Source organism: Microtus pennsylvanicus, chromosome 8, assembly GCF_037038515.1.
Source record: "Microtus pennsylvanicus isolate mMicPen1 chromosome 8, mMicPen1.hap1, whole genome shotgun sequence".
Classification (NCBI taxonomy): Eukaryota; Metazoa; Chordata; class Mammalia; order Rodentia; family Cricetidae; genus Microtus; species Microtus pennsylvanicus.
The window spans coordinates 14,504,358-14,576,446 of NC_134586.1; positions in this window are offsets into that span (position 1 = coordinate 14,504,358).

The following is a 72,089-nucleotide window of genomic DNA, read 5'->3' on the forward strand; positions in this document are numbered from 1 at the left end:
CAAGCATGAAGACCACAGACACATCCCAGCACCCACACAAATGTGGGGGTCTGTTTTGCACATATAACTCCAATGTTCTAGAAGAAGAAGAAAATCTCTGGAGCAATCTGGATAGACCAATCTGAATCCATGAGCCCTGGGTGCAGGGAGATGTTCCGCATCACGATAGAATGTAGAGAGCAATTGAGGAAGACACGCAAGGTTAACATCTGGCCTCTATACACATGTGCACACATGTGTTCGTGCACCTGCACACAGATGCTTGTTCCCACACACATGCAAACATGTGCATAAACTATAGACGTGAGCAAAATAGGGATAACAGTAAAAATAAGAATAAAGAAGTAAGTACCAAGGAGAGGTGGACCACAGACAGTTCTTTGATGAAGGATTTGCCTCTGTGTTGGGTGAGATAGTGTCCCGGTTCCACTCAAACCCTGACTTCTCTGCAGAGCCAGGCTCCATAAAATGCCAAGCCTGAGCAAAGGGTCAAAGAGTTTAGGAACGTGCTCCCTTATAACGACCTCCTGGCCCATGATTCCAATAAATAGCTCAAGAAATAGAAAATGAACAGATATCACCCTTTGCGGGTCTTTGTCAAATGATCAAATCTATAAAATACTGGTAATGTTTATTGAATTTGTGTGATATGCGTACATCTTTGAAAAGATTTTAGAATCCATAAAGATGGTGGTAAAAGTGACCAATAAATAACTGTTAATAGTCTGGTCTGTTTCCTTCCAATCTCTCTGTATGTAAATAAGATCATGGGATCACATTACATGGATCCAATTTCACATCGTGTCTTTGGAACTTCGTGCTAGGCTGTAGGCATTTCCTGAGGTCATTAAGCATTCTTCGGAAACATGATTTATATGTGCTTCATAAAATCCCCTCATATGCTCATAATGTAATTTGTTTAACCTTCACGTATCTGGGGACATTTATGTAGGCTGTTTCCTATTTTTTTTCCTTATAAATCACAGTGTACTTGGGACTTTTGTATGAATATATGATCATTTTATTAGGTTAGATTCCTAGAAGTGAAATTACCAGGTCGAATTGGCAGGCTTTCAGTAGCAAATAGCAGAAAATTTAACTCAAACAAGGACGGCACCACCACAGCCAGGGCTGTGATGTGTTTGGCATATCCAGTGGGAGGGGCACATTTCTCTTTCCTAATTCCAAGAAAATACTTCAGTATTCACTGCGATTCGACTTTAGGTTTCCCCTCCACCTACACACAAAACAAACACTATGGGCAGAGGCTCTAAATGTTTGAACTGTCTTAAGGCAATCAGGGGCATTCTGGAACCAAGTCAACTGGCCCAATTCCTGTGATCTATATGAGAAGCAATGGTATTTAAAAAAAAAGTGAATAGTATAATGAAGAAGAAAAATCATAAGTAAAGACTAATGTCCATAAATATTTATTAAATAAATGAACTTTCTAAGGACTTGACACAAACCCTCAAGTCCCTTCCCATGTGGGTTGAAGCAGTGTCTCCTCAGCAACTTGTGAGAATGCCGAACTGCTCCCTGACATGCATTTGTGATTTCTGTTTAAACACGCTGCATTTCTTATCCAGTTTCAGTATTGTTTATCTTTTTCTGCACATCTGTGAGTACAGCGGCGATGATGTGTTTGAGTACATGCATGTGCATGACTCTGTGCACATGTGACAGAGGATGGCCTCAGGTGTCAGTCCTGCATGCTCACCTTATCTGAGAGAGGGTCTTTTGCTCACTGTTGAACACACCAGGCTAGTTGGCGGATAAACTTTCTGGGTTCTGACTGCCTTTGTCTCTCATCTCCTGTGGTAGTGCTGGAATTATAGATTCCCACTATAATGCCCAGCTTCACATAACTTTGAGGATCTGAATTCAGGACCCCCTACTTGTCGAACCATTTCCCCAGACCCCCAATTCTAATGTGCTGGATCCACATAAATATTACAGCCTGATTTCAGTTTCTACTCCCTTAGTTATTGCTGCATGCTCATTGCCATTTAGGATGACTGTACTTAGGATGCTAAATATGGATTAGAAATGTCCTAAAGTGTTCCAAACCTCAGGTTAATCTGTTCTGGCTGACCACGGAGAAACAGAGTTTAGTACTAACTTGGGGTGTTGTCAGTGAAGAGTCTAGATTTCCATTTTACCCATAACTGAATGTTTCTTTAGTGAGGGTACCTCATATCTCCTGTGCCTCCAGAAATGCAATTCTCCCCTAGACCCAGCACTATTCCAATTTTGCCCTCAGACCCTCATTAGGATTTTGGATGTGATCTGAGACTCTGAGTATGAGAATTTGGAATGTCTAACTAAACATTAGGCCCAAATTCTCATCCATAATATTATACCTTGCTTAGCAAGGAAAGGAGAACTGTTACTGAGCTGTTAGTTACCCTGGAGCTCTGTGCTATGGGATAATGGTCTTGTACCCTGTAAATATTTGTCACTTGTGTTGGCTTAACAAAATGCTGATTGGCCAGTAGCCAGGCAGGAATTATATGTAGGAAATAAGACTAGGAGAATTCTGGGAAGAGGAAAGGCTCAGTCTGCAGTCACAAGCCAGATGCAGAGGAAGTATGATGAGAATGCCTTACTGAGTAAGGTACTAAGCCACATGGCTAAACATAGAAAAGAATTATGGGCTAATTTAAGTTGAAGATCTAATTGATAATAAGCCTGAGCTAATAGGCCAAATAGTATAATTAATATAAACTTCTGTACGTTTTGTTGGGACTGAATGACTGCAGGACAGGGCAGGATAGATCTTTCTGTCTTCAGTTCTGTGAATCTCTACTGCACTCTTTTGTGGAGGCTGAAAGTGCCATCCCAGAATCCTATCATAATATCTCATTATAGGTTCCAAGACTGGACCATTGCTTACAGTGGCATTTGATGGCCTACAGGCCCAGATCTCCATCCAAATCAGTCCTCTCAAACTGACTCTCAAAGGGAACCTTGTTTACATTCTTCTGCCTCTCTAAGCCTGCTACTGACATTCACTCTGCTTTATTGCCACGGCTGACCTCACACTACCACAGACACAGCAGTCTCTTCCTCCATAAGTTTATGCCTTTTAGTTTCATCCTTCCTGGAGGTTGGCATTAAGAAAGAGGTTTTTTAAAAACATCATTCAAAGGTAGAAATGGATCTGGGAAGATGGTGAATACACGTTTGGTGAGCAAGGACAAGGGTCTGAGCTTTGATCCCAGCACCCACACACAAAAAAAAAAAATGTACAAACTTGCAGTACCAGCACTGTGAGAGACAGAAACTAAAGGAACCCCAGGGCTTGCTGTCCAGGCTGTCTAACTGAAATGGTAAGTCTTAAGTTCGGTAAGTCTTAAGTTCAGTTACTTTTACTATATAAAAGTAACAAGACAGAGCAGTATAACAAGACACACAATACCCTTCTTGACCCTCCGTGTTCAGTCATAAGCATGCCCCTGCCCATGTGAATATACTGTAAATATGAGAGAGAAAGAGAGAGAGAGAGAGAGAGAGAGAGAGAGAGAGAGAGAGAGAGAGGAGGAGAAAGAGGAGGAAGAGAAGAAGAAGAAGAAGAAGAAGAAGAAGAAGAAGAAGAAGAAGAAGAAGAAGAAGAAGAAGAAGAAGAAGAAGAAGAAGAAGAAGAGGAAACAGGTTCAACATTACCTTTTATCTTTTAGAAAAGACTCTAGTTATATTATCAGGAAAAAATACCACCACATTGATTCTGGTATTAATTAATTTCTTATTGAATTCAGACCCACATTGTCTAGGCTTTCAAACAGGAAAGGGAACTGCATAGCTCCTTTTCTAAGTATGTCCCCCAAGATACCAGTTCAATGTGCTGAATCATGGAGTAGCTCCTTAAAGGGAGCAGAACTTCAGAATTTCCTTAGGAGAATGGGGATGGATATTTTTGGAAGTGCCTTCATGACACACAGAGGTATTGCTCTAGTAAGAATTGCAATTTTTGAATTTAGGATCAAAAAAAACATTTTCAGATCTGAAAACTTGGTTCTGAAATTCATCACTAAAGAAATGAGTGAAAGAATTAAGTAAAAATGCCAAAGATAAAGACTATCTAAAGGGCATACAGGAGAAGAGGAATCAGACAGGTAACAGGAAATGAGAAACCCATAGGATAGGAACAAAACTCAACCAAGGGTGGAGGCCAGGGCCAAGGAAAGAGGATGCCATGATGTGGAGAAGAGCCAATGGGGTTCACTTGTAAAGAGAGTGAGGGAAAAGGGTGAGAGCATGGGAGTGAGAACAAGGGGGTGAAAGCAAGGGGGTGAGAACAAGAGAGTGAGAACAAGGGGTAATAACAAGGAGGTGAGAACAAGGGAGTGGGAACAAGGGGTGTGAACAAGGGAGTGAGAGAAAGGGGTGAGAACAAGGGAGTGAGAGAAAGGGGTGAGAACAAGGGGTGAGAACCAGGGAGTGAGAGCAAGGGGTGAGAATAAGGGGTGAGAACAAGGGGTGAGAACCAGGGAGTGAGAGCAAGGGGTGAGAACAAGGTGTGAGAACAAGGGAGTGAGAACAAGGTGTGAGAACAAGGGAGTGAGAACAAGGGGTGAGAACAAGGGGTGAGAACAAGGTGTGAGAACAAGGGAGTGAGAACAAGAGGTGAGAACAAGGTGTGAGAACAAGGAAGTGAGAACAAGGGATGAGAGCAAGGGTATGAACAAGAGATGAGAACAAGGGGTGAGAACAAGGGAGTGAGAACAAGGGATGAGAGCAAGAGCAAAATTGATCTAGAGTCTTCAACATGACAGAGACGCAAACTTGTCATAGCCTCCTCTGACCCACATGTAAGATAAAAGAAGTTGACCTTCTTAATGGTGGATCCAACCTTTGCCTTCTTCTTTCCCATGGAGCCAACTAATGAGGCAAAAAAAAGTGTTCATCTCACACTGGTGTAGGAAGTCCTTCTGTATATGTTTTGCTTTTATTGGTTAATGAATAAAGAATCTGCCTTTGGGGCTGGAGAGATGGCTCAGAGGTTAAGAGCACTGCTTGCTCTTCCAAATTACTAGCAACCACATGGTGGCTCACAACCATCTGTAATAAGATCTGGTTCCTACTTCTGGCCCACTGAATAGTTAATAAATAAATCTTAAAAAAAAATCTGCCTTTGCCTGTGATAGGGTAGAGTACAGGTAGGCAGGGAAAATTAAACTGAATGCTGGGAAAAAAAAGAAGGTGGAGTCAGGGAGAAGCCATGTAGCTCTGCCAGAGACAGACACCAGACAAAACCTTGCCAGTAAGCCACAGCCACGTAGAGATACACAGACTAATAGAAATTGGTTAAATTAAGATGTAAGAGCTAGCCAATAAGAAGCTAGAGATAACAGGCCAAGCAGTGATTTAATTAATACAGTTTCTGTGTGGTTATTTCTAGTCTGGGCAGCCAAAAATGAATAAGTGGGCTCCTACAAACACAACCCAAGTGTGATGGGAAAGAAGGAAAGGTATTACAAAGGAAAAATTTGATTTCCCGTTCTATACTCGGAGCCCTCAACACATTACTCTTTTATTTCTACTTAGGGGACATGTAGACCCAGGCTGATGTCTCTGTTAACCTCTTCCACCCAGCCCTCACTATTTCCTTCCATACTGCTTCTTCAAAACTCCATTGTTTCCAAAATCACCAGGAGTTGCCATGCCCAGGCACACTAAGAAGACTCAAGCGGGGTCAGGAAAATAATTCCAGTCCCTGGAAGGGGCAGGAAATGAAAGTTGTGATGAGGAAGTACTGGCTGGGCTGCCCTGGCTCTGTCTGTCAAGAGACAAAAGTGTTAATTGTAGCAGTCATCCCCTGCTAGGCTACTGCAGTGTGAACATGACTGACATCCAGACCTGCTGCCACGCTGGTCTCAGGGTCCCAGTCTCCAGGAAAGAGAAACATGGAAACCCGCCCCCACCCAAAACTCAGCCTACTCCTCTGGGGACTTTGCAGAACTTAATGAGGCAGCCCAGTGGGCTGTGTTGGGAATGAAAAGCAAAGCCCACTACTCCAATCAAGCTTGGGGGGGAGACCCCTGGGAGCCAACTACTGTGGAGATCAGCTGGGCTTGGAGCTGCCTGATGCTAATGCAAAACTGTGGTAAGGTCCTTCGAGCAAGTGGGAAGCCTTTTCGCTGAGGAAGCTTCTTGTGGCCCTTGGGGCTCCCTCAGCTTCCCTGAGTCATGATCCTAAGGGTTCATCTCTTAAAATCAGATTCAATAGTAAAACATTATTAGATGGAGTATTGAAACCACCCCCTAGTCTGTAAACTAGCTAGTTACAGGATTGTCTCTTGCCTTCATTGTCATGGTAACCAGCCTGCAGCTTGAAACTAAGCCTGGCAAGGTTCCCAAGCATCTGGTGGGCAGAGGACATTTAAATCTGCATGTAACTGGTTTACACACTCGGAACTCAGCAGGGTATACGCATAAAATAATTGTATTTTTTCCAGCTTCTGCGTCTATCTTCGCTCGGTAGAGCTTCCCTTTCCTAAGACAACACAATCCCTTAATAATAACTTGGGCAGGTCCCATAGCTTGCCTCTTAAAGTACAGCTCAGGATAAGTCAATCTTCAGTGAACTTAAATTGCATCCTCCCAGCTCCTTCCCTCCTATACAGCTGTGAGCTTTCGGTCAGTCTCCTTGGTGTTGCTACAGCCAATGCTCAACAATACTGTGGCTTGGGACATCAGAAATGTATTGTCACGGGGTTCTGCAGCCTCAGAGTAAAAATCAAGACATGGGCAGAGCTGTAATTCTTCATGAGGTCCTAGGGAAGGGTACCTCTTGCCTCTTCCAAATTCTATTGACCCTGGAAAGACCTTGGCTTACAAAAGCATAACTCCAATCTTCAGTTGGTGTTCCAGATCTTTCCTCTGGTGTCTAAGAAACATTCCTTTCTTATAGCATAAGGATATAGTCCTGCTAAACAAGAAACTACTCTAAAATGACCTCAATTTTGACACAATTATTTCTGCAAGGTTCTTTTTCAGAATACAATGCCATTCTGAGGAGCTGGGATCACACCTTTAACACATCTTTTGAGAGGCTACACTTCAGGCCCTCTGACGCTAGGATTAGAAAGTGAGGCTGGGTTCTCTCCTCGGCCATAGTCATGGATTCTTCAGGGAGAATGCTGTGAGAAGAACAAAGGCAGGGAGAGATGGCTGGGCACTTTGTGGTATTTCTCTAGTTTATACAGACTGGCCATAGGAGCCTCCACTCTTCTCTGTGCCTCCAGCTTCTCCCTAGGACACATGGATAAGTCCATCTGCCCCATGAGTGTCTCTGCAGCAAAACCCTGGGTGTGAATAGTTGGTTTCCCCAACTCAGGTTCTCAGAAACCAACAATATCCATGTTCCCAGTCTCTTACTTCAGGTGTCTGACACTTTGGAGGCTTTGTTTCCCAGATACTAATTCCAAAGCAATAGCAAACTTGGAACTTACCCCAGTGTGTGTGTGTGTGTGTGTGTGTGTGTGTGTGTGTGTAAAACTGAAGTAAAACAGATAAGCCAAAGCAGACTGGCCAAGATAGGAAGCTTAATAAGTGGATATCAACTCAGAATTATTATTTATTTATTTATTTTGGTTTTTCAATACAGGGTTTTGCTGTAGCTTTGGAGGCTGTCCTGGAACTAGCTCTGTAGACCAGGCTGGCCTCAAACTTACAGAGATCTGCCTGTCTCTACCTCCTGAGTGCTGGGATTAATGGTGTGCACCACCACCACCTGGGCCTCAACTCAGAATTATCGTCAATGTCTACAGATCAAACTTTACTTCATTTTTCTAGGGCTAGTGATAGGTTTTAGTTATTTGGTGTGCTATAGTCTTGAGGCTCAAACTCAGAATCTTGCACACGCTAGTCAAGTGATCCTCAACCCAAGCATCCTAGCCTCCGTCCACAATTCTATTGAAACAGAGTCTCACTATGTGGCCTAGACTGGTCTTGAACTCACAACCCTACCGCCTTTGCACCCTGAATGCTGCAATTACAAGCATGTACCTGGTAAATGATTGGTTTTGAACACCATTTTCATGAATGAAGTACCACCCAGGAGACAACTGAAGGAAGGATGGTCACATTTTCTGATTACAGGTGAGCGTGAGCGAAGAGATAATACATACCAATCATACTACCTTTCGATAGCATCCTAAATGGCAAACCCTTTGCTGAATGCTTTTACATACAGTCTAGATTTTCTCTGTCCTATGAGATAACTACTACCCTTTGATGCCATCCTAAATAAAGCTAAGTGCTTTTATACACACTGTCTAAATTTTCTCTGGAAGAGTAGATCTAGGGGATGAGAAATGGTGCCCTTGTCTTCTAGGAAACTCCTTAGAGTAGTTCAAGCCTAGGCCCAGGATGAAGCTGCCAGCATCATTCCTGAAGCTCACAGCTGGCCATTAGGGTTATGTTTTCCCCCATAGCCTCCTGACCTAGAGGAATCTCCTGGATCATTCCTCAAAATCCACCCCCTGCACTACCCATGTGACTATACCTTGAACACACAAAGCATTCAAATCAGCCATGAGTGTCCACATCGGCCTTCATCTCTCTGCTGCTGTCCTCTGAGGAGTTAGCAAGTTTGCATCCACCTGTACTGAGCTGAGCTGTGGTTCTGCTGGTGAATGCTGATCTCCGAGTGGGATTCATCAATATTTCAGGTTTAAATGAGAATGCAGAGGACAGGGAATAAAAATAGGCCCATATCAAGATGGGGGGGGATTTTTTTAATAGAACAAAGAGCGGGGGCTGGGGGAGCTATCACATTAATTCTTTTTACTTCTTACAGGTCAACTTGAGCTACTCGGGCTAAGAAGAAAATCTATGAAATGTGACAAAATTCATGTGCAATTAGAGCTATCTCTGGCAGTATTTTTGTTGTGTTCAAAGCAACGCTGAATATAAAATTGAGGGTGGAAAAGGAAAAGGAGCGGGAGCAGGAAGCTGACAGAAGGGAAGAGGGGGGAATAACATCCTCTCGGAGTGAAGCAGGGGGAAGAGAGAGAGAGAGAGAGAGAGAGAGAGAGAGAGAGAGAGAGAGAGAGAGAGAGAGATAACGCATGCATTAAGGTCCCTCTGGTATTTTTTCAGCAGAGCATTGCCCGTCAAGTGAAGACAACCATTGTCCAAGGCTCCAACGGTGCTTATAGTAAATGTCTGGCCACAGTAAGAGGTTATTTATAAATGGATGAAAGCACATGGTAGCGCGCAAGGCTGGAGAGAAACACAGTGAACTCAGGTCTGTGTCTTGCTTTGCTGGTGTCATTGGGTGAAACAGATATCCTGCAATTCAAAACAAGCAATGATGCTGTGCCCTGCGGTGGGTGAGAAGAAAGAGGCAAGTGTCTCCTGAGAGTGGAAAGACAGTTGGCATGGTTACAAGAAACACACACACATACACACATCCTATGGGCACACGCTCACACACACTTCTCAAATATATCTGTTGTTTGTTGTTTGTGACACCTTGGTCTCAGGCACTCTTGAGTTAATGTCCATTGAACATATATGTCATTATTTCCCAAGGGAATGCAGAGTGTGAAATGGACTGGATTTGTGCCTTCAGAGTGGTCAGTAGGTGGTCAGTATCTAAACTCCCAAAAATAGAGGATTTGCTCACATACAGGCATTAAAGAAAGACATTGGCTACAGAGCCAGTGCACAGTGGGGAGAAAAGGGCTAAAGCCCCAGTAAGCATTGCCTCCCCTTTCAAGTACTTCTAGCCCTCTGCCGCTCTCATCTTTTTGGCAGTTATAGTCCAGTACCTGTCAGTGTCACTGCGAGAAAATGATTCCTTGCATCCGATCTCAGCTGCTCTTAGCAGCATTCAGATACGTGGCCTAATGGGCATTCACAGAGAGGAAGCTTGTCTCAGAAGCCACTCCCTTTGCTTTTCCATCTACTTTCCTAGATCATCGAAACTCCACTGTCCTGAGGCCTCCATCAGTTTGTCTGTAGATTTAAACAAATATGGAATACTTAAGCGTGCACTGGATCTTGTTCTTGCCCCTCTGGAGAGACACTCCCGACCAGCATCGAATCCCAACACTACAGGAACATCGAGGCACAAGAGTCCTGGGGCTCACCTAACACACCAGCGGTTCTCAGCCTTACACACCTGAGCCAGTGGCGCTGGTGTGCAGCACAGGTGGTGGGGGGTTGGAAGTGATGACGTCACCTTCCGGGTAAGATGCCCTGCTCTCACCCTCAGGCAAGTCGGTAAACACTAAACAATCGTTTGCCCTTGATTTGTTACGTATGTAAAGGGGGAGTCATCTATAAGCTTCCATAGTTCTAAACTTTTTAGTAATAAAATAAGGAACTTCTGTGCTTTATCTGTAAAAATACCTCTCTTGAAAAGCACTACAGCTTAAATCCCTTTAGCTTGGGGGCATTTGTATGATTTATGTAGTTTAATTATTTAGTTTTTGATCAGAAAAATCACAGGAGTAGAGAGTGCCTGACTACATGCTCCAAGCCCTTTAATTCTTTCCTTCTATTGCATGTGCATAGCTGTTTTGCCTGCATGTATGCGTGCAACCATTTGCGTGCCTACTGTGGGTACAGACCAGAAGAGGGCATCCGATCCCCTGGAAGTAGAGTTACAGATGGTTGTGAGCAGTCACGTGGGTCCTGGGAACTGAACCCAGGTCCTCTGCAAGAGCAGTCAATTCCAGAGACATCTCTCCAGGCCTCCCAATGGCCTCCACTCAATCATTCCATCCTTGAGACCTGGGAAGCAGCCTGCAGCCCACTGTTGAATAAAGGCCGCCCTTTCTCTCAGTGACACACTGCCCCAACTCTGCCCTGACTCCTTATCCCACCTTAATTGATTCCTACCTTGGTTGCTGGGGAATGTTCAGAGTCCCGCATCTGTGTCTTTCCTTTGCCAGAGCATCTTCTTCTACCACCTACACCCTCTTTCTTCGTTTGTTAATGCCCTCTGAACGCTCCTCTGTTACCTCAAGCCCTGCACACCTAAACTGGAGTCTCACTGTCCTTCCATCCCATACAGAGGAGAGAAGACACTCCTTATCCCTAAATGTCTGTGTGTGGCCATTTCTACCGCTGCTGGAAGATTCTGAGCGCTCTAATACTGCCTGTGGAGTATTGTTACCCACTTCAGACTGTAAGAACTTTGAAACTGGGGTCCTGTCTTATATGTAAGCTGACAGCCGTCCAAGAGCAGGTGCTCAATAAAACAGCACACATGTATATGGGTATTGGGTGAACTGAATCCTCCTAAGATGAAGGCTTGAAACATCCAAGATGTATGTTTGTCCCAGCTCTAAACATCACATTCTTATACCAAGTCTCCAGCAGCTCTTGTGTGAAGGGTGATAGGTGGACTCAATGGTTTGGCATTTGCTGCCTTCATAACACAGATTTAATCTTTCTCCCCAGCACTATTCTCAACAGCTCAGTTTTCTGTTTGCCTACCCTACCTGCTCTCCCTGGTGCATCCCCCTCCATCTCTCCTGCTCTGCCTCGGTATTTTCCTCTCTGCCTGTGTATTTTCCTCTCTTCCTCTCTGATGATGTCTTCCGTCATCATCATCCTCTGAGCTAAGCTCACATCCTCCTAAGTCAAAACAGTCCTGTGTCTTCAGAGACGCCTTCCCAACCCACCTTTGTGAACTCCTAAAGTTATCCTTCTTTGTGTTTTTCATCGTATCATTAATCTTAATGCCTCGTGACACCACCAACATTGTTTCTCATAATGTTATTTAATTCTCCATTCGTTTTGTCATGTATCTACAACTGATCATAAATTTGACAAGGACAAATGTTCTGTCTTATAATTCTTTGAATCCTCCAAAGTAGTTAGTGTTGTGTTTAATGTGCAGGAGGCATTCAATAAATAAGTTTTTTATTCTTCCCCATCTTTTAAAGTCCAGTTAAATTCTCCCTCACTCATATAATACCAGCCCTTAAGGCAGCAGCATAAATGTACCTTTCCTATTTCCATGTTCAGTTATAATGTGTGTCCTGCTCAATAAGCCCATTAAAGGCTATAATTGTATTTATGGCTTTTGTGTAGAAAGCATCTCCATCCTACTGAATATTCTCTTTCATAAGAATAGAGCTCTGTGCTCTGGTTAGTTTGTCAACATGAAACAACATAGCCTTATCTTGCACAGGGAACCTCAACTGAAGAGTTAGTTGACTCTATCAGATCGGGCTGTGGTCAAGTCTGTGGGGCATTTCCTTGAACAACAATTGATGTAGTTACAATGGGCAGTGCTACCCCTGGGTAGGGAGTCCTGGGTGGAATAAGAAAGCCAACTGAGCAAACCATAGGCACAATCCATTAAGCAGCACTCCTCAATGGTCTTCTTGCCTCTAGATTCCTGCCCTGAGCCCCTACTCTGGCTTCCCTGGAATGTGAACTACTACCAGGAAGTGCAAAGTGAAAAATTCTTCTCTTAGTGGCTTTTGGCCATTGTTTTATCAAAGAGAAACAAATGAGGACGCCCTGGCTAAGAACTTTTCTAGGTTATGTTTCCAATACCATATATCAAAAGTCATTTTCAAACTCCAGTGAGGTATAGTCTAGCAGGGTAGGAATTAAACAAGGCACCCCAATAAGGGCTGAATTGGATATGAATATAAATGTCCTCACAGCTTGGTATATTTAATTGATAAGCAGGGATCAACAACATAACATACAATTTGTGTGACTGTGTTTCTACTGTGATGAAGACATATCAAGTCTCTTGCTGGGATGTACTTGACAAGCTAGGAACAGACCAGAACAACAACAACAAAAAAAACCACACATCAGTAAAATGCCCCGTGAGAGCTTCTCACTCAAGCTGTGGTTGGCTTGGAAAGCTTGTCTGCTGCTGAGAATTGCTACTGCGGACACGTGTGTTCCCACAGAGGCTGCGATGACTAATCTGAAATAATACCTCGTCCCCAACTCCTCTGCATTTTATCTGATAATAGACTTGTTTGTTCGTTGCTTCATGACTACAGACTCTGCAAGCACGGATTGTACAAAGGTGATGTGGTGCCAGCAGCCTTTGTCCTGCAGAAATGGAACAGTTCAACAACTGGTCACAAGAGAACAGTGGCAAGATGTGCAAAACCAAACGTATTTTGACCAGGGCTGGGTGGGGGTGGTTGAGTCTTAGCCTGTTCAGGGGCTATGGCAAAACAACATGAACTGGGAACCTTACAAGGAACAGGAACGTCATTTTTACAGTTTTGGAAGCGGGAAAGTCCAAAGTCCAGGAGGTCATTGTCTAATGAAGGTCTGATTTGTAAGTGGAGTCTTCTTGCTTTGTGCTCCTGTGGTAGCAAAGAGGAATAGACTCCTTTTAGTTGTTGTTGTTGTTGACCTTTAATAAGGGCACTAATCCTACTCATGGAAGCTCTGTCGTCATGGCCTAATGGCCTCCTGAAACCCCCATCATTTAGCACAGTCACACTGGAGATTAAGTTTAAACATATGAATTGCCGGGAGGTATGACAAACTTTCAGACCAAAGAAAGCAGAAAGGTATGGATTCCCAAGGAAGTGTGCATAAGCTTGGACTCAAAGGATGAGTGGAATCTGTCAGTGGAAGTGCTGGGCTTGTGTGAAGACCGTGGAGGAGACCTGAGAGTGGAGCAGCATATCTAGGACATGGTGAATGAAAGTGAAGACATCAGCGATGCAATGACGTCTAATCCTGGCTGGAAGCCAGACTCCCAAGCTATGCTCTAAGTCCATTTGGTAATATAGCAGTAAGACAGCAAAAAGACACTGGCCTGTACCACAGAGGCACAGTTTGTACCCTAGGTGTGCCACTAGACAGCTGTGTGGCCCTTTCTGCTGTCTGTAATGATTCATTTACCCATCCATCCATCCATCCATCCATCCATCCATCCATCCATCCATCTCTCTATTCAATTGAACAACCACTTACCAGGTATCTTAAGGTTTCTTTTGTTGTGAAAAGACATCATGACCACAACTCTTATAAAGGAAAACATTCAATTGAGTGGCTTACAGTTCAGAAGTGTAACCCATTATCAGCATGGGGGAAAATGTGAAGGCATGCAGGAAGTCATGGTGCTGGAGATGGAGCTACGATTTCTAGATCTTGACTTACAGGCAGCAGGAAGTGGTCTGAGACACTGGGCAGTATCTTGAGCAAATACGACATCTCAAAGCCCACCTCCACAGTGACACACTTCCTCCAACAAGACCTCACATACTCCAACAGGGCCACACATCCTAATAGTACCACTCCCTTTAGAGGCCACTTTCTTTCAAACCACCATACCAGGATTCTGTTCTATACTAAGGCATATTCTAGGGAAAAGGGAAACAGTGAGAAAGATGAAGGGTAAAACCCCTGCCCTCCAAGAGTGTGCATTCTAATGGGAACTGCCCAATCACAACTTCCTCTCCTCATAGCCATTTTCTCTATCTATCTATCTATCTATCTATCTATCTATCTATCTATCTATCTATCTATCTATCTTCTCTCAGAGGATAGTTAAAAATAGAGTCTTAGAGACTCTATGGAAGATCTATGTGTGCATGAATGAAACAAAAGGAACCCTACAAGGCAAAAGTTGCCAGGAAAAAGAATCAAGAGGGATACTGAGTCAAGGTCTAACCAACGACCTTCTCTCATCATATCAAAGATCCAGACACCATGCCCCGGTTTATGGCGTTAACTTACTAACTCCCTGGGATGATCCTACGACACAGACATGAGTTCCCTTCGGTGCAGTGTGCCATCTCCCTGTTCCTGAGATTACTTTAGATTAGTGCAGGAAATAAGGAAACTGATTGTTTAGCTACCATTGGGTACAGGCTCTGGTAAGTGTCCTCTTTAGTCCTCCGTCTGCTAACACCAGTAGACTTTTACATGGGTCATGAGCAAAACTGGGGTCCATTTAAGGGTTCTTCACAATAGGAAGAAAGTCATAACTAATATGAAATCATGTCTAAATGCTAAATCGCCTGTGCTTTTCGGGGTGAGGCAGGAATGAGGTGAGGGCAGGGGAAGTTCCCTTGTCTCCTGGGCTCCTAATGACTGCATGTTCAAAGGAGTTGGGGTTAGGAAATGCAGAGGAAAAGATAGCTAAGCAGGAGGAGGGGAGATACTAGACGTACCTGACAGGGGAACTTCAGCCAGAAAGCAGCACTGTGTGTACAGACATGGGGTTCGAGGTGTTGGTGTATCAGGGACAAGGAAAGTGAGTTGAGGAGCACCTGGGACTCTTCACCGTGGAGGTCTGTGTCGTAGGACCATCTTCCGAGACCTGTGCAATCCCAATCTGGCTTTCTGATCTGTGCAGCATGGGTAGAGTCCCTGGAGTAAGGAATTCCCTCAGGTGTTTATTTCTACTGGATGGGTTAGAAAAACACCAGCCTGCCCAGACAAGTCAAGCAGGCATCTGCCTCCATGTTGGTGTGGAAGCTGTGGTTCTCAGCCTCCCCCATTCATTTGTGAGCAAACTGCTGAGATCATTCCACTTCCAAAGGAGAGGCTTTTCCTCCACTCCGGTGTGCTGTGTCCTTGGCCAGTCACTCCTGACAATCTAGCCTTGACTTCTTTTATGTTTTCCCCACCACCTGAGCCACCAGAAACAAAGAAAAGGGCATAAAGTAAACAAGCAAATAGCTTTATGAGAGAACTTTGGGAACTAAGTTAAACCCCTATAGTATATGGTGAAAACACAGGAAGCTTAGCCCGCAATAAGTGACAGGGAAGCGAGCAATGGAGACATCACTTATCTGTCAATTACATAATGTGGAAGCAATTGTCCCCCATGACAAATAGGTCACAGGGACTTGGGACATGACCAGTCTCCTATCAAAAAGCCCACATTGCCAGAGGTAGCATTTTTAGTGAGCCAAGAAATAATTATTGTTGCTGCGTAATTTTAAGTTGGCTTCCCTCAAATAACCCCAAGGCTGGGCAGCGAGAGAAATGGAACAGAACCCAGGGAACCCATGGGCCATGTCTGTCCTCCAGTTTCTGTGTTGTTTGCATCTCGAACGGGTCACTCGAGGGAGCACTTTCTGCAGTGGCTGTCTGGCATGGTTCTTTTGTTTTTGTTTTGTTTTGTTTTTTTGTTTTTCTGGATTGCATACTGAGAGATAAAAGACAGTATTGAGGGCTGGAGAGGTGGGTCAGTGGGTAAAGTGTTTGCTGGGCATGTATGAAGACCTGAGTTCAGATCCCCAACCTCCAGACAAAACGCTTGTCATATTTATGTGAGGTGAGGGATGGGATGGAAGGGCAGAGAATGGGATCCAGGGTGGAATAACTAACACAGAGCATGTTTGTAAAGGCCATATGAAAAAATCAACTCTGCATGCATGTGTGTGCCACTATGGGTGTGCATGTGAGTGTGTGTGTGCAATTGTGTGTGTGTGTTCGGTTGAATTTACCCTACAAGGATAATGCTCCTCCCAGAAGATGTAGGTCATCAAATGAAAAGCCAAGTGACAGTATCGGATCTCTCCCCCAAGTTATTGGTTAGGGTGTTCCCAGGAGCCCAAAAGAATGCAGGGCATTGCTATGGCCCTCGGTTTCCCACCAGAACTTGGCGACAGGACCCTATTGCTGATGACATCACACTCCTTGGTCACACACATAGATAAAGCAAGTAGGTGTTGGCCAGGAATCTTCCTCCCTGCTGGCTACCTTTAGTAGTCCTGGAAGGTGCCTTTGGTAAGAACCAAAAGTCAGAAAGCCTAGTTTCTGAGTCCTACAACCACACTTGGAGATGCCTGAGGATGTAGCTACATGGTCTTTTGCTCTATGTAGAAAAATCTGGTACATGGCTTGTAACAAGTCATGCGCCATAATTTTGGTTTGATCTTCTTACAGGAAAAGAAAGTCCTGGAGCTGATTAGAAGAGCTGTTATCTACTATCTTGCATCTTAACTTAGCTCTGGAATAAAACCCCTCAGAGACTCTGAAACAAAAATCCTTCATTATCATTTGGCCCATTGCTGGCTGCAACAGATTACATGGTAAAAAAGCAACTCATAGAAGGATGGGTGTATTTGGCGGTGTATTCCATCACGGTGGAAGAGACGCGCAGCAGTAGTTGGAGGCCAGTCACACTGTACCCACAGACAGGAAACAGACGAATACCAGTGCTCAACTGGCTTTCTCCTTTTCATTCAGTCCAGGAACACATCCCAGAGAATGGGCTGCCCACGGTCAGAGTGGGATTTTCCACTTCGGTTGCCCAATTTAGAAACTCCCTCAAAGACTGACCAAAGGTTTGTCTCTTGGCAATCCATGATCCTGTCAAATGAACAATCAATATTAATCACCGTACACATTATTAAAAAGAATGACACAGAATTGCCTGTACATACACAGTATGGCGGGAATGTACCTGGGTCTCTGGCTAGACCCAACCATAGAGTTGTTGATCCGGGTGTGTCTCTAGAAGCAGCTGAGTGACAAAGGCCTTGCCTAGCGCAGACCACATTCCCCCCCCCCCTTTGTAAACCTGTTCAGACAACATTCCACTCATCAGGAGCACAGAAGGGAACAGCCCCAGTGATTTAGTTCTCTTTCTACTTCCTTTCCTCAAGGGAAGGAAGGTCGTTGGAGGTGAACAGAGATAAGTGTTACCACCTTGAACAATTCTTGGAGCTAAATAAATGCTCTGACAAGTCTGTGAGTATCAAATGCAGAGCCTGGAGAGACTGTGAGAGAATACACAGTGTCAGGAAAGCAATTTGTCTCAAGAAAGTTTCCTTGGCAATTTAGTTTAAAATTGGCTTGGACAAGGACCCAGCCTCATTGATTAAACCCTCCTGAAAGACCATGGGGCGATGATAAATCTCTATGAAGTCCACTGCAGGGTAAGTGTCTAACGAGTGCCACACAGCTGGGGGTAAGAGCCTGTCTTTCTCTGAAGCTTTATTAATGAGCTGCAAGTGACTACAAAGAGTATGTTCGTTCTCAGCTGGGAATTAGTACACGCAAAAGAATAGCAGAAGAACAATACCAAGCAGACCGAACAAAGTGGAAAATACTCCTATGAAATTCAGCTCAGAAAAGCAAAATTGAGTCATTTTTTTTTTGAAAAAAAAACAGGAAAATAAAGGGAGCCAAGAGGATTAAAAGAAAATGATATATTAATGCATATGACAGACCTAGACTACTGACAGAGAACAGCAATCGCACAAGCCTTGTGGAGGGCTGGAGAAGTGGCTGAACCGAAGAGAGTGCTGGATGCTCTCTTAGACGATCTGGGCTTGGTTCCCAGCACCTACATGGTGGCTTACAAGTAGCAATAAATCCAATTTTATAAGCTCCATTGCCCCCTCTACAATCCAAGGGCACTGCACACGCATGATACACATGCACACATATGGGGGAGGTCTCATACAACTAAAATGAAAAAAATTATAATAAAACAAATAATAATAATAATAAAATACTTACAAATCCGGCCTTAGCTGTTCCATGTGTTCCTGGTAGAATTCCTGGGTGTGCTACAAGAAGAAGCAATGGACCACCAGTTCAGTAGCTAAGATGTGGGTTCCTGATACTCACAAGATAAGAAAAGCATCTTTAGGGAAAAAAAAAATAAGAACTAAGAGACCAGTGTCTAAATGGTAGCCAAGGAATATGCTCTGTCTGAAGCCAAAATGTTTCCAATTTAGTGAGAGATTGGATCTCAATACACAGCTACACAGAGGATTTTGCATCCTGAAATGGAAGCATCGTCTTCAGAGACAAGTAAAGAGTCCAGTGATAGAAAGGAAAGAGCAAAAAGATTTTCCGTGAAATAAAGGTGATTCTGAGTAGTATTCAGAAGGAATAGACACAGCAATGCCTGCATATATCTGCACAACTTCCAACGTCAACATTTGACTGCATAGGATCAGGTAAGGAAATAGTCATAAAGTTTGGCAAGAAGAGAAGGCACATGGCAGGAGAGAGACAACTCCTGAGAATTGCCTTCTGACCTCCACGTGTGTTCAGTGACACGAAGACAATCACATGCATGCTTACACATAGCAGATAAACAAGCAAATGCCTTGAGGAATCATAAATACTAAACCACAGGAATAATCTACAGCCACCTCATAGAAGCCAACTGGACGACAAAACTCCTGAAAAGGGAGTCAGAAGTGGGTCCTTGAGTTCTCTGCCTTTACCTCCAATCCAAACACTGCCACAGGAGATCTATATCTCTCAGAAAAATGGAGACTGCTTTACTAAGACACCCACCACTCTCAGCCCAGCTCTCTCAACCAAAATATTTTTCTCTTTTTAGAAAAAGCTAAAGGCCATTATAAGAAGTAAATTGGGAGAACAGGAAGTGGCTGATGTACGAAGGTATACACAGGTTCACAGAATAAGGAATATAGAAATTGAAGGCAGAAATCTCACAGGGAACTTGAGGATGTAGTCAGTTGGTAGAATGCTTGCCTAGAACAAACAAAGCCCTGATCTGCATACCCTGTAAAGAGACTGCTCATTTATTTCCCAGCCACCCAGAGCTGATTAATCACACAGAAACTATATTAATTACAACAAAGTTTGGCCAATAGCTTAGGCACATTCCTAACTAGTTCTTACATCTTAAACTAACCCATTTCTATTAATCTGTGTATCACCACAAGGTTGTGGCCTGCCAGTCAGATTCCAGTGGGCGTCTTTCTCCTTTATCCCAAACTCCGCCTACTCTCTCTATATATCTCTGCTTGGATTTCCTGCCTGGCTTTATTATGCCCTGCCATAGGCCAAAGCTACTTCTTTATTAACCAATGGTAATAAAACATATTTATAGCATACAAAGGGTAATCACACATCATCTCCCCTTTTCTGTCTAAATAAAAAGGAAGGTTTTAACTTTAACATAGTAAAATTACATATAACAAAGCAGGTATCAATCAAGAATTACAATTACAATATTTCTTTGTGAGTCTAAAGTTTCATGTCTAATTTCTCTTTTATCATAAATAAGGAAAACTATAACTATGTGTCTTCAAATCTTCAAAGACCCCAGAAGGATATAATATTACCTAAGTAAACAGGAAGTACATTATTAGTAACTTCCAAAACTCTAGAACTGACAGAGACATCTCACTGCCTGTACAGTAATTCAGTCTTTCTGTGTTGTTGGGGCATTCATCTTTAGCCATAATATCAGGCAGAATTTTCAATGAAGCAGGAAATTTGAAGCTCTGTTTTGCCTTGTATTTGCAAAGTTCATCAGTCGCTTTCTTCTCCGTCCTGCAGAATGTCTGGCAGTTTCTTCTATGAAGCAGGAACCCTGAGGGACAGTCTCACCTTCTTTCGGCAAGTTCAGCAGTCATTTTTCTGTGGTTCCTGCATGTCCAGTTTATACAGTATACCATCAAGCAGTCCAGGCAAGAGCAGTTTCTTGACCAAAGTGATAGTCTTGTCACATTCAAGGCAAATTCCATGATGAGTTTCTTCAATGCCCATTAACCCTTCTGAAGTAATTGGTGCTGCCAGAAGCAGACATGTCTTACTGGTGAGAAAAGTCTAAGTTTGGACCCAGTTCCCAGTGCACACAGAGGACTGTGGATTGCTACCCTTACTGTGAGTTTATCCCCAAATAAATAAATCTTTATTACACTCCATTCTGGGCTATTGTGGAACTCTTTGATACAGCAATAATACCCAGCACTACTTATTGTCAGGCATGACAATACAGACCTGTAATTTCAGTACCTGAGGTAGAAGCAGGCAGATCAGAAAGTCAAGCTCATTTTCAGTTGTCAGGTAAGTGTGAGGCCAGCCTGGGATATTAAGAGAGCCTGTTGACTTGGAGATTCAGAATGCATACATTAGGATGAAGAGCATCCTCCCAAGACTCCACAACCCCTGAAGGTAACTTTGTTCAGAAATAGAGAGTGTGGACACAGAGTTAGTTTAGGCAAGATAATACTGGATCACCATGGGCCCTAATCCAACAGCGAGAGTCTTTATAATAAAAGAGTGAGATGACCACCTAGGGAGGACACCAAGACAGAGGCAAGAATTAAACTGGTACCTCTCCATGCCAGGAACTACCAGCAACTATCAGAAGCTAGAGAAGGCCAGCTTGGATGATCTCCAAGAGCTGGAGATATGGGATATACCATGTCTTAACTTTAGACTTATAGTATCCAGAGATATGAGAGGAAGCAAATTTTATTGTTTAAGCAGCCCAGTTTGTGACATTTTGTTATAGCAGCTCTAGAACAATAATTCATGAACCTATACATCCTATTCTATCAATAGTTGCACCAAGATTTTTCTGTTGGGGCCACCAAGCAAATCCCAAAACATGACACAGAGACTTTTTATTAGTTATGAATGTTCAGTCTTGTCTTAGCTCTTATTTTAATCTATTTCTCTTTATCTATGTTGTTCCTCGTGGCTTTTTACCTTTCTTTCTGTATGTTCTACTCTATGTCTGCTGGCTGGCAGCTGCCTGGCTTCTGACCCAGAGTGTGCCGTCTTCTTTCTCTCATTCTCTTCTTCTCTCCTCTCTTCTATTCCTTCTCTCTCAAACCTAGATTTTTCCTCCTATTTATTCTCTCTGCCTGCCAGCCCTGCCTATCCCTCTATTGCCTCCCTATTGACAATCCAACTTTTTATTAGACCAGTAAGGCACCTTAAGCAGAGAAGGTGAACAGCAACACATCTGTTCATAATTAAATAAATAAAACATAAACAAATGTAACACATCCTTACATCATTAAACAAGTGCAGCAGGAATAAATTAACTTATCTTCACATATTTAAAGAAATATTTTACAAAAAAAAAACAGTAGATAAAGTCAGAGACTGGAAAACAGAGAAAAAGTCCTCACTAGAAACTTGGATCAGTGGCTCAGAGCAGTGCTTATTGTAGACAAGGAAAAAGGACAGGGAGGAGGGAAATCTGTAGTCTAAGACATTTATGTCAGAAGCACACTAAGAGTTGTTATGTAGTAATCTTTTTGTACAATGTGAAGATGTGTCTTTGCCAAGGCGCCTTCTGATTGGTTTAATAAAGAGCTAAATAACCAATAGCTAAGCAGAAGGGATAGGCAGGACATCTAGGCACAGAGAGGACTCCGGGAAGAAGATAGGCAGGCAGACATGGAATGAGTTGGACACACAGAATGGAATAGAGGTAAAAGCCATGTGGTAGGATGTAGGTTAAGAAAATTATGGGTTGATTTAAGTTGTAAGAGCTAGTGGAACAAGCCTAAACTATAGCCCAAGCTTTCATAATTAAGAAGTTTCCATGTCATTATTTGGGAGCTAGCTGGCTAAATAGAAAAAAAATACTCTACAAAAAGTCATATTTTATTCAATCACAAATCAATAAATCCCAAATCAGAAACACATAGCCTGACATAATTTTTTTAATGTGAGCTTTATTGAAATCAAAATCCTACAAAGATATCAAAATTAAATGATATCATCTTTCATTAAATATATATTTAATCTCCTTTGTCACAGTAATAGCTAGATTATCCCTTCATGATCCAAGAAGATCCAGGTGGAATCTTAATGTCAAAAACCAATCTTTCTGGGCCAAGCACTGATCCAAGTGAAAAAAATGCTAGCTCTGCAAGGAAAGGAAATGATTAAACTTCAAGGGACTGATAACAAGAACCTTTCCCTGTAGAAGGGGGCTGCTTGTTCATTCCGGCCACCCAGAACTAAAATAATCACACAGAAACTGTATTAATTAAATCACTGCTTGGCCCATTAGCTCTAGCTTCTTATTGATTAACTCTTACATATTAATTTAACCCATTTCTATTAATCTGTATATTGCCACATGGCAGTGGCTTACCGGCAAAGATTCTGCATGTCTGACTCTGTCCCTTTGATTCTGCCCTTCTTTTTCCCAATATTCAGCCTAGTTTTTCCTGCCTACCTAAGTTCTGTCCTATCAACAGGCCAAGGCTGTTCCTTTATTCATTAACCAATAAAAGCAACACATAGACAGAAAGACCTCCTACACCATCAAAATATCCTGAGAATTATTCTTCTGAGTTCTGACCCATTTGATGTCAATTGTCCTTTCTCGACTCCAGTAAAATCTGCCTTCCCACCCTAATTGCCCCTGAAAGTTTCTAAGCTTCCTTGATGCTAGCCTTCAGCCCCATTTACCCTGCCTTCTAGACTTCTTTTTCTATCTTTCTAGGTACTCCTAGGGTCAGAACTGTGAGTGGACCATGCATAATGGTTGTGATGGTAATCAGGTACCCAGCGGTTGGCACTGGAGCTGTGTGAGTCTGCTGTGGCTTGGAGGGTAAATATCTTCCATAGGCTCATGTGTTAAATATTTGGTTTCCAGAGCAGCACTGTTGGCAGGTTACAAAAACCTTAGGAGGTAGAACCTGATGAGAGTTTGGATTATTGAGGGTGTCCCCTCAAAAAAGGGTTGTGGAATCTTTTTCTCCATCTCCCTCTCCCACACCTCTCTTCCTCCTTCCTGGCTCAGGCATGACTACCATCTCCTGCATATATCTGGATCTTGATGGCCTCCATCTGCTGCTTTCACTATAACTGAACTGATGCAGGCACTATGCCTTGGAACCTTGTAGCACAATTAATAAAAAACCCAGAGACAGAAATTGGGGTTCAACCTGAAGATCAGAAAAACAAAACAGCCAGCCACTGGCTCCTACTTCCTACCTCAGTCCAAAATGGCGATCCTGCCTCCAGGAATCCTCAGAAGGAGACTGTATCTGAGAGCTGTCTCCTCCCGTTTTATAATCCTCTCTATGGCTGGGATTAAAGGCATGCAGCACTACTGTTCACTTTCTATGGCAAACTAGTGTGACTACTGGGATTAAAGGTGTGTGTCACCACTGCCTGCTCTGTAAGGCTGACCAGGGCAGCTGTTTTACTTTCTGATCTTCAGGCAAGTTTTATTTATTAAAAGACAAATGAAATATCACTACACTACCTCTAAAACTTGACCTAACTAACCTTTGTCTCTTTATAAACGTAGTTGCTTCTGCTGTTTAGAAAAGCAAAGCAACTAGTAGGAGGTACTATTTATCACCTGACCATGCCCTCAGTTCAGGGAATGGGGATTTCTTACTTCTCCCAGCACAGCATCTTCCTTGAGCTTTCTCTCGTGCCCACATGTCATAATTTTTTGTTGTCTCTGTCACTGACTCTGTGACTGAACCTTTTAATTAAAGAGCAATAAAGTACCCCTGGTGAGGTTGTTTTCCTTAAACTGCATATTCATTGACCACCACCTGTGCACTTAACTTTAGCAGTCTGCTCAGCCTCCAGATGTGGTCCCACAGAGACCACCTGCGTCTCCTGTGAAGTTTCTTTGCCAACACACTGCTGAAGGAGAGAGGGATCTCAGGTTTGTCCCTGGCACCTACAGGGAAGAGAGATGGGAAGTACACAGCATCTTCTAGTGTGCCCCATGGAGGAGGATCACAGAGAGGGTGGGTAGGGCCTTCTCCTCATTTTTTTCTTCTGTGAACAGCTGTCCCTGGTATCTGAAGGGGATCTCTTCCACGGAAGTTCATTGCCCCCATGAGAACCAGAACCCCGTGTTCGGTTCCCTTATATAAACTGGTATGTGGTATTTGCGTATAACTTCTACACATCCTCCCGTCTATATTACACCATGTCCAGGTCATTTACCATACAGGACACACCTGGTGGTACAGGCCAATGACCATAGCGACTTATGGAGTAGAGGCAGGAGGATGTCAAGTTCAAGGCACGTCTGGACTCCAGAGTGAGTTTAAGGCCAGTCTGAGCAATGTAGTGGCATGCCATCTCAAAGCAGAAAGTAAGCAGAGGATACGATCTAACTGGGGGTAGAGTGCTTGCCCAACATGTACCAGGACCCAGATTCAGTCCCTGGCACTGCAGAAAGAAACAATACACCATAAATGTTATGCAAAGAGTTGTTATACAGTATTGTTTAGGGGATAATGACAAGAAAAAGATTCAATAACTTTTCAGTACAAAAATTATGTTCTTCAAAACTTTCAATCCACAATTGATTGGATGCATGCGTGTGGAGGCCCTCAACACAGCGAGCTGGCTGCAATTTGGTTTCCTTCTTTCTCTCAGTTTCCATTTTCACTTGACCCTGGCCTGACAGCTGTGGGAAGAATGCGCTGCGGGGAATGTCTCCGTGCTCAGAAACCATGGCGGGGCTTACATTTCCAACACCGGGAAAGGGACAGGATAGGAGGACACAAAGGGTGCTGTGAGCATGGGACAGCGGCAATCTGCGGGATTGAGAAGGAAGGAGGCGGAAGGGTTCGGAGGAAGTGCAAACTCTCTGTAGAATTCTCCCAGTGAAGCAGGGGTGGGGAGAGGGGGCTGCTGGGGCCTCAGCAGGAAACCTCACCTTGAACATTGTGCTGGTTTTCTTTTCTTTTTCTCATTACTGTAACAATATTTGACAAAAGCAGTTCATGGAAGGAAGGGTTATTTTGGCTCACAGTCTGAAGGTGCATCGTGGCAGGGAAGGCAGGGCAGCAGGGACACAAGGACTCTGGTCTGATTGGATAGCATCTGCTTCAGAAAGCAAACAAGGTAAGCAGCTCACCCATGGGATGATGTCACTCATGTTAATGGTGGGTCTTGCCTTTTCCCCCAAACCTTTCTGGAAACCACCTCAGAGACAGTCCCACTGGTGTGTCACCTAGGTGATCTTATATCCAATCAAGTTGATCAAAATTGACATCACAAAGGTGAGTCTTAGAGCTCCCAGGGAGCCTGGGTGTGGCTACAGATAAGCTCTAAACCTTACTTACTTTGGACCGGCGCTGGTCTTTTTTGCTGCCTTCTAAGGCCCTTAGTTCAGCCACTGCCCCCTGATGGATCCTCCCAGCACACTCAAGACTCCTTTTGCTGTGGACACAATGATGTGGGTGACCATTTGCTATAAAGAAAGGGAGGGGTGTTTTTCATTTACAAAATAAAAGATAAGAGCTGCCTCTTTCTGTTGTCTTCCTATTCATTTTCCTCCCACGTCTCAGACAAGGGATGCAGAGTTATTTTAATTATGTTTTCAGTGTGAGAATACAAACCCTTTATGCAATTTTGAGAGCACCCTTTGGGGCTACTTGGCTTTGAAACAGGTCTGCTTTCTTCGAAGGAAAACAGCAGCTTAGCTTTTGTTTGTTTTTTTGTTTGTTTGTTTGTTTGTTTTCATTGAGAATGACATAATGAACCAAGCCTCTCTCAAAGACCTATATCCAAACCGGGGTGGCACGGTGGGAGGAGTTAATGTGAGCCTAGTGGAGAGTGGTAATTGTTATTTCTGAAGGAAAATTCTCAGCCGCGTATGCGAATTCTGGTCTTCTTAAAGATCAAGCATGAAACTGTCCTCAAATAAACAGAGGTGGGATAAAGTCTATCCTGGTACAGGCCCAGGGCACTTGACCTTGTTGTCTGGCCAAAGGAGTAATAACCTGTGAGCTTCATCTGTTCAAGCCCTCGTCACGGAAGTACTGCCCCGGCTACAGTCTCAGGTGAATCTGCTTGGACATTTCCCTGAGGAGGGAGGACAGGCATAGGGCATGGGATGACACTTATTACTGATACATGAAAAAACAGAGGCATAGAGAGATGAAGTGACCGCTCGTGCGCGTGTGAACACACACACACACACACATGCGCGCACGCGTGCATACACACACTCACCAAGGATCGCGGAGCCAGTAATCAAGGTGAGACTCAAGTAGAGCCTTCCAAGCCCTTGCTTCCGTCAGTGGTCTTTCCACACGAAGGCTGCTTCCTAGATCATTTGCTGTGGAATCTTGTACCTCTGCCCTCTTCTCCTCTGGCCTCCTGCCCATTTTTAGGGAGTCACACCAGGTCTTGGGTGACACTCCCTTTTCACTCCTCTAGCTGTGTCTCACATCGGCTAAAAGAGCAGAGTTGTTTTGTAGATCCTGGCTACCTCAACATTTAGGGTAGTACTCCACCTGTCCGTATCTAGGACACGCCTTACCCACAACCCATCTGCCATACACCTATTCAACATTTCTATTTGTTTGCCTTCTGTGAATTTCTCCTCCCTGCAGATTAAAATCCTAGTCCCGTGGCCTATTGTTCAAGGTCATTACTGTCTGGCCCCTGCTCCCTGCTCAGCCTGGTCCTTCGTTACTTACTCCATCACACCAAGCTTCCTTTCGATTAAACCATCTGCCTCTCTTGATCTCCTTCCAGTGCGCGCGCATCCCTGCTGTCAGGCAGTTACTTAAATAAATGCGCTGCTTAAAAGCAGAAAAAAAAAACAAGTTTGCACCCCCACTTTGAGTCTCTTGCTGTAAATCAGATGACTTAACTTTCCAAAGCCTCAGCTTCTGCTCCTGGGAAATGGATCTAACACTACTAGATCCTAACATCATGAAAACAAGTGTTCATCACATTGTTTATATAGAAGTGCTTGATATAGCCTACTGATTTCCCCTCCCCAAGGTGTATGTTGGCCCTAAAACCTTTCTGGAAAGCCCAGAAAATAGCAGCAGTGAGGACAGATTATAGCTAAGATGTCCTTTTCCATATTCCAGGCATGGTTACATGTATTCGCAAATATTAACTTACTTACTCTCCATATCAGCTACAGTAAAACATTATGTCATCTACTATAATCTGAGGAGCTCAGAGCCCAGAGACATCAACTGAAACTGTTCTAGTTTATCCAGGTAATGGAAACTGAGCAGCTCCACCCAGGCCTCGGAATCACTCCTTGCCCAGGCCCTCCCTGGGCATCAGACTATAGCATCTTCTCTGGGTTCATCACAGGCAATGGCCAGCCTCCCAACGCCAATCGTCTGGCAGATGCTCAGAAACAAATGTTTTTGCCAGTGATGGTAAGTTTTCCCAGCTCCAGGCAAGACATGGAAACATTCCCAGCCCCTATGAACTGACTTTGGTAAAAATACTCACTTCTTACCCTGCAGCTCTGTGGATGTGGAGACCAACCCAAGTCTCGCTGGCTAAGAGCAGGGTGTGGCCTGGCTGGGCTCTTTTGCTGATGCTCATTTTCCCGGCTTTTCCCACACTAGACACCCACCCTCCCTAGCTTGCTGCCACTTCCCTTCAGGACCACAAATGACAAAGGGAGACCGAATCCTCACATACCTCTACACCTGTCTACTACTCACTCTTCCAAGTTTAAGGATTCTTGTACCTGGGGCTGTGACCCAGGGCTGTAAATCTAGCTACTCAGAAGGCAGACACACAGTATTACTGCAAGGCCAAGGAATTTCATGCAACCCCATTTATAAAAGAAAGCAGAAGGCCCGGGGTGGCGGGAATGTAGGGCAATGGTGGAGTATTTACCTGGCATAGACAAAGCCCTAGGTTTTGTCCCCAGTACCATCAAGACAAAAGCAAAAAGGAAACCATCTGAGAACAACAGCTACCCTAGGGAATCAAGACTACGCCCCTGTTCTGAAGAGAATGGAAATTCAACCTCCAACTCTTTGAGTTGAATAAAGCAGCTCACACACAGATCTTGAGGATGGGGAGACAGACATCTTTGAGGAGCTGTTGGTCTGCATTCCACCATCCAATAAGAAGTTCAAAGTAAAACCAATACCCCGTAGTAAAATAAGTATGAAGAAATATGATAAAATGCTGTTTTTCCACAACTGGAAAAAATGAGTTTTGTGGAGCCTTACTTATGAGTCTCCTATGACTACAGGCTGTCAGGCACTGACTAGGACCCTACCCAGGGACCCATCTTGACCTTCCCCAACTTCTCCAGGTAATAGGAAAGGAAGAGAAAAGATAAAATAATGACCATCCAGAAAGGAAAGGATGGGTTTGGGACCACAGACGAGGTGGTGCATGCACAAACATCCCACCTCTGTGCTCCTGGCCACAGCCAGCTAAGGATATAACGGGACCGAGACTCGTGGGAACCATCAAAGCCAGCGAGCGAAGCCACAATACGCCAGAGACAGCAGAAAGACAATGACGGGTGGGGCGAACACTCAGAGAAGATAAAACCACGGTCCTGCTCATATTAAATGCTTTTCAATTTTTACCGTAATTAAATGTTTTTTAAAACGTTAATGGAATAAATTGAACTTGACTTCCCCATCTTCTCCAGATCCTGCAATTATACTCAAGGCCTGTCCTGAAAGGATGCCAGAGGGTGATGGATTAACTCTCAAATAAATCAAATTTCCCTTGCCTTGGAGTTAGGGAAATACAATAAGCATTCCATCTTGCCTCTACTGATGGAGGTGCTGCATGCCTTTTCTACAGCTATTCTACCAGGAACAGCCTGAGGAATAAGCCCGCTAATATAGTGTCATAAACCAAACTCCACCAGGGCAATAAACCTGCATTGCCACAGCGCAGTGGGTGAAAGGGCCTGGGCAGCATTTCTGCTGAGCTGCCTCCTCCTGCCAAGACTCCCTCCCAGTAAATATCTAGCTAGCAGCTCTTGGAAATGAGCTGGGCACCATGCCAGCCAGACTCCCAGCTTGCCAGGATAGGCAGTACAGAAGGCCAGGCACCTGTTCCCTGTACTCTTGCTGGTATAGGGCACTGCTGACTGTGAGTAGTCTCTGGGTGGGATCCAGGAGAACCAGCACTCCATCAGCACCCAGGCCGCCTGAATCAGCAACAAAACCTTTCACATGGGTCTGAAAACATGGACACTGACGCCTAGGCTGAGAAAGACCAAGCAGGGGCAGGCCCCAGACTCTTCCTGGGGTCAGTGACTGAAGGTGCCAGAGCTCACTGAAGAGAATCTCCCTCTTTCCACAAATCTGAGCTGAACAAACAGAAACAAAGACAGCAGCCAGGTCTAGGGATGCACACCTGTAACTCTGGTTGGTCAAAAGGCTGAGGCAGGAGGATAGCATGTTCAAGACTCTTTAGTGAGAATTTACCTCAAAATAAAAAGTTCTCCTTTTAAAAGCCTAGGGATGTAACTCAAGGATAGACTGCTGACCCAGTATGTGTGACGTCAGTCAACAGTACCACAAAAGAGGAAGAGGAAGAAGAGGAAGAGGAAAAGGAGGAGAAAGAAGAGGAAGAATGAGAGGAAGTGAGGAAAAAGAGAAGAAAGAGGAATACGAGGAAGAAAAAGGAGAGGAAGAAAGGGGGAAGAGAAGGAAGACGAGGAGAAGGGAGAGGATGAATGAGAGGAGGAGGGATGAGGAAGGGGAAGAGGAGGCAACAGCTTCCGGTGACAGGGTTTCCTACACACAAATCCCCACTGAGTTCATCCTTCCTGTCCTCATACCCTCACTTCCCCTGTCTCTGGAAACCTTCCACCCTTCATTCACACTTACAAGCAGTTACCTGGTGAGGCTCCCAGGTTTTGATAGATCAGTAATCAAGGTCGTAAGCTACAGAATCAACCGGCTAACGAGAATGTCTGGAGCACAGGTAGGAAACATGTTTCTGGCAGTTAAGGTTTTCAGGGAATTTATGAAATCAAATTGAGTATAGACACTTGAGGGCCTATCTGACAGCATCCACAGTAACCATGTTCTGTTTGCAGCTTTCACATCTTCTACTATGGTTTTAAGGTTGAGCCCAGCGTCCCACACCTGGAGAATTTTATCTATAAGGAGCCCTCTTGAGCAAAAAGCCAGTGAAAGTTCTGGAACAACTGTGGAGCTCTTTCAGTCATGGGATCAATGTGTCAGATATGAAACCTGACTGACCATGGTACTCTAGAGAGTGTGAATGGGTGACCAAGCTCATCCTCTGGATAGGAGGAACCAAGACATCCCCTCCCTGTGAAAAGGCAGAAGTAGCGTGCTTGAAGGGACCTCCAAATAGCAGGCCTGAGAGGCAGTACGGTTACCCAGGCCTCAGGACAACACTGCCACGACACACTGAGAAAGGTATGCTAGACCCCCCTTTTCTGTAACAGACCCCCTGCTAACTCCAAGTTTCACCAAAACCATGGGATTTTCTGGTACCTGCTCTTCTAGCTGGCCTCTCACCAAGTGGGAGGCCCCGCCAGCATCCTGGGATATCTGGGGGTGAGATGCCCCTCCCAAATCTATGTGGATTAGATTTCTCCATCTGGAATGCTTTACTTTCCTTGAATTATTTTAGCAAGAATCTTGACTCTTCTATTTCCTTCCTGTGGTCCTGATCCAGTGTACGACTCCACGAGGCACCCGCTTTCCTTTACAATCTGCCCAGCTCCTCCTCCGTGGATGTGCCCTAGAGCAAAAGTCCTCAAACTTGGGTCTTGACCCTACGTGGCATTGCCCCGGTGGGTATGGGAAGAAAGAAAAGGTTTCTGAATTAATTCGCAATCAGATGTGTGATAAATCCACGGTCTTTTTGTCAGCACCCATGCTACGTCATACGGCGTCCCTGAAGCCTTTGTCCTGGACACACAGCGTGTCCACTTTGCCCTGCACGTGCCCTCACACCGTGGACCACAAAGAAATGCTATGTGACACACGGCCGTTCCAATCTGAGCCTACAGTATAAATTCATTGCCGTGTTTTTACTGTACCTGCAAAATTCTCTGCTCTTGTAGAAACAATGGTTTAATTATGGAAAATAATGTCTTTAATATTTTCAGATCATCATTTCTCAGCATGTAAGCTTCAAATTAGTATGTCTTTGGATCATGTTGCATTAGACAAACAAGCATATCCATCTCATTCACATGCAAATGTGTTCTTTGTCTTCAACAAAATAGTAAAATTATATGTATACCAAATAAAGTCCATTATGATTTATTAGGAGCAAATGTTTAGTTCATATACCTGCTGTGTAGATACCCAACACTATGAGCGTACCCTCACGTATGTTCATGCAGGCAAGTGTAGCCTGTGTGGAAGTCAGAGGACAATCGCAGGTCTCAGTCCTCACCTTCCATCTTGTTTTGGGACAGGCCTCCTCCTTGTGTTTCCTGTTGTGTGGGACAGCTAGATGACCCCCAAGCTTCTGGGGATTGTCGCTACCTCCTATCTTCCCATGGGAAGGCTGTGATTACAGATGCTCACACTCTGTCCAACCCCAAACAGGTTCTGGGGATTCAAACTTAGTTCCTCGTGCTTTAACAAGTGATTTTGCCCACTAAGATATCTCCCCAACCCTGAACTCCTATTGTATACCCTTATGTAGCCAGAACCATGTAAATTATTTTCAGGGGGAAGGGGAACCCAAGCAGAAAATTAAGAAGCTCTGTCCTAGGGCACCATGCTTCTCCCTGAGAGTGCCCTGAAGCTGTGTGTCTCAAAGTTCTTGGACAAACCTACCCCTGTCCTCACTGTCACCTGATAGCCAGGCTTCGTCTCCACACACTTGACTTTCTTGAGCCATGTCACTGCTTGGCTGTGTGTCTGGTGTGTCTTATAAGCTGTCTCAGCTCCTTTCCTAGAGCTACGACAAAGCACCGTGGTCAAGGCAGCTTACAGAGGAAAGGGTTTAGCTGGGCTTATGTTCTAGAGGGTGAGAGTCCCTGATAGAGGCACAAAGGCATGGTGGTAAGAACAGTTGATAGCATATAGCTGGAACCACAAGCAGGAGGCAGAGAGCACACTGGGGCGGGGGAGGGAATTTGAAAGCTCAAAGTTCAGCCATAAGTCGCACCTCCTCCTCTACAAGGCCACACCTCCTATTCTTCCCAAACAGTATTAGCAACTGGAAAACCAAGTATTTAAATGTATGAGCTTGTGGGGGGGGGCATTCTCATTCAAACAACCCCCAAAACAAAGTCACAACTTCTGGATAATTGCTGTCTGCAAGTGAGTAACTGGGAGGAGGGCCACTGGTTTCAATACTTTCATTGCTCCACTTTCAGAGCTGCCCATGAGAACAGCATCACCAACTTCGGAACATCCCAGTCCTGTTTGTGCTCTGCTCTTTGCCCATAAGGCCAAGGTTTTGAAGAAGCTTTAGATTTCCTTTGAAGTGTGAAGGCTGAGGGAGGCAGAGAAAGATGCAATATACAATGGAATCCTTGGAGCATTTAATATGGTGCTGTAGAAGCTCACGTGAAGCTATAAAAATGTCATGGAGACGGGGCGGTGGCGAAGGGGAGGATTGTAGTATGAGCTGCGGGAAGCATTCCTGCCACCCAGCTCCCATCCGCCTGGCTAGCTTATGCCCCAAAATAACAACACGGAAACTGTATTCTTTTAAACACTGCTTGGCCCATTAGCTCTAGCCCTTACTGGCTAATTCTCATATCCTGATCAACCCATCTCTAATAATCTGTGTAGCACCAGTCTTACCGGGAAAGATTCAGCATGTCTGACCTGGCGGCTTGCTTCATCGCGTCTGCCCTAGAGAGGAGAGCTATCGAGTCTGAGTCTGAGCTCACTTCCTATTCCTCCCAGCATTCTATTCTGTCTACTCCACCCACGTAAGGGATGGCCTATCAAATGGGCCAAGGCAGTTTGTTTATTGACCAATGACCTTCCTCCATCAGAGGATGAGGCTAGGAAAGGCAGTAGAATGCTGAAAGGCCTGTGTGATGCCTGACTACAGCCCCGATGCACAACCTGCCTGTGTGATGCAGCTACAGAAAAGATTAGAGTTGGTCATCTATCCCTGTGGCCAAAACATCTGGGAAAACAATGTGTGTTGTGGGGAGGGAGTTACATTGGCTCATGGTTTCAGAAGGTTCCATCCGCAGTCGCTTGGCCCTGAAACAGAGCAGATCATAACAGCTGAGTTTGTGGCAGAAGAACTTCTTCATCTCCTGGTGGACTGGAAGCAGAGAGGAGGCAGGAAGGCCAGGCTTTGACACACACATCCTCAGGGACCAGCTCCCTCCAGCTGCTTCTCCCTAAAGTTTCCACTGCCTTCCAACACAGCACCACCAGCTGGGAACTAGATGCTCACCACAGAAGTAAGTGGGGACAGTGCATATTCAAACTATAGCAAAGAACTGACCGGAAAGGAGGGAGGGAGGAAGAGAGAGAGGGGGATGGAGAGAGAATGAATAGAAAAATACAAACTTTGTGCATCTTAGCAACATCAGTGTTTTGGGTTTTGAAAGATTTATTTATTTCTTTTAATTATGGGTCTGTGTACACATGAGTACAGGTACCTCCTGAGACGAGAAGAAGATGTCAGATCTCAGAGTTACAGGCAGTTCTGAACCACCTGGTAGATGTGGATCCTGGGAACTGAACTCAGGTCCTCTGTGAAAGCGCCAAGACGCCTTACCCTCTGAGCCATCTCTTCAGCGCCAGCGTCTCATCTTTGATATAGTGTTATCGCTGGAAGAAATTGAGTAAAGAATATAAAGATCTGTATATTGTTTCACAACACAGTAGATAATGCTACAATTATCTCATCAAAAATTCCCCTTAAAGAAAGCATTTGAGCCAATAGAGCATGATTTGAACATCATTGCACGAATGGTGTGCCTTCATATCAGGAAAGATTGGATGGGCTCATCCGCAGAGAAGTACAAATAAATGATTCAATATAACATACTTGAGACACAAGTTTATGCATTCATAGCCGTTAGATGCACATTTATGGAGCACTAATAAAGTACATGTGTTTTGCTTTGCAATGGTAAAGGGACCATGGAGCAACTTGCAGGGCCAGAAAAGTGGGGGCTCTTTGAATTCCTTTGCCTATCTATTCTCCCATTCTAATCCCTGTCCCAAAAACTCACCTTTTAGTGGGCACCAACCGCCCAGCAACTGACAGCTATAGTCTCATTCTTCAGAGACCAAAGAGAACTCTGAAGGTCTGGTGTTATGGATTTCCTTGTGGCTTGTGGGAAAGTCATTCTTTCAGATGCACTTAAGGAGAATTGCTGACATGGTCCTGGAAATGTCTGCTGAAACATTCCTGCTGCATAGTAGGCTTAGGAACATTTATTAGGTGCCTACTGTGTGCCAAATGAGTTGCTTGAGGTGAGAGAGTACACGTCCTCGTTTTGAGACCATGTAGAAAGTCTCAAGCTTCAAGGAGTTCTGCCCTAAAATAAGCCTCCTGGCCTCAGGTAACAGTATTTAATCTCTGTTTTTATCTCTTTTGGTTCGATTTGGCAGGCTTTGATGTGCAAAGCGTCAGAAGGATTTCAGTATTTACAAATGGAGAGAAAAGGAAGATGTAGAGAAATCTTCCCTCCCAAATGGAGCACCTGAGTTACATGAAATGAACCACGCAAGCTTGTAGGACAATGTGTCACCATGGGGTGACAGTCAAGAGCCCTGATAGCAGGCAGTCCTAGATAAAGGTCCTAGCTCAGCTCCATGCAAGTCTTGGTTTGTCTGGCATAGGCCAGACAAAACAGTACACACCGTGGAGATGATTGTGATAGTCACACTGCAAGCAAATAGGAAAATACAGGGTTAACGCCCTCAGCATCATTACAGCCACATAGACATAAATGATTGTCATTGTTGGTGCATGACGCAATTGCACCTTCTTCATAATCTCTTGACACAGTTGAGCCGAGACCTGAGAACCTTTGTCCGTGATTGTGTTCAAACACTTCAAAAGTACCCTAATGGGAAGGCTCTTAAACACACGTGGAATGAGAGGAGTGTGGTACCACGTGCCCAAAATCCCATCACTGAGGGGGCAGAGGCAAGAGTGTTAGGATCTCAGGCCAGCCTCTGCTACGTAATGAGCCTGAGACCAAGCTGAGCTACCTCAAACTTGTCTCAAAAAGTACAAACAAGAAAAACGCTGAAGCAGAAACAGTAAGCTCTTGAGTCTTTGATATTTCCAGACTTCCACTTTAAGGGTCTAAGTAGAAAAGGGCTTTCATAAGCGCTTGCAAGTTCTAAATCAGCTCAATAAGCTCTCATGGATCCCAAGGCTGCCCCCTAAGCCACTGGGGTAGCGGGTGGGTAGCGCTAACGGCTCAGGCTGTTCTCTTTGGGTTCCAAAGAATTACATTGTAAACAACTAACAACTAGATTATAGACAACTATAGTCCCACATAGGATAATAAAATACATGTCAATAGAGATCTGCGAAATTAGCTGTGAAAAACTTCATCAATTTTCTAATCCAATAATTAAGCACACACTATAGTTGTGGTAGCTATCTATCTGGTTTTGTATGGTGTAGCAAGCACTGTGCGCTAGACTCTGGGATTTCAAAGCTAGATATAGAGACAGATGCGCTCAGTTATTGCACGGTCCAGCGAGGGAGACCAATTACTAGACATCTAGCATAGGGACAGGGAGGAAATGCACACAGGGCACACAGGAGGGAGGGGTGAGTTTGGAAGGCTTCATTCGTATGGTTTAAAAGATGCGTCCCAAGGGATCAAGAGGGAAATAGCGGGTGTACGTGCTGATGCAAACCGGTGCAAACCCAACAGTTTGGCACTCAGCGGAAGCACAGGTGGGTAGTTGGTACCTTGGAGAGTGCCCTGGTTGGTTTCTGTCACAAACCTCGGCATATTTGGGGAAGAAGAACCTCAAGTAGGAAAAGGCTTTACCAGATTTCCTGTAAGCAAGTCTGTAAGACATTTTCTTTTTTAATGATTAAGGTAGGTGGGCCCAGCCTACAAGTGGGGGTGGTGCCAACCTTGGGCAGGTTGGTCCTGGGTTGTGTAAGAAAGCAGGCTGAGCAAGCCCTAAGGAATGAGCCAATGAGCCAGTGGTTCTCAACCTGTAGATCATAATACTTTGGGGGATTGAAGGACCTTCCCAAGAGTCATGTAAGACTATCCTGCATATCATATATTTACATTACAATTCATAACAATAGCAAAATTGCAGTTATGAAAAAGCATTGAAGATAATTTTATCTTTGGGGCTCACCACAACACGTGGAACTGTCTTAAGGGTCACGGTCTCGGGAAGGTGGAGAAGCACAGCAATAAGCTGTGCTTCTCCGTGGCCTCTGCAGCAGTTCCCACCCGTGGGTTCCCGCCCTGACGTCCCTCAGTGACGGAGAGTGACCTGGGATTTATAAGCTGAATAAGCCCTTTCCTCCTGCAAGGTGCTTTTGGTCATGGTGTTTAGCACAGCAATAGAACCCTAACTGAGACATTTAGAAAACAAAAAACAAACAAACAAACAGACAATGGTGAGATAGGAGCGAGAGATGGGAGGAAGCCCCGGATGGTGGGACTCTCACCCTTCCATGTTTAGGGACTTGTCCATTATCCTGGAACACATAGGGCATCCCTGAAGGATATTCCAGAGTGACAACCAAATATGACTTTTGGGAAAAAATGAAGAGAATGAATTGAGCATAGAATGCATGAAATGAAGATGGACAGGCGAGTTTCTCGGTTCACCTGGAGTCGTTGCCCTGGTAATAATGAGAGCTACTAGCAGAAGAGAAGATCAAGGAGGAGGAGAAAGGAGGAAAGGAGAGGAGGAGAAGGGACCGGAAGGAATGGAAGGGGAAAGGAAAAGGGTCAAGAGATGTTCATAAGTTGGAATGCCATGAGATCAGTATTGATAGGGTGTTATTAAAAATAAAACTTGGAACGACTTCAGTTGAAGGTGTTCAAAGGCCACAGACAGGGTGACAACAGGAGAAAGCTGAAGTGGAGGAGGAGAAACCCACAGGGAAGTGACAAGGCTCGCCTTTGCTGGAGGGCATGAAGGCTGGGGAGAGAGGTTCACAGCAGGTCTTAGAGGGGGAATCTGCTCTCTGTCTCCAGGTAACCACACCCGAGTGGACTTCTGCACCAGCTTATCTTAGGTACAGGCAGGGCACAGCCATATGCAGTGGCTCCTCTCCTCTCTGTCACCCTTTGCAGAGCCACACTCAGAAGTCAAACTTGATAATTAATGCTGTAATCCCTTGGATTCCCTCATTAGCAACTGCTAATGGCTGGTGAGCTAACGACTCAATTAGGGCTCTAATAGGCCCATTGTAAACGGTATCCCCTCAAAGAAGGGAATTGCCCAGAAAGATGGCTGAAGCCTGCAGTGACAGCAGACACTGACGGCACCCAGCGGCTTCCGCTCTCTGTGATCCCCTAATGTCTAGATTAACCAGGGCCCAGTCTGGTGACCAGACTCAGGGTCTTGGAGTCTTACACGTAGGAACCTGGAGACCTTCATCGTATACAATGTGAAGATCTGACTCTAGACTTTCCACCCCAACACACCCTCTCAGAAGCCTGTAACTGTGAGGTCTGGCTCTACCCCAAGCCACTCGTTAGCACCAACCCAAAGGCTTCTTCAGAGAACCCACTTCAGAAAGACAGCTAAAGAAGCCTACCTTCTCCCACCTCTGCCCCCCCTTTACACCTTTTCCCTCCACCATTTCCTGTTTCGTTAGGACCCTGAAATTTGGAGTGCTGGAAATGCCTCTGCACACATGTAATCCCAATACTTGAGAGGGAGAAGCAGGAGGATCGAGAGTTGGAGGCCAATTTTATCTCCATAGTGAGTTCAAGGCTCTATCTTTAAAAAAAAAATTAAATTTAGAATTCTAGAAGTTCAGCGGGAGTGCAGGTGTTGCCAGCACTGGGGCCTTGCAATGTTCAGCAGGCCCAGAGGAGAACCCCAATGGGTGGTATTCTAGCTCCCTTTCCATTGTTCAACATATGGACCAAATGCAAGGTACTGGAGTGAGGAACATTCTGGACTTGTATGTCCAGGTCACAGTCAATCATGGAGGGCAAGGATCCATTATTGCTGGCTTGCTCTCCACTTCCCTCATGCTTTGCTAGCTTCCTTAGCCAACCCAGAACCACCTGCCCAAAGAATGGCCTGGTCCACTGTGGATTAGCCCCTCCCATAAGGCATGCACTCCCAGGCCAATCTGACCTAAGGAAATCCTCGGGCTCGGCTTTCTTCTCAGATGAACTCCAGGCTGTCAAAATGACAGTTCAAGCTAACTGGACAGGTTGCCTCTCTCCTGCTGGATGTGCTCTAGCAAGACAGCAGAGGCAAACTCCTTGATTGTCACCAGCAGCAAGCCACCCTCACTAGGGGAAGGACACAATGCTTCTTCTAGTACTAATTGTAAGAAACAGTTGGGAAGCAGTCTACACAGCCTTGAGATGTGTCACTGGGAAAAAAAATCCATAATATCATTGTTCCCAGAGGTCCCAAGAGAAGGTGGTGTGTCCTAAGATTCATCGCCACTACATATGAGTTGTAGGCAGGCATCTTAGTAGGCCCCCTTTGTTGCCCCCAATAATGCTATGTGACATGTCTAAAGGGATTTGTAGCTAAGGTTACTAACCAGTTGGCTTTGAGGTAGCAAGATCATCAAAGGATGGCTAGCCTCATGACGGGCTAGCCTGGTGACATGGCGCTCTCCAAGCTTTCCCTAAGTGCTAAGGGAAAAGAGGGATATGGTAAATAGGATGTTCCCTGTCGCAAGCATATGTGGATCATGAGGAATGACCTCAGGACAATAGTAGTCCCAGGCTGGAAAGGACCAATATCCACAGTTAGCAGGCAGTGGTCCTACACCCACAAGGAACCGAATTCTGCTCTTAGCCTAAAGGGGCCTCGAAATGGACACAAAGCTTCCAAGAGCCAACCCAGCCCACCTCACAGCTTAATTTAAGTCACCCACCCAGGCTACAAATCTTAGTTGATGAATGGATACATTTTTTTTTTTTTTTTTTGGTTTTTCGAGACAGGGTTTCTCTGGTTTTGGAGCCCGTCCTAGAACTAGCTCTTGTAGACCAGGCTGGTCTCGAACTCACAGAGATCCGCCTGCCTCTGCCTCCCAAGTGCTGGGATTAAAGGCGTGCGCCACCACCACCCGGCGAATGGATACATTTTAAAACTTGAACTTGATGATAATCTGTTGAACAGAAATTTAAAACTTAAGTGTAAGCGACTGTCCTGTGTGTTATTCTACCCTAGCTGAACATCTGAGATCTGCAGCTAAATCAAAGTCTGCTACCTCAAGAAAGGAAAGGCAGTTGTGGTGGTTCATTTCAAAGGTCAACATGGCTGGGCTGAGGAAAGTCTAGATCAGGGTGAAGTATTTTGCTTTTAGGTGTGGCTGCGAGGGTGTTTCTGCAAGAGGTTGTGTCTGAATCAGTAAAGTGAGAAAGGGGGATCGTGCTCACTACTGAAGGGGGCATAATAGTCTCTGTTGGTCCGAGATGGAATAAAAACACAGGAAAAGTCATTTTCTCTCTGCTTGAGATGGAACAACCATCTCCCTCTGCCATTGGCTGCTAGATCTCATGGTTCTCAGTCCTTGCAACTGAATGAAACTACCCCATCGTCTTTCCTGGGACACAAGCTGGCTAAAAGATAGATTGAGGGTCTTATTTGTTCTCATAATATATCTCTATTATTTACATCTATTATCTATCTATATACATCTACCTATCTATCATTAATCTGTCACCTACATCTATCTACTATCAATCATCATCTACCTACTGTCTATATCATCTACCTGAATCATCTGCCTATCATCTAGTAGCTATATGTTATCTACCACCTATTATCTCTCTACCTACTCTATCTACCCATCGTCAATCTATCTCCTATTGATTCTGTTTCTCTCAAAACTCTAACATATCCATGCAATGAAAATAGTTATAATTCTGAAAGTCAGAATCCATGATTTCCTTCGGCCATTTACCATCTCATAGACTCTCCATAGCCATTGTTTCTTTATCTGTGACATAAAGGTCAGAGCGGCTGTGCTCTGATTTACTACGAGATACTGAGGGGATCTACAGGTCCCTTCAAAACAACAAGCCCTGCTATGAATGCCCTATGTGATATTTCATTACAAGAAGGCTTTCCATGCTAAATGGAAGCTGAAAGATTCTGAGTTAGTTGATTATGAGACTTCTTCCTACTCTCCTACAAGCAAATCCAGTTCAGGTGAACCATGGGGAGACATGGCATAAATTTGGGCTTGACTATATAGATACAGTCACCAAATCAGGTCTTCCTTTTCATCAAATTGTCTGTAACTATCTTCTCCCTCTAGGAGCCTAAATTTCTGGGAACGCAACATTCAAACCAGACGGATGTCCGTTCATATCATGACTCATCATTCAAATCCTGACACTGGGTGTATAATTAAGTCTCTTCAGTTCTCAGAACAGCAAGTCCCTAACCTATAGGATGGAGAGCATTGTATCACAATCTCTACTCAGCTGTGGAATATGTCTGCCAATAGGGTCTTTCGGAAGGAGCCCAAACACAGTGGTGCAAGAACAAGTGGGTATTTGTTTACTTTGTTTTGATTTTGTCTTTTGTGTGCATCTGGAAAGCTTTTTCCAGGGCCTTCTGCCACAGGCATTCTTTAGAGGTTACAGAGGGATGGCTTGCCTTCCCAGCCAGAAGGAAAGGGGACCATCAAGAAGCACCAGGGCAAGGCTTTATCATCTGGTCTGCAAGTGGCTCACATCACTTCCACGTGTTCCCTTGGTGAGAGATTGCCGTATACCATCCCTCAGTCCCAAAGGAGTCAGAGCTGTCTCCTTGTCTGGGTAAATGCTTCCAGGCTGAAGGGCTATTGACTTGATTTTAGTGGTGTGATGTTTTGGCTTGCTTGGTTGGTTTGGTTTGGGCTATTGGCTTGGTTTAGTGGTGTGATGTTTTGGCTTGCTTGGATGGTTCGATTTGGTATGGTTTGGTTTTTCTCTTTTGTCAACTAGATACAAGCTAAAGGGTCATCCAGGGAGATGAAGCCTCAGCTGAGAAAATGCTTCCATCAGATTGCCTGCAAGGAAGCCTGACATTTTCTTCATTAATGACTGATAAGGAAGGACCCAGCCTAATGTGGCTTTATACCAACACTAGACATTTTCCTGGATTGCATGAAAAAATCAAGCCAACTGAGCTGTAAAGAGCAAGCCATTAAAGAGCAGACCTCCTTAGCCTCTGCTTCAGTTCCTGCCTTTAGGTTCCTTCCCCAAGTTTCTACACTGACTTCCCTTGGGGATGAACTGCTCCCTGGAAAGGCAGTAAGAAATAAACCCTTGCTTTCCCAAGTTAGTTTTGGTCACAGCAATAGAAAGTTAACTGATAACAGGTGGAGACTTAGCAGTAGATTCTGTTATACACAGAGAGGAACTCAGTGTCTAGACCTCTGGGACTCAGCCTTCCCATGACCTCAAGTCTGATGTCATAGAAAGTCATATAAAGGTGTCTACGGGCAACCATCAGCAGGTCCATCCTCTCATTTCAGAAGTCTCCATAGCTGTTCTTCATTGACTCTTCCTGAAGGATTCCCATTGGCTCCACCCCCTTTTCCAGAGTGAATACATCCATCCTTTAATGGCCCTTCCTGGCTTCAATCCAACCGGTTCACAGTCTGAAGGCCTCACTGGCCTGTCTGGAACTTGGCCTTTTGAATCCTGTCAGGCCAGCTTTGCAGCACTAAAGGACTACAAGTGCCAAGCTGACTGCCAGCCACAGGCAAGCTTCCTAAAAGGAGAAGGTGCCAGCTGCGGCAACGGAGAGAGCAAGTTCCCTTGAATACCTTTGATAATAAGTGAAAATTAGTTCCCTTGCTCCCTATTAGGCTACTGGGCACTAGGACAGAAGAGCAAGGACAAGGGCAGAACCAAATTAAAATGAAGCTCAGCTCATCCGAACGGCATAGATGAGGAAGTGCAGGTCCCACCACTTACAATCCTGAGGCTCTTCAGAGGCGCCCACACTCACTGGACTAGACTTGCTGTAGGGGTGGCAACAGGAAAATCTCTAGGATTTCTTTTCTTTTTCAATTAAATAGCTATGGATAGTCCACATTTCAATTAGAACTCTTCAAATGCCAAATCCAGCAAGCAGCGGCTACAAGCCGAGTTCTGTTCTTTCTGGCTTCGGAATTTACTCCCACGAGCATGGGGCGTTGAGTATGCCCAGTCTTGGGATAACAGGAAACTGTTCGTTTCCACATGGGTACAATTCAGTTTTAGAACTGGGCATGAGAACATGTCCCTGCGTCCCCCACCGGGCAACAGATGAATAACCAGGGAGTGGCGGCTTTGGACTGAAAAGCAGCATAGATTATTTCCCTTCCCCTTCGAAGGCTGCTGTCAGGAAAGATTTACAGATCTGGAAGAGTCTGTGACAGATTGGAACTGTACAACTGCTCTCAGAGTTTCTGATGCTTCAGCAAATAGGCTGAGTGTGGCAGCTTACAATCCTAGCAGAGAGATAGAATCAGGGAGGATCAGAAATCCCAGACCGACCCGGTCTAATAATGAGTTCCAGGACAGCCTGGACTACAGAACAAGACCCCGTTTCAATACAGAAAGGGAGAAAAAGTAAGTCAAATCAAAACAAAAGAATCAATAGAAAAATTTTTACACATTGGCGAGACATTTGGGAGAAGAATCCATTTCTGCTTCATGTAACACAAACACATGCACGCACAAGCACGCGTGCGCACACGTGCAGACCATGCATATACACACTGGTGTGAAAACCTACTCCTTCTACTCTTGGGACTGGTTTCACAGGACAGAGCTGAGAAGTCACTCCGTTCCCAGAGGGTGGCAGAGGGGACCCTGGGGAGAGTAAGAGAACAAAGACAAACAGAAATACTGGGAGCCCAGAGGAGGACAGTGAAAACCTGCTCCTAGCTCTGGGGAGTGAGAAATCACAGATTCACTTACACCCCTTGTTTTCTGGGGGAGGAAACTGAGGCACTGTCACATTAAGACCTTCCTGGAGTTGGTCCCTGTTACCAGAGCTGAGAGGTCAGAACCTCTTGGGCCCTTGAGCTCTCACTGGAGAAGTGGCCCCTCCCAATGCCTGCTTTCCATTGGCATCAATACCAAATAAGAGTACCATGGCAAGCCTCAACCTCTCTGGGGTTATTTTCCATTGATCTTCCGTCTTTCCCGATGTCATCAAAGGGCAGCGTTTTCCCTGTACTGACTCCTCTTGCCTGATGCGAATGAAATGTGTGCTGTTGCCCTTTGCATCTTTTCCTCTTGGGATTCAGGAGTTTTCTCCCGGATGGCTGGATACTCACCTAACACCGGCCTCTGCAAAGTACCCCCTTTTGCTTATCTTCAGCAACAGATGTGGGAATTCTAAAGCATTCCCTAGGACAGGCTTGAGGGCTCTTAGACACATTCTGCTCCATTGTACCAGCTCTTCCCCTGGGGTTCCCAGAAGCCTACAGAATCCATCCAGACTGGAAGAAAGCATCACTGAGAGAAGACAGAGCTGGAGACAGAACCAGGACCGTAATTGATAGCAGGGGTGGGAGGAGTGGAGGAGATGGGAAATGAAAGATAGGATGCATCAGTGCCAGTGATGACTGTGACGGGCATTCGGAGCATGAACTGCAGATGAGAGCGTTTCTAAAAGGCTCGGGAACTTGACACTCACCAGCTTTAAAACGCCCATAGTTTACCCTTTACACGCTTGTATCTACCTGGCTGTGTGCTCTGCAGATGGAGAGCTCAGGCCCAGAAGGGTTACGCACCTTACCCATGTCCTCGGTGACTGAGTCGATGGTCCTGCATCCTGGCATCTTGCGTTTGCAAACAAGGACACCCCTGTAGCTAGCTGCTCTGATTCCTCCCAGGCAGTGACAAACCATGAGGGTGCAAGGTCTTCAGGCACGGTGGCAATCTGCATAGACAGCACAGGCAGCCAGCCCGAAGGGAGGCTGATGATGGGCCTGGAGGGTTTTCATTTGCACCTGCCATGTTTGACAGCACCGACCGCACGGCAGGAGAGCAAATCATCAGGGGTTTCCACTGCCTCTAAGCCGAGAATTCCCGGAAAACAAAAGAGCTTGGCAGTATTTGCCTATAAGACAATTAGGGTAGACAGGATGAGTCTAGGGGGCTGGGGGACTACCCAGCCCACCCTGGCATTGCCCGATGCAGAGAGGAGAGATGCCACAGGCAGACAGGCCTGCCCTTCTCGCCCTCTATGATGAAGAAAAGCATGTTGAAATGTATGTGAAAGAGATTTCTTAAATTCTTCTTGAAATTATGCAGCCTTAGAAGATGAGGAATTGTAAAGTAGACGTTAAGCTTAGTTGTTGAATACTTTTGCCAAATATATATTGTTTTATGTTCATTTTCTCTCTAGGAAAAGGAGCAAGTTGTATTAATACTGTGCATTAAGACAGAGCGAGGACATTTTGACTTACGTGCCAAGAACGAGAGGCCATATTGTAAGCATCCACAATGCCTGAGAGAGGACATATTTTATTCCTGTTATTAGTTAAACACTGGCTTCTTAAATACAGTGAATAACTTCATTGCTAATTATAATTAGGGCTGAGCTTAGACTCTTAAAAAAAAGAATTCATAGGAAGGTCAAGCCGTCCTCTATTCTGATAGATATTCCGACCCCAACTAAACTATCAGGGGATGGAAACTACCCTGAGGAGGTTCTCCTGCGCATGCCAAGTTAGGAACCCATCCGATGGATCTTTGCTTTGTTGTTTGCAGGCTTCACACCAACCATTTTCTCTATAAGCAACAGAAAGGCTCCCTCATTCTTAGAACCCCTGAAATGGAAACTGCCAAAGAGGAACCCCAGGAAGGGGCTTTAGGAGAACAACGACTGTGAGCTGAGTCTCTCTCTCCCATTTCCAACACCCAATGAGGCTCGCGTCTCCTTTGTTCCAGAGCTGGAAAGGCTCAATGCTGTTATAACATTTGCGGGCTAGAGAAGAGCTGGGTAGGAAAGGCCTAAATTTCTCAAGCTAATCATGGAGCCACCAGTAGCAGTTTGAACACACACACACACACACACGCACTCACACATGGACAGACAGACACACACCTACATACACACACACACATCTACACACTGAGTTCCTCAGCTTTCCTAGTGCAGGAGGGAGAGGAAGAGAAACTTAAAGTTCCAGTTATGGGCCCTGAAGAGATGAGGAGTCATTACTGGGGTATCTCAGGCTCGGGCACTTCACCAGAGAAGAAGAGGCTAGGGTCCTAATTTGCATAGTCGCTCAACCTGCAAATGCATACAGGGCACAGGTGCTTGCGCAGCTTGGAGGGGTCACGCTAGTCGTTCCTGCTCCAGTGCCCCTCTACACTACACATAGGCAACCAAGCAAAGGAATCTATATTAAAACTTTAAAGTGTGAGGAGCCCACAGCTGCGGAAGTCTGGGAGGCCCTTGGCCCGAGGATCATGCCATGTCTTTCTTGCAGGTTCCCATCACGAGGCAGACAGCAACGGTATCGGAACTGAAATGGATTATGTCTTCCAGGCTCCCTAGGCTTGTAACAGCTGAGAGATACCCTTTGGATCTAGTTAAAATACCTTAAACACAAATAAATTCTAGAAGTTAATATTTGCCTCGGGGGGAGAAAGGAAAAAGAAAGGAGACCATCTGTTCCTGAGGGTGCCTCAGGAGTGTGCCTGGGGCGCATCACCCGTCCGCAGGCTGTCAGTCTCTCAGCGAGATCTGGTACTGTTTGAACAGGAAGTACAGTGGGGTGGAAGGAAGGAGGGCAGCCATTTCTGTCTAGTGGTAGTTAATGCTGTCGGCAAAACACCAAATAACACAGAATAGCCCCCTCCGTTTCTCTTAATAGAGTATCGCTTTCATAGCTGGCTGCGTCTGAACTGTAAGGCATCCTCAGTGCTAAAGCGTCATAGAACGGAACTAAACCTGGCTTTGTCCTCTAAATCGCATACTGTTGTTCAAATGTCTCCTCCGAACAGGTGCTGAGGCATAAGGGCTGCTGTGATGGTTGCTGTGTTTGGACATGATCTGAGCGCTCTAAAGGTTCACTGATTAGAAGTTTGATGACAAGGACTGGGCTCTGGGCAGTTGGTGTTACACCTTTAAGAGATGGGAACTCATGAAAGACCAGGGTGCTGTCCCAGGAAGGGATTCTAGAAGCCAGAGCCTGGCCACGCCTACTAGCTCCCCAGCTTCCTGTTGGGAATCTGAACCCTTCTCTCTCACACTCCTGCCACCAGTGTGTCTGTAACTGCACAGAGTAAGGTGTTTGCTGTGACACCCCCAGACACACGCAATGCATTTGATCATATCCACTTCCTCTATTACTCTTAATAAACCCCTTCCTTTCCACCCATACCCCTAATACCTACAATTCCCCTCTGCACCCCTAACAACCACCCTTTACTTCTGTACCTTTGTCTAATCTTCTTGAGTTCTCATACTGAAATAAGGAACCATAGAAAACTCCAAACTAGTAAGTAGTATGAGAATCCAAAATGATTGGCAAGTGTCATTTAAAAGTTTAAAAGGCCTGCATGAGACCCACAACATATGCGGGGAGAAATTGTCACCTCTCCAGCTGTGCTTGGGGTGGGGGGTAAGGGGTGCAGGATGGGGTTTGGGGTACTGCAGGAAGTTGGGATGAGAATGGAGATATCTAATCTATGCGCATTAAAAATTGATGAGGTAGGGATCGTTTACATGAGTGAATCTCATACTGTGGAGAAACAGGAAAGGAATTAAAATGGAAAAATACAAAGAAAAGAGAAGAAATAGGCCCTGTGGACTGGGGAAGAGTAACAGGCAGGTGTCTTCAGCATGTCAACTGACACTTCTTCCTGCAGTATTCAAAACCACAGGAGAGGAGGCTTGGAGAAATTAGCAGACTTATCTTGACCTGAACACAACTTTCTTCCCCTAAAACTTCATGAAAATTAATTTCATATCAGCAAAAGCATGAGAAATTTATTGAGTCTAAATCCTACACAAAGTAATAATCGTAATAAGGAAAACTAAGCATAAAGGGCAGAAGAATGTCTCCTGGGTGGTAGAATGCACACAAAAAGATCAAACTTTCAACTTTTATTTGAAAGCTGCCTTAAAAAGTGACTTTCAAAGGTGAACAACACAAATCTAAAGCATAAGAAACTCAAAATTGGGTTATAGAACACAGGAAACAATTACACATAAAACATCTCAAAAATGAGTACTGAACTAAAGCCACACCGCTGAGGTAATGCACAGGTAATTCCTTCAGAGAGTTGGAAAGTATAAAGGAGGAAAACTCGATCAGAAAACAACAGAAGCCAGTTCGAGGCAGAGATGAATTCTAGAAACCAGAAAAGGCAATTAGGCAGAGCTCAAAAACCAAGCTGGAAGGAATGCGATTTTGATGGTTAGTCTTGCTTGCTGCTTGAGTCAAGTTCAACTGTCCTGGGGAGCAACCCCCAGGGTATGACTCTGTCTGTGAGGACATTTGCAGGGAGCCTTAACTGAGGAGGGGAAACAGCACCACCCCAGGGATAAACAAAAAGGGAGAGCAACTCTGATCATATACTGTATCTAAAACAAAACAAAACAGAGGCGGAATAATGGTGAGCCCGTGCCCAGAACGGACCTGGCCGGTGGAGGCCTGTGTTCTCAGCTACTTGGGTAGCTGAAGCAGGGGGATTGCAACTGCAGACTCTGACTTGGCTGCAGAGTTCAAGGTTATCCTGGACAACTTATTGAGACCCTGTCTCAAGTATAAAGTAAAAGGCAAACTGTGGCTATAGCTCAGTGGTAGACCACTTGCCCAGCATGGGAAACTGTGAGGTCAATTCTCAGCATCTCCAAGGAAGAGAGCAAATAAAAAGAACGGAGCCAGACGCTGTGGCCCGGGGATTGCCAGGGGCCCATTGTGAAGAGGAAAGAAGTAACAGGAGTTCCCTGATTCTGTTTCCTTCTTTGCACTGTTCACTTGTTTGCTTTGAGACAAGGCATCACTCTGTAACCCAGGCTATGCTAGAACTCCCTAATTAGCCCAGGCTACCCTTGAACTCATGATGATCATTCTGCCTCACTCCCCCAAATGCTGGGCTTACTGGTGTGAGTCACCAACAATTCTGGTATTTCCTGTGTCCTGGAAATCAGATTTCTCAGTGTGGAAAACATGGATATAAAAAAGGTTAAGTAAAAATTCTAGATTTGGGTCAGGGAGATGGCTCAGCAAAGTGCTTGCTGTGGAAGTTTGAGGACTCAAGTTTGATCCGTACTGCCTGGGCTTTTCTTTTTGAAAGAAAAGAAGGGAAGGGAGTGTTCTTGTGATTGTTTGTAATCCTAGTAGTAACAAGTAGACAGGAGAATCCCTGGGGTCACTAAGACAACATAACCTAAGCAACCAGAGTACCTGACCAAAGGAGAGACCCTGTCTCCAAAACGAAAATGGAGCGTGACTTTTCAGGATGCCCCCATATGTCCTCGGGCATCCACATGCATATGCACATTATCCTTAACTATGTTAGCCACATGGCTTGGTACCTTTCAGCTGGGCAGTTTATATCTTGCTTCTCGGTGGTCTAGGCTGGAATGGGAGGAATGGGCTTCCTCCTTCCCAGAATTCCTTTGTTCTCATAGCCTTGCCTCTACTTCCTGTCTGATTGGCCCACCTATACTTCCTGCCTGGCCAGTCAGCATTTATTTAAAACATGATTGACAGACAATTCTCCCATACCACATGAGTGCAGCCGTGCACACACACACACACACACACACACACATTACAGTCCAAGCTTTAAACCAAATGTTCAATCAAAATTTCATTCGCAATAGAGTATATTTTGAAATACATGGCAATATTTAATTTATTGTTTACTAGTTTCCCAAGTCTTTCCATTGAAACTGACTAAAAGTGTGATCAGTTCTGTCACAGTGACTCTCTCCAACACCCAGGGTGCAGTTTTGAATATCACTTCATCGGGGACTGGAGAGATGATGGCTCAGCAGTTAAGAGCACGGTTGATCTTGCAGGGGACCCAGGGTAGATTTTCAGCATGAGCGTGACGATTCACATCTGCAGGTCCAGTTCCAGGAGACCCAATGCCATCTTCTGATACCAAGTACACCATCATCCGCGGATAAACCTGCAGACAAACTCACAATGATTTAAACATTGCTTTAGGCTATCAGGTGATCATCGTGTAATCGGATTCAGAAAGTGTTTTTGAGAACAGCATGGTGACCTGAATTCAGCCACTATTTAAAACACAGGGACTGATGGCACATGCTCATAACTGCAGTGCAGGAGAGACGGGACTGCCCAGATCACCAGCCAGCCTAGCCTGCTCGAATTCACCATGCCAGTGGGCGACTTTCACAAAAACCAAGATGAACGGTTCCCAAGGAACACCACGCAAGGTTGTCCTTTGGCCTCGACATAAATGCACATACAAGCATATAGGGCTAGAGAGAGGATGACAGAGGGAGAGAGAGATGTTCTTGGAATATTTTACATATCAAATAGCAAAATAAAGGCTATCAGAACCCTGTTAAGCTTACTACAGAAGAGCCTGAGCCAAATCACATCGACTTCAGTAGGTCAACAACAGACATTGGGAGCTCCGTTAAGTGTAACAATTACAATAGATGTAAAAGCTTCAAATATTCTAACTCAATGAATTTATAATGATGCTTTACAGAAACCACCAGTTATTTTCAGAGATGAACTAACAGAATTAGAATATCAGTGCTGTTCACAATCACCTAAGCTGTGTGCCAGCAGGTACTGTGTGCCTCTTCCCAGTGACAGAGAAGTGGCCACTGCCGCCAGGTGGATTAGCCTCTGGATCCAGCCGCCAGTTTATAAGAGCTAAGCAGATGAACATGTCGACCCGAACTGTGAGAATACAGCCAGAAAAATCCACACTGAAACTCTCTACACAGCAATCAACCAAAACCGACTGCAAATGAATTTGCTGGGAAAAAAGGAAAGCCTGCAGATTAGACAGCTACTGGGAAAACCACAGCATATGTCTATGGAGATTAAATGATGATGCCCACTGGTGCATAAGGGGCGAGGGAGGGGGCAAAATGATGATGAAATATGGAATAAGACTCAGATGAAACACCAAGCAGAGTAGCCATTGCTTGTGAGTGGGTGGGGAGTGGATTCTGATTGAGAGAAGGTTCACGAGGAAAGTTCTGAAATGAGCAATGCAGAAGCGGTTTCATTTATTTGTAGGCTTGTTTGTGTGGGGTTCTCTCTGTGCTGTGCGCTGACTGTATTCCTTTTGACCTTAGAGGAAATTGCATTACACAAATAGTAAAGAATTAATGAGAAGGTTTCTGAACTTGTCGGGAATCATGGATCCACTTCGCTGATAGAAACGAAAACATCTCTACGGGAGCATTTAAGGGCTTGGGCCCTTGAGGATCATGAAGTGGGGTTGGAGTCCTTGTTCTATTGGTTATTCGTTGTGTGACCACTGAGCCTCGGTGCCCCCATCCAGACTCAACATAGTAATCATATGCCTCTCAACCAGCCCTGTCAGGTGTAAATCAGATCATCCTTTGCATGGGTTAGCTGTCTCTTTGCTGTGGCAAAGCAACTTCAAAGAAGAGGGATTTATTTGTTGTCCGTGGTTTTAGGAAGGATACAATCCATCATGGCAGGAAGTCATGGCACCAGGAATGCAAGGCTGTCAGTCACACTGTGTTTTCAATCAGAAAAACACCATGGATGCTGGCAGCCAGCCTGCTCTCTCTTCCATTCCTTTTTGGGCAGCCAGAACTCCAGCTCACAGGATGGCACCACCTAAGTTCATGATGAGACTTCCCTCTTGCGGAGTCTTTGAAAAAGTCTGACAGATGTGGTCAGAGGTGTGCCCCCTTGGGGATTCCAAATGCAGTCAGGTTAATAATGAAGACTAGCCATCACTTCCTGTGGAGCAGTCACAAAGTAATCGCTCAATAAACGGTACCCAGTGCGCATGTCGCTGCTATTGTTGGAAATGATGGAAGCTTCTAGCTGTGTAGGCATCTTTTCTATGGATCGCTGGGGACCACTGGGAGGCCTCTTTGGATTTCCTCTGTAGCTATCAGAGTTCTTTTCCTCTCTCCTGCTCCAATTATGTTCCTCAGAAAATTTGGTCTTCATTTCTTTAAGCACTAAGTGCTTTGGGATATATAGGAAAATGAAAAGTGTTACAGATTCTCAAACTATATTAAACCAATCTAAGTTGTTGCCCAGCTGCTGCAGGGACCAGTGTGGCAGTAACTGCCATACTGATGGAGACCAGAGACTGTGGGGACAGGACTGGCCCACGGCTTGTGTGCCGGCCACTTCCCTGGGCATCAAGAGACAGCGGTTATGCTCAGCCCCCAAGTGGGCCAATGTTTATAGATTCGAAAGCAATTACCCTTCTCTGTATGCTGTCCCTGAACACACACACACACACACACACACACACACACACAAGGGGGTGGAGTTTATGGTCCCTCTGTATTCATAAACCATCCACTCTACTGAGTGTCAATTTTGCTGACCTGTCCCTCATCATTCACTGCCCTTCACCCAACTATAGCATCAGGGAGGGAGATGACCTCTGGGATGGAGTGTTAGAATTAGTTTTCATCCACTTTAGCCTGAGGAGCGTGTTGAGTAGAGGGTTGGGTGTGAAAACGTTCCTCTAAGAACGCATCCTCTTTTCCATACTCCATCTGGGCCATAAAGACACTATTCTCTTTCCTGACCTGAATTTTCGCAGCCAGTTCGACACATCCCTGTTTTTCTATTTCAGATACCTTACTTTGCCTCTTAAATTTTGCTTATATGTGAACTCTAAGCTATAGATAGATAGATAGATAGATAGATAGATAGATAGATAGATAGATGATAGATAGATATAGATAGATAGATAGATGATAGATAGATAGATGATAGATAGATAGATAGATAGATAGATAGATAGATAGATAGATAGATAGATAGACAGACAGACAGACGGACACATGGACACACGCATGCGTACATACTATACACCTCTTTTGGTTTTATTCAGAGTCTGGCTTCCTAGTGACATGATGTAATCATCACACTGGTAAACAAACACCTTGTCCACTAGCTTACACGGCAGAGCTGGGGCAGGAAAGTCTGAGAATGGCAATGTAAGCCAAGGCTGCTGGTCCCTTCCCCGCTGTCCTCCAGTTTTTGAATGCAATCTTTGATCTATTTGTTATCATTTTTGTTTTATAAACATTATCTTATGTGGGTCTCTCTGACAGACAGATCAGACAAATAGTCAAATAAAACGATCTAAACCAATCACAAATGGTTGCATTTTAAACAAGGTGATAAGCCCAGACTTGCACAAACTCCAGCAGGAGGAGGAGGGAGTCAGGTGTCATTTCTACACTTTGCTGTCACATATGCTAACTTTTCCGTCTTACCTACGACAGTGTCCAGTTCGTTTGTAAACCCATATACAGTGGAGTGTGGAGAGATGACTCAGAAGTTAAGAGCACCTATGAGTTCAGTTCGCAGAACCTCACAACTGCCTATAACTCCAGCTCCAGGGGGATCCAATGCCTCTGGCCTCTTTGGCACCTTCATTCATATACACAGAACCCCTACAGGCACATACACATAATTTAAAATATGATAATCTTGTAAATTCTTATATAGTAATACACTTTAAATGTATATTTAAACTTTGTATTTATATTTGCATGTGCATGTGTGCAGGAGTTTGTGTGTACCATGTACATGTAGGAGCCTGCAGAGGCCAGAAGAGGGCATCTAACTCCTTGGAACTGGAGTTAGAGGCAGCTTTGAGCCACTCTTTGGGTCCTCTGGAAGAACAGTAAGTATTCTTAACCACTGAACCATCTCTCCTGGCCCCTTATTTTAAGAATTCAGAAAAGTACAAAGACTAATGAGTACATACAGGCAACTACCTAAACGCTACCTTCATTTTCTTCATGCTTACCTCAATTTTTCCTTTTAGAAGATACAGGTTTGCCCTATACTCTCTTCTGCTCTTTTTCCTTCCTCCAAACCCACAGCAAATCACTACCCAGTCTATCTTGTCCTAATGTTTAAAAATCCAGACTTCAGGGATGGCTTGGTGAATAAAGGTGCCTACTGCCTTTCCTATCAAACCTGAGTTTCATTCTGAGGATACATATGCCTGGAGGGGGGGAAGAGGAGACTTCTGTGATTGTTCTCTAACCTACACACACACACATACACACACACACACACACACACACTTCTCAAAGGACAGTTTCTCAGTTGAGAGCCCTTGCTCTGACATTAACTCTTGGAGGAGCTTGTCTGACAAAGGTCAGGTGTTTTTAAATCTGGATTTTATTTTATTTTTTTCAATGGTTATTTATTTATTTATTTTACATCCTGACAGCAGTTTCCTCTCCCTCCTCTCCTCACAGTCCCTTCCCACCTCCTCCCCTCTTCCCTCTCATCACTGCTCCTCCATTTCTATTCAGAAAACCGCAGGCCTCCATGAATGTCAACAAAACATGGCCTATCAAGTTGCAGTTAGACTAAGCATCCTGCCTTGTGTAAAGCCTGGGCAAGGCAACCCAGTACGTTCAGAAAAATCAAGTGACAGCTCATGCTGGAGAGGGTGTGGAGCAAGAGGAACACTCCTTCATTGTTGGTGAGAATGCAAACTTGTATATCCAACTTTGGAGATCAATATGGTGGTTTCTCAGAAAATTGGGAATTGATCTACCTCAAGTCTCAGCTATACCACTCTTGGATATAAACCCAAAGGATGCTCCATTCTTCCTCAAGGACACTTGCTCAACTATGCTCCATCAGCTTCATTCATAATACCCAGAAACAGCCTAGATGTCCCTCAAATGGGAAATAGACAAAGAAAATGTGGTATATTTACACAACGGAGCAACACTTGACTGTTAAAACAACGACATCATGAAATTTACAGACAAATGGATGGAACTAGAGAATATCATCCTGAGTGAGGTAACCCACACCCAGAAAGACAAACATAGTATGTGCTCACTTACAAGCACATATTAGTTGTAAAGTAAAAGATAAATATGCTACAACCCACAGACCCAGAGAGGCTGGGTGACAAGGAGGGCTGAAGGGGGACACATAGATCTCCCTGGGATGGAGAAATAGAAAAGATTTCTTGGGTGGACTGGGTGGCAGGTGGAGATGGGAGCATGAGCCATCAGAATGGTGGGAGGGTGGGGGGGGGAGAGTACTGAAAGAGACCATTGGAAAGGCGGTCATTTCAGGATCAGGTAGGAACCTGGGGCAAGGGAAACTCCCAGGAATCTACAAGGATGACCCCAGCTAAGACTCCTAGCAATAGCGGATACATACCCTGGATGTATGGCCATCTCTTGGATCAGGTGAATCTGGATTTTTGGGGGGATGTGGGGAGGGGGATTCAATCTGAAAACCGGAAGAGCAAAGCAACCAACCACCAGAGAAGTCTTACTCTGTCATGGCTGGGCAGCCTCAAACTAAGCAGCCCAAGCCTCTCTCTCCTGTCATTTGATATTCCCTCTGGTGCTGGGATTAAGGGTGTGTGACTCCCCAGTACTGGGATTAAAGGTGTGAGCCACCATCAATTGGATTCGTTTCTGCATTGATCTTGTTGAGCCCAGGATGCTCTTACTCACAAAGAGTGAATCTAGATTTTTGAAAATCCATCCAAACTTCTGTTTTCCCTCAGCACTCTGGTGGAGTTACTTGGTGGGCTTTCGATCTTTCCTGAGCGACCCACAGAGCAGGGTTCTCTCTGAGGAGACCAGATTCAGTTCTTTGCTGGTGAATCTAATCCCTTCCACTTTCAGCATAATGTGTCGAAGTGAGGGCTTCTTTTCAGTTTGTAGCCATTTCTAGAGACGACTTTCTGTTTTATTTTTCCACGCTGTTCCTGCGTTCTCTTCTGGGACTCCCACACATGTGCCTTACCCGGGTCTCTCACCGGCTCTTTCGTATTTTTATCTGCTCTAATCGGAACACCTTCTGCACCAAATACCTTGCAACTTTGTGTCAAGTGTGGGATTTATCAGTTTTGCCATTTCAATCATTTTTACTTCTAAGATCTCCTTTCCTTCTTATTAACTTGTCTTTTTGCTTTATTTCTGGCTCCACTCTGTCCTCACTTGTGGTTTTAGGGTACTTCTTTCTTCGCACGAGGAGTGTGGGTGCACGCCTCACTGCCTTCCTCAGGATGCTCCATGTGTTAGCTCACTGGGAGTTACAAGGACAGAATGCCTGAGGCTGAGTCCTTAGAAGAAAAGGGAAGTAATTAGCTCATATTGGAGGCTGGAAATTCAACAGCATAGCTTGGAACATGGCTTGGGCTCTGGAGAGGGGGGCCTGAGCTAAGACACCCCACAACAGCTTGTTAATCCCACTGGTTGAAAATAAGACCACCGCCACAATTTTCAAGCCAATTTTGAAGCAAGCTCTAATTAAATACTGGCCAGGAAGATGAACTCTGGCCAGGTTCGTTTCAGTGTTCCCAGAAAATGGCAGTGAGTCACACTTTGAAGAGGGCTTCTAAAGGCGAACCCGTAAGGCTAACATATTTCCCACCAGGTCCAATCAGGGCCAAGCACATATCCTGATGTGCATCCTGCACACACGCCTCCAGCCCACACGTGTGATCAAGCGCATCCGGTGCATCTGGGTCAAACAAACCCATTTAGGGGAGCTTGTCGTCCTATTCAAACAGCTTCCGGCACCTCAGGCAAGGGGCATGCAGATCAGAGGCACTTTTGTTTCGTGGATCTCTTAGACACCGTGATTAAAACTTGGGCTCTGGCAAACTGTTAATACAGTGGCCGGAGTGGATGGAAAAGGGACAGACATGGACATGGCAGCACAAGAAACAATGTGAGACAGGAGTACTCATAAAGATTCATTGGCGTGAGAATGCCCCAAAGCCTCATGATTAAAGGCCCCACCAAGAAACCCTCAGGGGACAGCGAAACTGTTGCTCTCCAGTGTGGGTTTCCCTGGGAAGAATTTGTCTTCTAATCACAGTCTTCGCAGTCCCTTTTCTGAAAGACTGCTTTCACTCCACATTTTGGGGATTTCAATTAGTGCCATGTTAAGTTTCTCTCTCTCTCTCTCTCTCTCTCTCTCTCTCTCTCTCTCTCTCTCTCTATCTCTATCTCTATCTCTCTCTATCTCTCTCCTCTTAGACTCCCATTATAAACCAGGAGTCCATATTACTTGTCCTAGACAAGACACCCTTGGTCTTAACAGCAAGCAGAGGGCTAGGTTGGCTTCCCTTCCCCAGCCTTGGCTAAGCCAGATCCCAGACTCCAGGAAAGAGTCCGATGACTTCTTGTTGTCCTTTCGTCATGAGTGCCACCCCCCGTTGGCCTGCCCTGGGCCTTAGGATTCCTCTGGAAGGAGATCTTTCCCGTCTGATCTTCTGTAACTCCTGAAACCCCTGGCTGACTCTGCTTATTTCTGGACACAGAACCCAGTGGGCCCTTGCCCATTTTAGACTTTAAAATGTAAGTCACACCGAGATGTTTATGTTGTCTTTGAACTTAGCTCTGGCTTTGAATTGTCTCTGTTTAAAATGTGAAGGGTGTTGAGACCTTCATGTGTAGAAAGGCGAGACTTCAGAGAGTCAATGATAAATGCTGTCTTGGCCAGAAACTCCCAGAGCTCCTCTGTAGCCCAAGTCTGCCTATCAATTTCCCCTTGAGTTCTACTGACCAGAGAGAAATCGCTCAGCCTTTCCACGTAGAGGAAGCCTCAGATGACCCTCAGCTTCTTGCTTCTCCTGGAGTCTCTAACTGCTCCAGTTCGGTGTCTGTTTGTGTGTTTGTGCATGTATAGGCCTGCTTCACTGGAAGTTAAATTTAGGTCTTATACAAGTCCTAAGTGGCAGGTCCTTTGCCACAGTGTATTCTCAGCCCACTGATTGTGTTGATCATAAATAGAATCTCACTAAGAAGCCCTGACTAGTATGAAATTCATTCTGTAGTCCGGGGAAAGGCTTGAACTTGCTATCTCCTGCCTCAGCCTTCTGAGTAGCTAGGCTAAGGAAGTGACTGTATTTTGCTTTTATAGGCTTTTTTTGCACAGGTCTGGGTATAAAGGAACTCAATGGACACAGAATAATGTGATTAGATATGGCGTGACGCATCCTTCCGCGTCTTGGTCTTTGCTTTCCCCCAGCCAGTTGCCTGTTTGCTTGTTCATCTGAGCAGCAGCTGTTTCTCCTCCGAGCCCCAGGTTAAGGGAGCTGCTGAAAGACAAATAGGCCAAAGACATCCTTTGAAGGAGCTGTGCTGGGGTCCAACCTTTAGACTTCCTGGGAGAGTGGGAAGGCTTGAATCAAGACAATTTCGTCATCTGTCACTTTCCTCTTGGCCTGAAGCTCCCCTCTCCCTCTCAGGAGTCTTTGTTGCAAATGTAAGGGAATTTTCCCATGAAAAAATAGCCTGAGGGTACACTTGCCCTGAACCTTGTTCCAGGAGGCTTTTCCTGGAGAAGAAGGAGGTGTGCTCCCCAGAAAGAGAAAGCCTGCAGGGAAGATACCCCCAAGCAAGGTCTTTGTCTACAGACTACACAACCACTAGTAATCCCTGACATTCACATTCATGCACTTGATGCCCTGATCTCAGGGGCCATCTTGCTCCTAGGCAAGTAAAGCAAGCGGTGCTGACATTGAAGACTAAATGGGATTTTAGTCACAGAGAAAGGTGTTCCTCATGTCAAAAAAAGGGGAAAGTGGCATCTATGGTCAAGTTTTACCTGATTTTCTACCATAATTTACCCACAGAAACTCATCGAAAACTTGCTTCAAAAAGAATATTGCACCCACTGAATACATTATATTTTAATTCTAAGGATGCCAACTAAAAATAGGATCATATTAACCCCTGGGAAACCCAGTAAAAACACCAAAACACAAGCTCGGGTCAGGGATGGTTGCTTGTTTTTTTTTTTTTCCTCAACAGAAAACTGTAGCAGGTAAATGTATCCCCTGAAGCTAACAATGGGGAGGGGGTAAAAACAGATGGCTGCCACCTGCACCCTCCCTCACTATTCCTGCCTTTCTTCCTCTGCTGCTCCCACAGAATCCACACCAATGTGTACTTTCTACACAACAGGGAAATGAAGTCTTACGCAGGCATCCAACACCTATTACACGGCCCGGATCTAAACTTGTCCTACATCTGTGAAATGAGGGTCACGGTGCTCCAGTGCTAATGGGGTAGTTGGGAGGGTTAAGTGTACCCCTGGCAAACCTCCACCAACTGGTGAGAACTGTATTTTTATTATGATAATTACCGTGAATGTCCAGCATCCCGGCAGAGTGGCTGCCTGCACTGTTTGTTCAACTCCCACTCTCCGTCTGTTTCCCCGAGGAACCGGGAAGGAACGCTCTGGAAAGGCAGCCACAGGCTGTGACTACAGAGGAGGTCATGAGAACGGGACACTGCTGTCTGTCCTTCTGTCCTGGTTTCCAGAGAGGCCTCGATCAGCTGAAAGGCATAAACAATACATAGACGTGGGCTTTGGGGCTGTCTTGCCAAGCCACATGACTTTACTGGCACAGTAGGAATCTGCCCCAAAGTCTCAGAGAAAACCACCAGTTTCTATTCTACCACAGCCACCCCAGTTCTGTACCCGAGTGGTGTGTGACTCATTGAGACATTCTCAACCCCCCACTTTGCAGACAACTAGAGAAGGGAGTTGATCACGTCACCATGGCACCCACCAGCAGTGCCTTCCTCAGGGTGAGGGTGGGATGTGCTCATCAGACTGGGGGGGGGTGGCTGGGGAGAAAAGGACCAGAGCCAATCACAGACCAAGCACCCCGCCTGCTAATACACTCTGGATGCCATATTTTCTGCAAACCCCATGTTAATTAACATCAAGCCTGCTTTACAGTACTTCTCTTTTGAAAATGTTCTTGCATTCTCTTGCCTACCTGCCTCCTCCCCAATCAAAACCTTTTTCCCTCACCCAGGCATCCTCCCATGCTGCTTGGACAGAAGGAAGAAAACCCACAAGATGGCCTTATGAACATCTGGACAGAAGGGGAAAAGCCCGCATGAAGTCCTTACGAACATCTGGAAAGCATCTGCCCACCACCTGTAACTGATTCCAGGTGGTGCTGGAGGGGAAAGAGTTAATGGTACTAATGAATAAAGCTAATTGATTACTAAGCTCTGTGAGCCTGGTGATAATACCCCCTTGGAATCCTGCCAATCCCCGCAGTTTAGTTACAGAACGTCTTTATTCTGCTGGGGAGGAGGGAAGGCAGGACGGCCCAGCATGCCTGCACCAGAGAACCGCAGGGGGCTTCGGATGCTAAAAGTGATAAATGCTGAGAAATAGAAGCATTTCTTAATTTATTATTACTATTGATTATTAGTGTGTGTCTCAGCTGCGTCCCCCAGACTCCCCAGGCACCTGAGCAGGTAGAGCCTTGGTATAGAGTCTGCCAACAATCTTCTGTCTTCACAGTGACAGCCGTCATCGACCATTGTAGGGGTGCAGTTGGATGGAGGACAAGGGGTATAGTTTAGACCCTAAAGAGCCCAACCATTCTGTCTCTCTTTTCCTCCTAAAATTAGAAATTCAGGAAACAAATATCAAAGGCAATAGTTAGGCATTCAGGTTACAGCGGATATGTTATATTATGTAAGCCAAGATGGCTCCAGTAGGATTTTGAGGAAAGAAGGTTTTTATGACACCATGAAGTTTCAACAAATATTCTTAAAATATTTAATTCTTACTTGTGTGTATTGGCAGGGGTTGGAGTGCTATGGAGGGCAGAAAAGTGTGTAGGATCCCCTTGAAGCTGGAGTGACAGGCAGTGGTGAACCACCCAGAGGGAAGCTGGGAAATGAAGTCCTGGGAAAGAGCAGCTGCGGCTCTCAATCACTTAGCGATCTCCTGGGCCATTTATAATCTAGGACTGTGCTAGGCTTTGGTGATACGCACTTTTTCTCCCTCTAAAAGCTAATAGTGTGGGAAGGAAGCTTGGATCTTCGTAAAGACTCCGTTGATGTAAAATGACTGATTGGAAAGCTTGGAAATACCTTTCTCTTCTCAAACAATTCAGTCCGGAATAATGCGCACTTCTTACTGCATTAGTGAACCTGAAAGAACTCTCCAAGACCTTTTGGAACCAACCATCCTTACTGCCCCCTAGAGGATGAACTGGCTGGCGGGAGAGGGAAGTTTATGCAAACGAAAGCCTTAAGAATGCCTTAAGGGCAAATTCTGATGGCATAGTGCTGTGGGGATATTAATTCGGGAACAGTAATAAAATGGAGATATCGAACCTGAGATGTTTGCAAGTCCCCAGAGGATAGTAACACAGCACTGATCAGCTTGAGATCCTAACTCCCAGAGCAAGCATAGGTAGATCGTCCTGAGTGGGAAATCCTAAATGGGGCTTTCTTTTAGCACTTCCGGTTTCCTAGGATAAACAGCATGCAAAACTGAGCTCACAACCAAAAGTCATCGTGAATGAGAAATGGGTTATGTAAGACCAGGGTCAAGCAGACCCCAGGATCAAGCAGACCCCTGCTGTCCCCAACACAGGCCCAGAGAGCAGGAGTACCCACGGGTGCCTGAGGCTTCAAGCCTCTTGCCGTCCTGCAGAGAACAGCTGGACCCAAGGGAAGCTGGACTCACTCTAGAACCGGATCACACTTAACTGTTGTCCCTGCTTACACAGGAGAGTGACTGAGTATGGAATTCCTTTCTGTGATGGTGTAGAATTATAGAATAAAGCTCCAAACGGTTAAGTGAAAAGGCTTCTTGTTTAAGTTGCTGCTGGAGTCTGCCAGCTCCTTAGAAGTTGATTCCAGCAGAATATCCCAGCATTGCACAGAGAATGAGGCTGTAGACCTTCTGACTGAAAAATGGAAGTCAGGAGCCCCATTCTCTCACTACTGGAAGACTAAGAAGAGCCTACTGCAGGGCTCTGAACTGATATGGGGGTGTCATCTATCTATCTGTTGCTTTCATTGGTTAATTAATAAAGAAACTGCTTGGCCTTTGATAGGCCAGCCCTTAGGTGAGTGGAGTAGACAGAACAGAATTCTGGGAGAAAGAAAGCCGGTCAGGCAGTCGCCACAGCTCTCCTCTCCGAGATGGATGCAGGTTAAAAATCTCCCTGGTAAGCTACCTTGTGCTGCTACACACATTATTAGAAATGGGTTAATCAAGATGTGAGAGTTAGCCAGTAAGAGGCTACAGATAACGGGCCAGGCAGTGTTTAAAAGAATAAAGTTTCCGTGTAATTATTTTAGGTAAAGCTAGCTGGGTGGCAGGAAGCAACCCGCTGCTCCTACTACACTGAACTGTAAAATATCCCTACAGGCTTGTGTGCTCAAGTGCTTGATTGGCAGTTGATGGCACTGTTTGAGCCGCTTCTGCAGTTAACGGATGGAGACCTCTGGGGGAGAGTCTTGAAGGTTACCATCAGCCCCACCCTCACATTCTTTGCTCAGCCGTGAAGACATGCTTCATTCCTGACCATCAATCCCACCGTGTCTTCCCCACTGCAATGCACTGAGGCTGTGAGCAACATAAACTTTGTCTCCCTGAAAATGCTTCTTTCCTGTATACCAGGGCCTCTACCCCGCAGATCACAGCGCCTTCCGTCATCACAGCAAATACTCATCAATTAGACCACAAAATTCCAGTGGAATAGTGGAGCGTGAACTAGTGGTAAATAATAAAAGGTGGGATCACAAAATTGCGTATGTTGTGAGAAATGCTATGACAAAGAAACCAAATGAACTTCGGAAATGAAAACTGTCATTGCTGAATGACCAAATCTTGAGCAGCCCAGAGGCTGCTCCTGAAGCAGAGTGCTCCCGAAGCCACAGACAGAGTTCACCAATTAGAACTGAAGAAGGTACCCATAAGACACTGGGGCATCGAGGAGAAGAGAGCTACAAGAGGTCAGGTGATGGAGAAAAGGGAAGATGGCTCACATGTCTAATCAGGGTTCAGAAGGGAAGTATCAGAATGGATGGGAGAGAGGCAGCAGTGGACAAGCGACGCTGAGGGCTTGCCACGATGGAAAAGGCAATCCAGGAAGGACTACAGACTCCAAACAAGACAGTGGCTATCTGATGTGGGATTTCCCTCTGTATGCTGTGAATACCATTGGTCAACAAATAAAGAAACTGGCTTGGCCTGATCGGGCAGAGTAGAGCTGGGGGGGGGGGGGGATGACTAAACTGAATGCTGGGAGAAAGGAGGCGGAGTCAGAAGAAGGCAAGTAACCTGGCAGGAACTTTACCCAGTAAGCCACAGCCTCGTGGTGATACACAGATTAATGAAGATGGGTTAGTTAAGATACGAGTTAGCCAGAAATATGCATAAGCTATTGGCCGAACAGTCTTGCAAATAATATGTTTTCTGTGTGGTTATTTTGGGGCTGAGCAGCTGGGAACAAAACAAGCGGCCTCCTACAACAGCTATCTTCCATGCATCTGAATAAAGCTGCAGAACTACAAGAAACTCCCAGGTATTGCAACAGAAGTTCCCATCATAATAAACTTTCTTAGTCTTATTATGTACATAGCCATTACCACCATTGCCTTGGCCTCGCAGAGGCTCTCTTTGAAGGGTTACTTGATCCATTTAGCCATTTCTTTACTTCTGTATCCAAACCACACTCCTACTCTCCTCCCTACTCACACGCAGCCATTTTGAAGTGTATCTCTTCTGTGCACACACTTGCTAAGTGCATTTGCCACTTAGTGTGTGCATATTTAATTCAAGGCATGTCACAGAGTTGCTGATCGACATGTCTACTTCTAATTTTGCTACATTCTTAGGATCCGTGTCACGAGGCAGTGTTTATTCAGTCACAGAGCACGCTCTAATAGTGAGGCATGAAGCCAATTTGGTCAGACCTAGAAGCCATGTGTTTATATACATGCATGGACAGATTATAATATCACCAATGTTTCTTGTAGGGACACAATGAGAATACATTAGAAAACTACTCTTCCATAAGATGTAGTACACACCAAGTAGACAATTGCTAGTCCTATCTATGCCGTAGTTTTAGGCAATGCAGGGTGAGACCCAAAATTTGGTGGTTTGTTTGTTTGTTTGTTTGATTGATTGATTTGGTTTGGTTTTTTGAGACAGGGTTTCTCTGTGTATTCATGACTGTCCTGGAACTCAATCTGTAGACCAGGCTGTCCTTAAACTTGAAGATCCTCCTGCCTCTGCCTCCCAAGTACTGGGATTAAAGGCCTGCGCCATCACTACCTAGCAAGACTCAAAGTTTAATATTGGCTATGATATTTGCTTTGCTTATTAAAAGATAGGGAGGGCATTTGCATGCTTGTAAGAAGATTGTGCCAGGTTTGTATGGAGACATCCATGAAAATGGACACAAAGGTATAAAATTTGGATTTTTTTAAAGGTGACTCAAATTATTTAGATTTAGTGCAGCATATTCTGAACATAGCTAGAGATAGATGTGTGGCAAAAGCTATATAAACAATCTTAGTAACTACCTTATTTATTATTATCATGTGTGTGTGTGCTTACTCACATGTGCGCATGTGTATATAGGGGGTGGGAGGGTCGATGTGTGCATGCATTTGTGCACGTGTGCATGTGTGTGCACTCATGTGAATGCATGTGTTCATGCCCTGGTGTCTATATGGAGGTCAAAGAACAACTTTCAAGGGTGAAGTTCCAGGAAACATCAAATTCAGGTCATGTGACTTGTGTGGCAGGTGCCCGCTGAGCCATCTTTGCCAGTCCATGCACAAACCATCTTAAAATATGGGGTTTTATAGCTTGAGCAATGGGCAGGCACTGAAAAATTTTGGTCTGGGAAGTGATCTGAAACAATTAGAGATGCTTCTGGCATCATCCTGGGGAAGCATGACTGAGCAGATGTTAGTGATGTCCACCCAAGCCAAGAGGCAGAAAGCAACAGCTTGCAGGAAGGCTAGAGAGTTGGGACAGGTTGAGTTTCCAGTATATGAGAGACTGTGAGATTGTGTCTCCTAGAAATAACAGGGAATACACCCACAATATCTGAACAACATGGCCGCCCACATTAGACCAAAACAAGAGTAGTACTGGCCAAATTATTTATTCCTTCTTACACACAATACTTCTCAAGATGGGATTAGAAGCAGCAGAAGGTTGGAGAATAGTCCTGAATCTTCTCTGAACTCTTTTTTTTTCTCTATCATAAGAGATGCTGCATCCTGTCTCTCTGGGCTCTAGACTGTGGATTGAAGGGCAGGAGGGATTGGTCAACCTTTGATGGACATGTAGAATGAATGGGAGAGAAGCCAGGGTGTAGTTGTTACCACTGCAAAAATCTATTCCATCCTGTCTGAGTTAATATGCCTGAGGCTAACAGCAGGCTTTTCATCTGTAAATCTGTAAGCACCTGGGTTACAGTTCAGTAGTAGTCTACTACTTTTTATAAATCTATGACTTTTTTTATTTTTGCATGAGCATGTGTGTGTTTGCTCGTATGTGTTGCTAAGGGTCAAACCTAGGCCCTTGCGCCTCACATATTCTAAACAAGTGTTCCATTGCTGAGCTACATCTACACTCATTGTCTTAAAAGAGAGGTGGGAGAGGAAAGGAAGGAAAGAGAGAGCGATGACTAAGGAGACCAGCCTGTAACATAGTTCCCAGCTCTGAGTTCCCATCTCCACATCTAGGGTGGTCAGGGAAGCAGCAGCCACAGAGGAAAGCAATGTCAGGCCAGGGGTGTGCATAATCAACTTTTGATAAATGGTTGGAGATGGGACTTGCTTAAGAATACCCACAGATATGATTTCATGTCAGAAAACATTGAAAGGAACTGCTGGCCAACAGCTAGGGGAGAGAAGCGAGAGACAGGCTCAGCGATGGAGGCAGGAGAGGAGACCAGGAAACCTGGGGGGAAATCTGTGACCATGGCAGAAATGGAGGGCTCAGGCAGGTCTCTGCACCCTGATGTCTTTGGGTTCAGGTAATCCATGGTTGCCTCTTTGCTCAGCATCCCATGGTGTTACATGCTAGAGTGCGGTTCAAGTGATCTTGTAAGATGGAGGGGCATGTGAGCGTCTGTGAGCACCGTGTTTGCCTCCTCTGAATCTCCAGTGAGGTGCAGATGAATGAGATTCTGTATTTCTGTGGTAGGAGTCTGGCTGTGCTCTAACCGTGAGAGTACCATGGTTTGGAATAGTAGGACTGTCCTATCCCAGCCTAACCGCAGGAAGTCTCAGGGGACGTCTGCTCCTCCCCACACCGAAAACACAAACGCAGTGGTTTTCTTTGTCCAAGGAAAAATCAGGAACTTCCCAGGGACCTTGTGTCATGAGGAGAGAGGACAGAGTGAAAGGAAGGAGCACAGGAGGAGAAATATCGAGAAGCCAGTTTTAAAAAGCCTCCTAGGGATCACAGGCCAGAGCTCTGCTGGGAAACGCAAGAGGCTTCTCGGGAAGAGGAAAGAATTTCAGAAGAAACAAAAATTAATACCCTGGAAGATTGCCTCCACATATGTCTACAGACAATGCCACACATAATAAGTGTTTCATGTGTTCATTTATTCATGCATGTGTGCTATCACGCATGTACTCACAAGCATCGTTAAGAAACACATATACCGAATAAACTAGGCACAGGGACTAAAGACATACACACACAAGACTACCTTACTTCACTTGGACTGTATAACAAAGTACCTTACAGTAAGCAAGCTATATACAAGATTATGTATGAAAAGCCCCTTAAAGGACAGATCATTTTTCCATGCCTAACGTAGCAAATGGACCACCAGTATTAACTGAAAGGACCATTCAGTATAATTAGCGCTCTGGTAACCTGGGTTGCCATAGGAACCTGCAGAAGGGCTTTCTTAGTAAGACTGCAGCCCAACAACATAAAGAGGGACTCAAAACATGAATAGAATTTCTAGGCTATAGCAGAGCAGGGTGGCCAAGCACAGAGCTCCTCTCGAGGCTCAAGGAGAGCTATATAGTAGGGGAACAGCTATAATTCCATCCACATCATAGGAGTGATTCTGTGCGATCCAGAATCCCAACAATGAGAAGTTAGGATTTTACCTGGTAGGCCATGAAGGAACATTGACTGTGTTTGAAAGAGGAACAACAGATTCTCGCCTTTCGGAAAGACAGCTCTAACTATAGCACGGAAGACAGATTAGAATCCAGGGGGAAATCTAGGACAAGGGAACCAGTGGGAGGCCATTGAGGGAAGTAGCATCTGTGGGAATGGCTGGGAGGATATATGGGAGAGAAGGATTTAGAATCAAGAAGCCAACAGTCCTTTGGTGTTGCCTGATCCAGTTATAACCGCCCTGGAAAATCTGGCTTGATTGGGCAGCGATGCATAAGTGACTTTTGAAAAGAGAAAGTGCTCAGAGTGGCAGGAGGAAACTGTCACTTCAGAGCATCATGAACTAAGAGACAGAGAGAAACCAAGCATGTGCTCAGTGGCCTAAAGACTGTGGTTGAAATTCCCTGTGCCAATGACATATAGTTTTCCCTAGGGTACCCAGAATGAAGAGAGAAGATGAAGGGACAGTCTCAGGAGAGCCCTGCTGAGCGGAGGAAGGAAGGAAGCAATGGGTCACTCTAAATGATCACTGCTTTTACAGGACTAAGGGGACTATTGGCTTCATAAAGCTTGCTCATCACAGTGTCCCAGCAACAACAGTGGCCAGCACATGCAGATAATAAATGTTTCTTTCATGTATAGAGAGAGATCAAAGTGCGAGTCTGGTGGGGGTGGACACATATGAAGAGAGCTTTCTTTTCTGCTCTTAAGACTTTTTCTGATGTTAGGTAAAGGGGGTGGATTCAAATTTACAAACTGTTAATAAGTCGGTATCCTCTTGTTAAAAAAGATGCAATTTCATTCCTCTATGATCAAAATCATCTGACAACTCCTCTCCCTTGACCTGCTCCTTCCCTTCCCCTGCCCCAAGTGGGGGAAAGCTAAGTTTCTAATGTAGAAAAAGACTGCTCATTCATTTCCCGACTGCTCAGACCCAAATAATCACACAGAAACTTTACTAATTATAACACTATTTGGCCAATGGCTTAGGTGTATTTCTAGCTAGCTCTTACATCTTGAATTAACGCATTTCTATTAATCTGTGTATCACCACAATGCTAGGGTTACTGATAAGGTTCCAGCGGGGGTTCTTTCTCCTTCAGCAGCTACATGGTGTCTCCTTGACTCTGCTTACTTTCTCTGTTCAGATTTCCCACCTGGCTTTACCCTGCTGAGCCATTGGCCGAATAACTCTATTCATTATCCAATAAAAGAACACATATACAGAAGAACATCCCACATCATTCTAATACTTAAGAGCTTATGTTAGCCATCACACAATGACACACAAGACACAATAGAGCACACACCCTCTTCTGATCCTTACACAGAGGCTACTTCTAACCATCCATGAGCACATGACCTCTCCATTCTCTGTCACCCCGTTGCTGACTGCCCACCATCTTTGGTTTACTCTAGACATGCAGATCCCCCAAGACCCAATTGTGCCATCAGTTGAGAAGACCCATCTTGGCCTAAGAGTTGCTGTACCTTGCTACTCTTGCCCTCAGAATGGAGTTGAATGGAGTACACAGCCTAGGGAGAATATGCCAATGCCCTGACTCCTAGGACTGTGAAGGTGGTCTTACTTGAAAATGGATTCCATCCACATTCAAACTACTTAATATGAAATCTTTAGTGTGCTCTTACAAAAAGAAGGTTATGCCATGGGAAGACAGAGATCACTAGCAGAGTCAGGAATGGGTGGTCATGATTAATTGGCAGGCAAAGGAATGCCAAGAATCAGTCCCTCTCATGAAAGATAGAAAGAGGCCAGGAAGGATTCTACCAAGACTCTCATGAGATTGTGGCACTGGTGGCATCTCAAGCATATACTACCAGCCTCCAAACCATAGGAAAATTCTTTCCTGCTTCAGAAAGCCACCTGGTTTGGGGCAATGTGTTATGGCACACCTTGGCAACTCACATATTCTTCATTTGTTAAAATATAATTACATCATTCCTTCCTTCACTGTCTCCTTCAAACCACCCCTCTGCCTGGCCTCTCAGATTCATGGTCTCTTTTTGTTTCATTGTCTGGGGCTTGCTTTAATGAGTTTAAGGGTAGGAGGAATTGGTTGCTAAGAGACAAGGCACGAGTTATTTCCTGCTTTGATTGACAGGACTGAGTTAAGTAAGACTTTGTCTACTGCATATGTCCTCTCCCAGGACACACCTGATTTTAATCACATACATGCCCAATTATGCATCTGCATAAGGCAGATAGGTGACTTTCCCTAAAATTTAACTCCAGGAGCACTATTTGTCTTACTACATATGCCCCTCATACCAGTTCAGGTTGACCAACCCACTCTCCCCTGGTTCCAGGAGCTGTCCCAGGATGTATTTGACCATGGATTAGGAGTTGCTAGAGGTTGCTAAGGAGTTACTAATGCCACTGTGACCAGCTGCTTTGTTTGAAGAGGGTTGTCCCTGCTACTTGATGAGAGTGGGAGGGCTCAGGTTGCTAGGTGTGTTTTGGGAAAAGAAGCTCATGTGTAGCTCAAGTCAAGCAGAGTTCCATGATGCTAATCAACCCCTATGCTTGTCTGTCTCAATGCCAGACCCATCCTTCCCAATACCAGTTTCATTTTTCTCTGTTATGTTATAAAATAGCTCCACACTAGCCCAGAATGGAGAATAACAAAGGTTTATTTTTATTTGGGGGCAAACTCACAGAAAGAGCAGAGGTCTGCAGTCCTCTGCATGCACGGGGGACTAGAAATGAATCCAGCAGCCAGGGGGCTCATGCACACCCCAACATCTGCATTTATAGCACACGAGATAACACCCAAAGTGGGCTAACATCTATTGGCTGAAGGAATTGCCACAGTACCTCCTTTTGTCTCTAAAAAAGAGAGTTCCTAGCTAAATACAAAACTATATACAATAAGAACAAATATCAAGTTTAAAAATTAGAATTATAACCAGCATGAACAACATCAAGCAAGAAACATATGTTAAATATTTCAATAGTTATCCTAGCCTAAGGAGTCTAAGTCTTATATTAAAAATGACTTGGCTAAGTCATGAGAAGACAGTAACTATGACTATCTAGTCTTCAACCCTATCAAAGACCTGAGAAGGGAAATAATATTATTTGAGTAAATAGGAAGTACAATCAAACAACTTTCAAAAGCTGCAAAAAAATGACAGAGACAACTGGCTACCTAGGCAATCACCCAAAATCTCATTTGCATGGTTGAGGCAACCAACTTTGTCTAAGGCCTAGAGTAATTAACAAACCATTTTCAGAGGCAGGAAAATTTTCAAAACTGTCTTACCCTGTTTTGGCAAGGTTTGGCAGTTCTTTTGCTTGTATCTTGCTTGGGACACAATGCATTTTGTCAGTGTCAGAGGCAGTTCTTGCCCAAAGGCCAGTTTTGCTGAAAGAAAACAAGCTCCAAGTGGAATGTCTTCAGTGCCCAACATTCTCTTGGGATTAGATCAGTGCTGCCAGGAGCAATCATATCTCATGTCAACAGAATCCTAAGTTATTTAAATGCCATATTCTACAGTTCTTTGAAGTGATTGAAGATTACCTATCTTTGTGGAATGTAATATCTATGCATCTAAAGAACCCAATTAGTCTAACTATAAGTATGACAAATACGCATATAATTCTTAATATATATATAGCTTAAAGACTAAGGCTTCATATTAAAATATTAAACAATCTTTAAACAAACATACAGAAAATGAGGACAATGACCTCAAAATGTAAACAATGTATAAGTATCTTGATGAGAGTAGACATGTATAGTGCAGTATGATAAATACATCCTAAAATAACATCAATATATAAAATATCTTAAGAAGAGGTAGAAACATGCATGCATCCAATATGACAAAATAATTTTGCATAGGTGCACAAATATTGTACACAGAAACACACAAGAATCTATACTAGTGTAAATTATCTATAAATAATAGCTCACAAGAATTCTCACTATTACTCACAATTACTATTAGTGTGAGTAAGTGTTGTAGGAGGTTTCCATCCTGCCTAGACTTTCGACATAATCACAAAGAAACTATATTATTTGCAATACTGGTTGGCCAATAGCTTAAGTGCATTTCCAGCTAACTCTTATATCCTAAACTTTATTAATCTTTATTAATCTGCGTATCACCACATGGCTGTGGCTTACCTGCAAAGTCTGTCTCTGGCAGTGGCTCCATAGCTTCTCCTCACTCTACCTTTTTTCTCCCAGCATTCAGTTTAGTTTTCCCCGCCTACCTTATTCTGCCCTGTGTGGGTCTAAGACAGTTTCTTTTTATTAACCAATAGTATTCACAGCATACAGAGGCAAATTACACATCAAGTATGCTTACACTAATCTACCTATTATCCCATCCCATCTAATCCCTTTTTTATCTCTTGTCCAGTTTTTTACTTGCTATGAATTTCCTGTAGCAGGCTCTCTTTAAAGGTAGGCTTCATCTGTGTTAGTCCCCAGTGTATCCTAACTCCCTTGGGTGCTTTCTACCATACTCTGGCTTCTAATGTTTAACCTGCTGGGGTGATGGTGAGAGACTTGTTTATGTTAGCTCTTTCTCACCAAGCCAAAGCCATTTGCTACTTTTACTCTTTCCTAGAAGATGTCTCAACCTACCTGTCTCAATTCTCACTCTTTTTTTGACCCACTTCTCCATCTGCACAACCATCTGGAGGAATGAACTCTCTTCCTCCCAGACTGCTTCTCTTTTAGCAGGGAGCCTCTGGAGGTACGGCCTTGACCTATGAGAATATGGCTCTAGTAGTTCTCCCTGTCAGGGTGATGGAGAAGAGCTTTTAAGTTGCCAGCTCTCCTCTCAAATTACCCTGACCTACATAAATGTGCGGCTGACCCATTAGAGAGTCACAAATGTACTGTGTTTCCACTTGATTCAGTCTTCCACAAATGCTATGGTGTGGTGTATGGACAAGATGGTCTTCCATTTTGTGCTGTGAAGGATATATCAGCCAACCAGAGTAATGGGCCAGTAAGCCCCATGCTTAGGTCTGTATGATCCCTAAGCAAATAACGGTCTTTGTATTTGTAGTAGCTTATGAAAAGGAAGAGGAGGGGGAAAGCAAGGAGTAGAAGAGGAAAGAGAAGGGATGTACACACACCATACATGTTAGATAAGGCCTAAACTGCTTTCTGACTTTGTAGAAAAAGTAACCAAAGAATTCTTGTGTAAAATTCATAAAATACTTGGGTTGTCTTTATTGTACCCAGGAGTGCAGTGAAAGCAAGTCAGTTTAAACATGTTGTTGTTTGTCTCCACCAGGATAGAAATATTCATTGTATCCTAAGATTCTAAAGGCTCTTAAATTAAGAAAGTAATGTCACTTTTTGGCTTAAAAAGTCCTTCATAATTAGCATTATATGGAACTTGTTGGGTGACCCCTCAGCACACACTGTTGATCCAATGCTCAACTCATGTCACCCTCTGATCATCAAGAACAGGGACAG